At 41.9% G+C, this 72,089-nt stretch overlaps 1 protein-coding gene across 1 annotated transcript; it reads right to left on the bottom strand.

The window, feature by feature from the left end:
• Positions 1 to 13,162: 13,162 nt before the first annotated feature.
• Positions 13,163 to 48,274, bottom strand: LOC126093480 (facilitated trehalose transporter Tret1-2 homolog). Its single transcript, XM_049908726.1, has 3 exons — positions 47,276 to 48,274; positions 28,738 to 29,068; positions 13,163 to 13,293 (listed from the first exon to the last, which is right to left on the bottom strand). Exons 1-3 carry the CDS (start codon positions 48,272 to 48,274, stop codon positions 13,163 to 13,165), a joined length of 1,461 nt encoding a protein of 486 aa, XP_049764683.1.
• Positions 48,275 to 72,089: the final 23,815 nt, after the last annotated feature.

Raw genomic sequence — 72,089 nt, 5'->3', positions numbered from 1 at the left:
AGTGCGCATTAGGAGTGATTTAAAATGGAATGATCATATAATGTTGATCGTCGGTAAAGCAGATGCCAGACTGAGATTCATTGGAAGAATCCTAAGGAAATGCAATCCGAAAACAAAGGAAGTAGGTTACAGTGCGCTTGTTCGCCCACAGCTTGAATACTGCTCAGCAGTGTGGGATCCGTACCAGATAGGGTTGATAGAAGATATAGAGAAGATCCAACGGAGAGCAGCGCGCTTCGTTACACGATCATTTAGTAATCGCGGAAGCGTTACGGAGATGATAAACTCCAGTGGAAGACTCTGCAGGAGAGACGCTCAATAGCTCGGTACGGGCTTTTGTTAAAGTTTCGAGAACTGACCTTCACCGAGGATCAAGCAGTATATTGCTCCCCCCTACGTATATCTCGCGAAGAGACCATGAGGATAAAATCAGAGAGATTAGAGCCCACACAGAGGCATACCGACAGTCCTTCTTTCCACGAACAATACGAGACTGGAATAGAAGGCAGAACCGATAGAGGTACTCAAGGTACCCTCCGCCACACACCGTCAGATGGCTTGCGGAGTATGGATGTAGATGTAGATGTAGATGTAACAGAATAGCATAAGAAGCTAACTGAACATTTCTCTTCCTCTAGGGTGCAGAGATCAGATCCTCGGTCGATCTGCGGAGTATACGTACAGACTGTTGTTTTGAGTGCATGTCATACATTTTTACTTGTTAGCATGGGCGGCAGAGTATTCTCTGCAAAGCTGATACAAGTATGGTTCCAGGGTTTTCGAGTCCAGCATTTTTCACGTGGAGAAACCTACATGTGGGTGTCCACAGGAACTGATTACAAGTGAAAATCAAATACTTCCAAAGGGTAGGCACACATTGTAGCTTCTCAGTGACACCCGGTATTTATCATCTGCACATGCTATGACCAGGAATGCTATGGTAACACACAATGGTTAGAACTACTCGTGCAATGTCTAATAATCAGTGGCCCCTGTTATGACGTATCTGGTCACTCTTTTTGGCTACCTGCCAACGTTACCAGAACCAAATCATTAAACACTACCTTTTCACTATCTGACCATTCTTTCGTAATTCCTTTTAGAGTAAAGCTGCGCTTAACTGCTACCCTGGACTCAACACTTATTTCCGACCAGTCGTTAACAACCCAGTATTATTTTAGATCTTGTAGTACAAAACGGCCCCGCCCTGTCGACTATGCTCATGATGCCATCAATGGGCAGATAGTTACTAAGGTTTATAGTTGAGACATAAAGTCACTCAGGAAGAATGCGACGATATTGCAAATCAAAACGGGTACTCCACAACAGTTTTATGAGTCATAAACAAGAAGTCACCTGATGGGTTAGTTATTGACCAGTACAACAATGGTGCACTACTCCTGCTGAGTTACTAAAGTTAATAAAACCATGAAAAAGGTTGCAAAAAATTTAAGCTGGAAATAATACGAAGTCAGTTATTAGCATCCTACTTAGATAAAAAATTTAGTTCTGATATGATGGACTGGGAGAAATTATGGAAAAAGTTAAAACTGTTTGTATATCGCCTTCTGGATAATTATTTGCAGAGTAAGAGGGTTAAGGACGGAAAAGACTCACCGTGGTTTAACAACAAAATTAAGAAAATCCTAAGAAAATAGGGGTTGTCGCATTCTAGGTTCAAAACAGAACGTGAAAATGTTGACAAATAAAATTTAAAATAAATGCGTGTTTCTATAAGACGATAGATGCGCAACCCTCGCAACAATTTCCACTGTTACATCTCAGCGAATGATCTCGGCGGGAACACGAGAAAATTCCGGTCATACGGAAAATCAATAAGTTGGTCGAAAGCTTCTGGTCGAGAAGACAGACGAAGGAAATCTGAAGCTGAAATTTCGCGTTTAAAAAATCATTTACCCTGGAGGATCGTACAGAGAGAACTTCGTTTGGTCGTCGCCGAGACTCCCGGGTAAAGGACAACCTTGGCGTTGAGAATTAACTAAAGGATTTTAAAACAATTAACTAACAAGGTCCGGATGAAATACCAGTTTGGGTTTTCATGGAGATTCCTTCGAAACCGGCCCCATACTAAGCTTGCGCATATCATGATCTCTCAGCCAGCGAAAAGTTGCAAGCGACTAGAAAAAGTGCAAGTTTCAAACGTAGGTCGCACATGCGTCCTAGAGGTGGTCTCCTTTACAGACGAACCGCACTTTCCCAAAATTCTCGAAATAAATCGCAGTCCAACCATTCGTCTTCCTCACATGCTTGTTCCACTACACCTACGTACATACTCCCCAAGCCACCGTACGGTGAGTGGCGAACGGTACCGTATTATACCACTACAAGTTATTTCCTTTCCTGTTCCACTCGCAAATAGAGAGGGCAAAACGGCTGTTTATAAGTCTACGTAAGTGCCCTAATTTCTCATCGCCTAATTTCCCGCCGTCTCAGACTTAGTACGCGTAAGCAATTTATTAGATATGTTCAGCAGCACTATCAGATTGTTCGCTGACGATGCTCTCGTATACTAGAAAGTGTCGTCTTTAGATGACGATAAGGAAATGCAGACCACTTGCAAAAGATTTACAGCTGGTAGGACTGATGGCAGCTCTGATTAAGTATCTATAAACGCAAGAGTACGACTATAACAAAGGTTTGTGGTAAGCATCCTGAGCTTATCACACGTATAAGCATGTGAGAAAAATACTAACAAGCTGCAAACTAAAAACAGTGTTAGGAAATCCGAAGAGAAGTCTTAGATATGATGGAGTACGTTTGCTGTAACAACCGCATACGAGACGCCATTGTGTTCATTTGTAGCGAATTATTCCATTTGCCGGAGTCCGGCGTTCCCAGACACTTCGAGTGATCGAAACAGGTCGGCATAGTCCATACGAAAGTGTAACGGAAATACTTGTGGAACTCAAATAGGAATCGTTGCAAGGAAAGAATCAGCTCACCTTAGTTCTTGCGGTACACTAAAGTTTACAGAACTTATATTCCAAGAAGACTTGGGGGCCATTACGCTGCCACAGTCGTATATCACTCTTGCAGATCGTAAGAGTAAGACTGGAGAGATCACGGGTGTAAGGAGACATACAGACAGCCATCCCTAATACTGGAACGATTTGCCCACCACCGTCACACTGCACAGTGTCTAGCGGAGTATATACACACTCCGGACTGTAGTTGAGAATCTTCATTACAGCCAAGCCACAAGACACGAAGAGAAAAAGTTAATTAAGGCTTCGTTAAGGAAATAACATCTCTGCATCTTCATCTATGCTCAACAGTACACACTGTGCCTGACAGAGGGTTTATCGCCTTCAAGCTTTTACTCTACCCTTTCGCTCTCGAAAGCGTGTAGGTAAAACGAACACAAAAATCTTCTCGTGAAGGATCCAATTCCTCTTATTTTATTATGACGATCATTTTTCCCTGTGTATGTGGACTCCAAAAAAATTATTTCGCACTACGAGGGGAAAGTTGGTGATTGAAATTTCATGGGATGATCCTGCTGCAACGAAAAACGCCTTTGTTTTAATGATTGCCACTCCGATTTGCGTATAATATCGGTGGCACTCTTTCCCCTATTTCGTGATAATACAAAACGAGCTGCTCTTCTTTGGACTCTTCCGGTGTCCTTCGTCAGTCCTCTGATGCGGACCCCGCATTGCACAGTAATACTCCAGAGGACGGCGGACAAGCGTAGTGTAACCACTCACTTTAGTAGACCTATTGCATTTTCTAAGTCTTCTGCGAATAAATCGCAGTCCTTGGTTTACATTTCCTACAACATTATCTATGTGATCGTTCCAATTTAAGTGATTCGTAATTGTAATCCCTAAGTATTTAATTTCATTGACAGCCTTCATATTTGTGTGATTTATTGTGGCCGGCCGCTGTGACGGAGCGGTTCTAGGCGCTACAGTCTGGAACCGTGCGACCGCTACGGTAGCAGGTTCGAATCCTGCCTCGGGCATGGATGTGTGTGATGCCCTTAGGTCAGTTAGTTTTAAGTAGTTCTGGCGGTCTGATGACCTTAGAAGTTAAGTCCCCTAGTGCTCAGAGCCATTTGAACCATTTGATTTATTGTGTAACGTAAATTTAGCTGATAGCTTTTACTAATCATATGAAATACTTTACACTTTTCATTATTTAGCGTCAAATGTCACTATTCGCACCCTACAGATATCTTGTGTAAATAATTTCGCAGTTGGTTTTGATCATCTAATGACTTGAAAAGGCGATAAATGACAGCATCATCTGCAAAAACAATGCAAGTGAGCTGCTCAGATTATCAGTTAAATCGTTTATGTAGGGCAGGAACAGCAGAGGGTATATAAAACTTCCTTGCTTAACTCGATGAAAAGAAATGATCGTATTGCATTGTTGGCCGGGATGTCCCAGTCGGATTCGGCCGCCAAGTGAAAGTCTTATTTCAGTCGGCGCGACTTGCGGCCGGTGATGAACACAACACAAAACCCAGTCCCCGAGCGGAGAAAATTTCCAACCCGGCCGGGAATCGAACCCGGACCGAGTGCATAGGAAGCAAGCACGTTACCACTCAGTTTATTTCTTACCTTGCAACAGTTTAGTAGCATAGCCACTACACCACTTTTTTATTTGTATATATATTTTTAGACGCTCTATCCATTAAAATCCATATCCATAGTAAATCACGTATCTAGTAGCATATCTGAGACGATACTCCATAGGCACGGCGCTTGATTAGAAGTTGCTTCTGAGGAACAGTGTCAAAACCAAATATAAAAATATGGCATCAATATGACAACACCTGTCGATAGCACTCATTAATTTGTGAGAATAAAGATCTAGTTGTGTTTCACAACAACGATGTTTTCTGAATCTCTATTGCTGTTGATCAATACACAGTTTTCTTCTAGGTAGTGCATAATATTAGAGCGCTTTATATGTTCCAAACTCACACTGCAAATACACGTTAGCGATATCGGTCTATAATCAAACGAATTACACATATTTTCGTTCTTGGGTATTGGTGTGACCTGTACAACTTGCGAATATTTAGGTACGGAGCTATCGACGAGAAAGCTGTTGTATATGATAGTTAAGAATAGCCCTATTGCTTGGTCAAATTCTGAAAGGAATTTGACTGGGATACAATCTGAACCAGAGGCCTTGCGATTATTAAGTGATTTAAGTTCCTTCGTTACACCGAAGATATCTGTTCTTCAGTTACTCATGGTCGCTGTAGTTCTTCGTACGAATTCTGGCATATTTACTTCTTCTTTGGTGAAGGAATTTCGGAAAACAGAGTTTAGTAACTATTCTATAATGACACTGTCAAAAGTAACATCACTTTTGTTACCGCGCAGTGAAGGTATCGATGGCGTCTTTCCGCTGGTGTACTTCACATACGACCAGAATCTCTATTTGTTTTGTGTCAGATTTCAAGACAGAGTTTCGCTGTCGAAACTATTAAAAGCATCTCGCATAAGTTGACGCTAAATTTTTAACTTCGTAAGACTTCGCCAGTCTTCGGGGTTTCACGTTCTTTTAACCCTTCATTTAGTGATGGGAGTTAGGAGTTAACCAGTCAGGCCTATTTCATACAGTTTGTGCTTACTACGCTGCATGTCAGTACAGCCATTCCGAAGCCAATTCTGTACTGCAAATGGCTGCTTGGGGTCTAGAACAACGCTGCAAGATTACGTAAGTAAACGCAAGGTTTATTTTTGAACTAAGGTAATTGATAATTTACATGTGTTTCCTTTGTGGATAAAAAAAGTTAATTTGGATCAAATAGCAATACAGTACCATTGTAATATTCAGTTATAACGTAAAATATGATTGTGATTTATCAGTCCCGTCAGGTACAGTATAGGGACTTACTTCACAAGTCCCGGCGGAGGTTCGAGTCCTCCCTCGGGCGTGGGTGTGTGTGTTTGTCCTTACGATAATTTAGGTTAAGTAGTGTGTAAGCTTAGGGACTGATGACCTTAGCAGTTAAGTCCCATAAGATTTCACACACATTTTGAACAACTTCACAAGTTTGCTTTGATGTTTATAGCTTTTTCTGCTTTCACATTTTGTAAGTAAAGACACATAATTGCTGACAACAATACGACGTTCCATTTTATAAAAAAGCAATAGAAATATGCTTGACTTGTATAACATTAATGAACTTAGTACGATTTTGTTTCAGGGTATGACTACTTATTGCAGAAGAGGCCAAACAGACAAAGAAACTCGTACTCAACTAGAAAATTATCCAGATGACATTAATACACCCTCTGAATGCAGTGATGACAGTGAAGGTGAAATGATGCGTAGTACTTCGCGGAATAATAACGCAAAGACTCTTCAGGCGTGTGCAAGTACCTCACGTTCAAACGGTATCTCTTCAGGTATGTGCTAATTCTTCGCAGAGTATGGACTGACAATCATGCAGTTCACTTTCTTTCAAATTATCATGAAAATAAAGCATGCAGTCTGCCCAGAAACCAGAACGATGGATCAAAGATTGAAGTGGAGGCACTAACAGCTGTACAAGATTGTAATGAACACTTGGCTCGCGCAGATACTGCTGACGTGATGAGATATCCATATGAGGTAGACAGGAAGTCAAAACAGTATTGGTACAGAATGTTTTATTCAGTGGTGGAAATGACCCTCATGTATTCCTATATTTCCCAATATGCCGCAAAAGGGACACTTCCATTGATTGATTTCAAACGTAGAACTATACTTGGTCTACTCACACTTGGAAAGCGAACTTCCAAAACAATCGAAAGGAACCAAAAAGGATCAAAAATATCGTCTTTCTATTCCAAGGAGAAGAAAGACAGCATTTTTGTTTCCAAATGACGTACGTTTTCAGAATAAATGCCATCATTTGTCAATTGAAGAGGCAGACAGGAAGCTCATCTAGAAAGATTGAATCTCGATCCCATTCGAAGTATTCGGAGTCTAATACTTTTTATGTCTAAATGAAAAAAGAACTGAATTTATAACGATCACTATAAGTAATAATCATAGCTGTATGACTGTTTTGGGACTTCTCAGTCCCTTGATGTACACTGAGATAACAAAAGTCGTGGTAGCGATATGCGAATATATAGATAGCGGTAGTACCGCACACACAAGGTATAAAAGGGCAGTACACAGGCGGAGGTGTCATTTGTAGTCAGGTCATTCATGTGAAAAGATTTGCCATATGATTATGGCTGCAGCACTGGAATTAACAGACTCTGAACTCGGAATGGTAGTTGGAGCTAGACGCAGACATTCAATCTCGGAAATCCTTAAGGAATAGAATATTCCGAAATCCACAGCGTTAAGCGTGTACTAAGAATACCAAGTTTCAGGTATTACCTCTCTCCAGGACTACGCATTGGCCGTAACGACCGAGTACAACAGCGTTTGTTTGAAGTTGTCGGTACTAAAAGACAAGTAACACTGGGAGAAATAACCGCAGAGATCAGGTTTGGACGTGCGACCATCGTATCCCTTAGGACATCGCGAAGAAAACAGGCGTTAATAGGCTATGGCAGCAGACGGCCAGCGAGGGTGCTTCTGCTAACAGCACGACTTCACCTACAGCGAACGCTGAGCGCTAGACGACTGGAAACTGTGGTCTGGTTGGTGAGTAGACCCCACGAGGCAATGGACCCAAGTTGTCAACAAGGCACTGTGCAAGCTGGTGGTGACTCCATAATGGTGTGGGCTGTGTTTACATGGAATGGGTTCGATCCTCTGTTCCAACTAAACCGAATATCCCAAATAACGATGAAATCTTTATTAATGATAATACACCATGTCACCGGGCCGCAATTGTTTGCGATTGGTTTGAAGAACATTATGAACAATTCGACTGAATGATTTGGCCACCCGGATCGCCGACAGGAGTCCCACGGAACTTTTGTGTGACATAATTGAGAGGTCAGTTCGTGCACGAAATGCTGCACTGGCAGCACTTCGCAATTATCGACAGCTATAAAGGCAGCATAGCTCAGTACTTGTGCAAGGGACTTTCAACGAACTGTTGAGTCCATGCCACATCGGAGTGCTGTACTATGCCGGGCCAAAGAAGGTCCGACACGATATCAGGAGCTACCCCACTATTATTGTCACTTCGGTGTACTTCGCCTGTATAACAGAGTTCGGACTTACAAGTCCTCTGAACTTTTCATGCATTTTAATGAATCTCTACCATTTTTCAAAAAAAAAAATAGTTATGAATTAAATAACAGTTCATCGACAATCAAAGTAAAGATTGTGGACTTCGATTTTATATGTTTTAGAAATACAGTAAATAAAGGGTTAAATATGGCATGCTTTTTTTCGTTGCATCAGCAACAGTGCTCTGATCTATTTTATGTACCATGGGGTATCAGTGCTATCTCTTACTAGTTTATTAGGTATATATCTGCATCTGCACAACTTAAACAGACGCAAACAATATACATGTTCTTGCAAACCTCTCTTACTTCGCAGCAGTCCTACAGATGCGAAAAAATTATGCTAGATAAATCCTGGAATTAGTGGCGTGGTTCGTATAGAGATTAAATATATTTAAATTATGTTTTATCAAAACTGTGGCCGCTTGCCATGGTGGTGGCCTTGGCTTTGCCTGACACGTATAAACATTGTGTGGCCATGTATTTAAAGACATTTATAGATTTGTTAGTAAGATCGAGGGCACTATAACAGGAAGATAACAACACCCCTCGAAATATATCAACAATTGCCATGCTACCAATAAATCTAGATGCGGGGCGATCAGTACCTTGCTGTATTAATTATTATTTGGAACATAACTACACCGATGCAAATATCCTACAACAGATGGCTATATGTCTATATCACTTTCTCTTGAGGCATGTTCCAAGACGTTACTTGATAGGGAAACATCCATCAGCAAATTGGAGCCTAATTTGGAACAACGATCATATGTCATTCCTGCACATTAACATGAAAGCGTTATGGTCAGATTTAGTTAGATCTTTGGAAAAGAGGCAATGGATGTATCTCACAAAAACTACGATTTGCGACGATAAGTACTATTGTAGGAAATTATCATCCGCAGAGACAAAATCAACATTTTGCAACCCGACGGCAAACCACTCCCCGCTGCCAAATGTAAAGCTGATGTTTGGCGGAAAAAGTGACACATCATATATTTACGTCCAGGAGAACGACTGTAAAAGAATACTTAAATGTTTGCAGTTACAGTTTTGAAACCTCAGGAATAAAACCGAATGCAACTGCAGGGAACTTTTCATTGTTATTTAAGCACAGTTCTTGGCGAGCAAACCGTGATAAAAGGAAGAAATGGGACTTCCGAACCATTGAAGGCCACTGGAAAATTACTCAAACTTTGGATGACGTAAGCTGCTGAGCTGACACCAGTCAAGAAGGACTCTCATCAAGACTAATCGAAATTTGCTGGTAGTCACAGGAATATCACGTAAGTAGCGATCATAGTCGAAGAGTAATTAGACTATACACATTCAATATACAGGGGAAGTGCACACTCTTGCTACGGACAAATGGATGCAACTCTCCTTTGAAAAAGCTTTTCCAGATAGCGCCGCTCAAGGGCACTGTGAGTGAATTAACAAAAACAAGCAAGAAGTCAATTTCTTTACTTTGACAATACATAAACCAAAAGAGTGGTACTGTCAGAGTCTTATATATGTTACTCGTTATGTTATTTACGCCACCTGTAAAATATTTCATATCTACATTTTGTTCGTCATCGTAGTAGATGGCACTGTGGTTTGTTCACATTGCTTAAGAAGACATCATTTTCTATGAGGTATTTTTGTTCTGCTATTAATATTTAGCAGTCAAGAAAATGCATAGCAGAAGGGGACTACATCAGTTTTAACCATCAGTGGAATAACTCTTAGTGAATAGTATTCCAGCTGTTTTCCACTAACACCCAGTTGTATTTCCCGCGAAAGGCAATAATCCAAGTCGAATCTAGCTGCCTGGCTTGGCTAATACAGAAATCGAGTACGTTGTCCAAAGCCGGAGAGCTGTCAGCATCTGGCTCCGTCAGTATCTGCACACAACGCAACCACATGTCTATCATGTTACATCGTCCATTCTCATAGACGGAGGAAGACGTTTCGTTTTCCTTAGTCCTGCACAACGACAGAAATGAACTGCATTTCACACTAAGGACGCATGCGATATGCATATTATACACAGAATGTCATTTTAAGTGGGCACGTCGTAGGTACCGCAATTATGAGACAAATTCAATTCAGTGATATTGGACTGTAGTCAATTTTTTGTGAACTATAACTAGCTTACTTATAGATACTCTCCTGAGGGCGTGGGAAACATCTCAGCGCCTGTTTACCTGCTAGTGTAGCCAGGTACTGCAACCGCCGGCTGCGTTTCTGCATCGTGCTCCAGAGTACCGTGGCTGTTGCGAACAGATACAGGCGCAGCCAAAGCTCCTCGCACGAATGTTGGAATACCCCGCAATTTGCGCTGTTAATAGCTCGATAAGTAGCTGCAGATAATTCGTAGATGGTAATCGAGTTGGAGGATGCCTTTATTTTCAGTTCTTATTATCTTCAAGTTATTATTTAGTGAATAACAATTTATCTCTATCCTCGAAAACTAAGTAGTTAAGCTTTCATGTCATCAGCTTCCAAATGATTATTCTCCTAATAATTACTTGAAGATAACTTATCAGCCAAGACGATTGACTTTCAGTATTTCAGCTGAGTGTGAAGGCATGTTGTGATCTATGAGTGGCCTTATAGAGGTTACCGTCTTCCTCCCTTACATAAACTCAATCGGACCGAACAGGTGTCGAAAGGCCCAACGGTACTGACTGGCCGCCTTGTCGTACTCAGCCGACAGGTGTCACTGGATGCGGATATGGAGGAACATGTGGCCAGTACACCGCTCTCCCGACCGTTGTCAGTTTTAGTGACCGAAGCCGCTACTTCTCAGTCAAATAGCTACTCACTTCGCCTGACAACGGCTGAGTGCAGCTGGCTTGCCAACAGCGCTCGGCAGAGCCTGATGGTCACCCATCGAAGTGCTAGCCAAGCCCGACATCGCTAAACTTCGGTGATCTTACGCGTACCTGAGTTACGCTGCAGCCAAGCCGTTGGCCCTCCTTTGTATAAAGGAGGATAATAAAAATCGCAATGCAGAAATCATTTGTTCAGTATTTCAAGTAAATAACAATAGGGAAGAATACAATAATGAACAAAAGAGAAATACATGCATAGAAACACCAAACTTGGTATCACAAATATGTAGAAATGCTTATAGTACAACACAGGACGTTTGTTTTAACTCGAGACAACTAAATATCTCGATAACGACGCAACGCACGAAAAAAAAATGTTCTAAGTGAAAAGTTAAAATTAGTAAATGGGACATCTGTCTGTGCTTAACTGATCATCTTCTAACCCCCCCCCCCCCCTGGTTGGGCGGGGTCAACTTTGTATTTTAAAATGGGAACCCCCGTTTTTACTGCACATCTAGAGCCTGCCCCAAAAAAATAGGTATGGTTTACTCAAAGTATTGTTTTCCATTCGTGATAGACGGCGCTGTAATCGACAGCTATCAAGTGTACCTGTTTTGGCAATTCAGAACCGACGCATTTGATTCTACATTTTATTTACGATGTAAATGTAAAACTGGTGGTCTAACGGTTGCTACTTACGTTCAAATGTTACTTTAGTTTTCCACATGTCATTGTTCAGTGAAAGTAATCTAAATAAATAAACGCATGTCAAATATACTGTCTCTGATTGTCAGCCAGTGCTGTGATAATAAATGAACTGGCGTAATGAAACTTGCACTGTTGTAATGTGAAAGACAAGCTGCAGTGTAAAAGAAATCAATTGTCGTAATGAAAAGGGAAGTCTTTCATACTGCAGAAGCTAGCAGTCTGACTGCGAGAATTTTGCACAGTATAAACTGCCTAAATAATTAACTTGGACATGAAACCTAGAGTAATTGGCTTTGCAAAATTTGATCACAAAAACTGCCTCTGAATAACATAAGTTGGCCTGATTGAATAAATTAATAAAAAAATCCAAATATTTAGTCCTTACCTCTTCGCAAATCTGAATAACGCGTTGCAGTACTGCTGTGTCTTGCGCGGCTATGCTAAAGCTGCAAATCACTATATCTGCACAGGTGCATTCATGAGGTGCAATGAATTCTCTGTTAGTTGCCAATCTAAGTATTTTTAGAACACACTTGGTTCCTTTTCCATATAAAAAAAACACGATCAATTAAATATTGTAAGAGAAAGGTAGGTAAAAAATGAAATACGGGCATAAATGACAACACAAATGCTTTTTTTGTATACTGTGAAAAAGTGCTCATGGCTGATTTCAAATTTAATGAACGTCTTAACATCCAAATAATACACTTTCCTATCTCTCAGATCTCGAAACTCTCAGCACAATAACCAAGTTAGTCCGATGGAGCATCAATAGTGAAACAAAGGAACATCATTATAATATTTACCCCTGATATTCCACTTCTGGTATACACTTAATTCTATTAAACTTCCTCCTTCACAAATCATTTTCCGTTACAATTTTCATACAATCATTTTCATTGAACAAAATGATAAATTGAGACATTAATTTTGAATCACAATATTGCCAGAGCTTCTTCACTTGCGTAACTCTAACATAGCAGAACTTCGACAGCTCTCACTACCAAAACTAAACATTCTCTGCCCCACTGCACCCTCGTGCAGCTCAAAGGTACTACTTTACTTCCGCGACACAGCTTACAACTTCGCTGCTCACTCACGATCAATTCAGATACCAAAAATTCATATACCAAACTTATACATGACACCTGTCAACAGTAAAAATAATGAGGCTCGAAATTGACATTCCTGGCAAATAATCTTCTTGTATGTAGTTCTCTGTTCGCTACAGGCTTCATTGTGGTGAGTCCCGAAACCGTCGGTATGCTTAATTCCGGTTGCCGCGCTCGTCCCCGTCATCAGGGTGTTGATTTCAGTGTGTTTCTACCCAACCGCGGAAACTTCTGCGCTGGCCGCTACGCGGCTACTGGCGGAATATAAAACCACAGCCATCACAATAAAGTAAAATGTCCATTAAGTGATATGATTAACGCACCTGCCATGGATGCACAAGTATCGTGTAAACACTCACAAGCCCGTCCCATCGCTCTGCGGCCCACTACGTGGCAGCTCCACTGCCGCGAACGTCTCGGCACCACCCCTCTCTGGAGCCTGATTTGCTATCTTTTTGGGCACAGCTGACGTAATGGACGTTGAATCTGTTGCAGAGAACACCGAAACAATTTTAATTAACGGCCAGGCGGCAAGAAAGTTGGACGCCGCTATTGCTCTTTATGCAGAACGTTTTGCTGATAGGCCGTGATCCTGTGCAACTGTTCATCGTTTTGTGCAACCGTTAACTACCGAGAAAAGTCTGACGCCTAAAAACCGAACTCGCAGAGCAACTGTAGAGGGAAACATCAATAATGAAATTGCAGTTCTGGCTGTGGTGCCTCAAATCCACATGCAAGTACCCGAGAAATATAAGCAGTCTTGAATTGCTCACGCAAGTGTTTTGGCGATCTTACGCCATCACAAATGCGATCGTTACCTAATCTCCATACGTCAAGAACCCTTTCGAAAAGATTTTCAGAACCAAATGCAATTAGGCATTCAAACAAATAGAGAGATAACTGCATTTCTTTGTCGTGTAATGTTCTCTGAGGCAGCAACCAACGAACCACGTTGAAGTTAATTGGCGTAACATGCGTTATTGGAGGGGGGGGGGGGGGGTTACATTCACTACACGTTAACAGACCGAGGAGGCTGAGGAGCAACACTTACTGTCAAAAGTACGATCGTATGGGGTATCAACTGAAATTTGTGACTGGATTGAGAACTTTTAATAGGCAGCACACAGCAAGTTATCTTGGATGGAGAGGCATCGTCAGATATAGAAGTAACTTCGGGTGTGCCCTAGGGAAGTACGTTACAAACCTCCCGTGTTCGTGTTGTATATTAATGACCAGACAAAATTAGTGGTAAAATCGCGATTTTTGGAAATGATGCAGTTATCTATAAAGATAGTGCTATCTAAAGGAAGCTGCATAAGTATTCAGTCAGATATTGATAAGATTTCAAAGTGCTGCAGAGACTGTGAGAGAGGGCAAGTTCCTCTCTCACCTATTTTTCGTGTAACGAAAATTATTAAAGATTTCATTGTAACCTGACACACCTTGAACAAAACTCTAGAAAGTTAACGGCCTGAGCAGACAATGATACAGCCTCGTAGGGCTCTAAAATCATGAGGTATTTCTATGGTTCTTACCTCGTAGAAACGGCATGTTGGGAGCTGTAAGCGATTGGCAGCGAGCTCATCCCTCAGTAAATCGTGTCAGACAGGCTCACAGCCATACAGGACAGTCACAGAGCCCCTCGTTGAAAGAGGTCTCCAGCAGAACAATGCCACGATACCTGCATTGGCGCCAGCTGAAGGCTGGTCTGGGGGCAATGGACTGAAGGGACGCATCTACACAGTGGAGACATAAACTGGGCATTGTGTGCAGAGCCATGTGTAATAAAAATTCACAAGTTTTCTTGTTCGCCAATACTGCAAATAGGCCTGTGACCCACATTCATCAGCTGCCTCAGTTGTATAAGAAACTCCAGCGTCTGAGAAACGCTTAGAGATAGAATCTTTACTACACCTCATAGCTAGGACTAACAAGCTTCAAGGCACAGGTGTTGTAGATAAAGATGTTCAAAACTGTATCTGCTTGTTGCCGTGGGAAGCGACACAACTTTGGAGAAAAACATCTTCCCCCTCCATGAAAATTTAGAAAAGGCAGTAACTGGCAGTTTCTTTTTTTCCAGAGCTGCAGGTTTGTTAACTCTTGCCCTGGATCGACATGAGTTTGTGCTGTCCTGTGGGAGGGGAGATTTAGCGCCTCTAGAACCCTATGAGTGGCTTATGACGGCGTGAAGGCGGTGCACTTTTTGGGAAAACGTAATTTTTTTTCTTGAGAGGTGCAAAGCATTTGGGTGCTGGACTTTGGTTTGGTAAGAGGACTTCTGATCGATGCTCTGGCATCCGTGGTAGTTACTTGGGACCTGTCCTGAGACTGACTTCACTTGCGAGTAGTTTACACTGGGGAGCCTGTGGTGAAGTTCTTACTGTACCGACAGTGTGACTTCAAACGTCTCAGACTACTCGTTTGCTCAGGGCACACTAATTCGTTCTTGGTTTACCAGTCTTGGCGTTTGGTATCCTTGTGCGCTCTGCCATATAAGTGAGTCAAATTGGTCCTTGGTACAACCAGTGAATTGGTGTGTCACACACTGAAATTAATTTGCTCTCAGCTGCACCTATGTAGAGAAACTTCAGCAGGTTTGATCAATCAAAGTCTGCTCAGCGTTAAATAAATTCAGACTGCGTTATCCGCATTTTAAGGCCAGGGTACTTGACTCACTCCATTAGTTAAACTGTCTCTGCCACGCAGGATCCCTGTCCAGTGTAGTCTTAAATCACCTGTTTAGTTGTTTACAGTAGTCAATCAATACCTTATTTAGCATAATTTATGTCTGTTTTTAGAAAAAAATAAATGTTGTTAGAACACTAAAATTATACCAACATTCTCAATCATTTATATAGTTCCCACCGGGTTACCTTTCATTGTGGTGTCCCATGCTAGGATGTTGGATTGATGGCACCTTCTGTGACCGTCAGATCCTGTTGCCTAGCGTAGTGATTCAGTTTGACGTCCCTTGCGCAGAATTTTGAATTCATGGCACCTTCTGTGACCGACAGATGGTAGAAAGTGTTTCCCATGTTTAATGTGGTACGCTGGGGAGTGTAGATTCGCGTTGCTGACGCCTAGACATAGTACTAATTTTTAATTATTGTATGTGCGTATTTTCATGTGGTGGTTGTGACTTCTGTGTCGCTGAACGGTGTGGCCGAGCGGTTATAGGCGCTTGAGTCTGGAACCGCGCGACCGCTACGGTCGCAGGTTCGAATCCTGCCTGGGGCATGGATGTGTGTGATGTCCTTAGGTTAGTTAGGTTTAGGTAGTTCTAAGTTCTAGGGGACTGATGACCTCAGATGTTAAGTCCCATAGTGCTAAGACCAATTTGAACCATTTCTGTGTCACTTCATTGTTTAATGCTACTTGATTGCAAATTTTTTTTTATTATTCATATGACTGGTTTCGGTTCATGAAACCGGTCATATGAATAATAAAAAAAAATTGCAATCAAAACGGATTTTAAGTAACATTATAAAATCACTGATTGCTGTTATCCCATAAGACATTATGTCTGTTTTTGCAAACTTCATTGTTTGTTTCTGGTGGCAAACGGTGTTGTGCTGATAATTTTGTGGCCGGCCGGTGTGGCCGTGCGGTTAAAGGCGCTTCAGTTTGGAACCGCGTGACCGCTACGGTCGCAGGTTCGAATCCTGCCTCGGGCATGGATGTGTGTGATGTCCTTAGGTTAGTTAGGTTTAATTAGTTCTAAGTTCTAGGCGACTGATGACCTCAGACGTTGAGTCGCATTGTGCTCAGAGCCATTTGAACCATTTTTTTTTTATGAGTTTGGATGGATTGAGATTTTTGTTTGTTAGCATAGACAAGTGTGCTGTTATTTGAATTCGTTGTCAGGAACTAGGAATCAGTAGCTCACGGGAGCGTAATTTAGAGTAGAATTGGTGTGACATAGGAATGTGTAGTGTTTAAATTCGTTTGGATCAGAATTAGAGTGCATGCTTACAAGAAGCAAGGCACGTTTGGTACGGAGTAGCGGAAGTAATTGTGTTTTGTTAACCATTTATCCGCGTCAGATTAACAGCGGTGACCAGCCAGATATTACACAGGACTCTCAGATAAATGCGGTTGCAGACCGGGCAGAAATGTCGAACATAGAACCTGGAGGGTATGACGACATGTCTCAGTCAGGTGACGAAAGTGAACGGGAGACCGAAGCAGAACGAAGCGTAGGCGCTACTGGTACGAGAAGCACCATCAGTATTACTGGCAGACCAGAATCACGAACGAAACGTCACAAAATGATGGTATCTCGTACATCTAGTCCTGGAGGTGTTAGCAGTGGATCTCAGTATGAGGCTCTCATGCAATTCATGCAAGAGGCAGAGAAAAAGAGACTGGAGGAAGAGGAGGAAAGACATAATTTAGTCATAAGAACGGTCACAGACGGTATAGATGGAATCAAGGAAGAGATCGCAGGAATCCAAAAAGAGCTGAAGAATGTCAAGAAAACAACAGCAGAAATGCGTGAGGTCGCGGTCCAGGCGAAGCGCGATGCCCAAACAGCGCGTTTGGTAGAGCAAGTAGCACGAAAGGACCCATCTGTGGCCGAAGAAGAAGTTAAACTGGCAAGAACTGAGGTGTGTAAGGAAAAAAAAGCCACTTGCAACTCTCCAAAAGCAAGGCAAAAAAACAGTTTAAGAAAAGGCTAAGGACGTTCAGCAGGCACATGAGCGGGTCGCGCAATTACAAACAATCTCGTCCGGTAGAGTGTCATCGAGAGCATCACAGAAGTGAAGAAAATGTTTTGCGACTCTCCGAACCGCTATATGAGGACACACCCCCTGCACATGGGCGAATAAAGCAAGAATATGATCCTGCCACGGCGAAATGCGTAATGGAACACGCTCCGTCAGTAAGACGCAACATGTCAGAGACCGAGCCGGAAAACAATTAACAAGTCTGAAAACGTCAGAAACGTTATTATGTGCATCTGAGAACACGAGGGAATACCATAACAGTGCACCAGGATCGTTTTGGCATGGATACATGGAGTCACGCGCTGCAGACGAGACGAAAAATTCGTACGGCGGACACGTCGAAACTTTCGCCCATAACTTTTCTTAACCATCCAGAATTTTTAAATCTACAAGGAGGCAAACAACGCATTACATCCAAAAACCTGGTTGGCACAGTACGATCGCGTGCTACCAGAACCTTGGCCATTGGAGTAGAAGCTCCAGTCTATCTGAGGTTTCTTAGAAGGTCGATTACAGAACATATGCGCGGAGTTACGGAGAGTTGTCGCTCCTACCAAGGATTTAAGGACGCATTCCTTAGCACATAGTGGTCTCAAGACACACAGGAAAGGATAAAACAGGAGATCATGTCAGGAAAGCAGTTAGAAGCGTCAGGATTCTGCAGTCCTGTCAAATTTTTCGAATCCCTTGTCAAGAAGAACCGATTCTTGGATCAACCGTACAGTCCCAACGAAATTATAAGGCAGCGCTACATTAACTTACCTTTACGTTACCAGCAACTGCTCATCGGTAGATGCAGCGGCTCAATCGAAGCGCTGTGTGAACTTGAGTACGTGAATGAAATTCACGGCTCGCGGGAAAGAAGCAGAAATAATGAGCTTAACTGGCCAGATTCGCCAGAGAGGAATGACGATCGAAGAAATGAGGGAAAAAAAATCGGTCGAATCGAAACCAAAATTAAAACTCCAGTGGGAATAACCAGCCATCATGGGAAAACAGAAGATAAGGAAATTATAACAACTACAGACGAAACGGAAACTGGAGAGACCAACAGAAATCGAACAAGGGCCAACAGGATTCTAGGGGCCAACAGCAACGCAGTAGCAGGACATAAAACGGTCAAGGCCAATGGAATGACCAACCTAGCGAATAGGTGGAATTGAGGTCACCTAACCCATCGCAGGGGTCACGCAGAGAAAATTCAAACAGGAATTTATACACAGCTGCTGCGGGCTCAGCCCAAATCAATGCCATAAAAACTATTGGAACGAGCAGTATTAACCTGTTAAAAGTAGGAAGATACAAGAGAACTGACACGGGAGGAGAAGGTGCAGTATGTAAATAGCCTCCATGGATGAAATGTTTAAAGTAAGTTAAAGTTGATATTGTGTTGCTTAGCGTAATTTTCCATTTGTTCTATTTCCGTGTTATTTTGTTTGTTTGTCATTTTCATTAGTTTTCAGAATGAGTCCTTGTTGAATGTGGTCAAATAAGTTGCGTATTTGTGACATCACAACATTCACTGGCAGGTGGCAGACTGAATTAAAATTCCGTTGCAAGTTATATGTCATCAACAATTGGCATTTTTGTGGCATACCAAACCAGGCACGTTGCAGTACTGAGTACTCCAAACAACTGAGTAGCTACTGCTACTATTTCTTTGGACCTCACAATTGTCCGATTTCCGCTCGCAGGAGAGCAAGGAGATCTGTCTTTAACTGACCACAATTGAGCATCGCACTCTGTCGTATCATTCTCCTAGAAGAGCCTTCACAAGTATCACCATGGCCAATGAAATTGTTTCTGTACACTGCCAAAGAGCCGTATGTGCGGCACTTTTTGTTTTTCGTGGTGTCAAGACGGTAAATCGTGCCATAGAGCATGTGCGTCTCGATCTTCGGATGTGTTTCGTATGGTGGTATCGGTCCACGCTTTCGGCGTGTGTCGACGCTAAGACAGTGTGTTATGAGCCATCGCCTGTCGTGTAGTGTTGCCTGTCTCGTGGTGGAATTTTGCCAGCGCCATGTGAGCGCCGTCGGCGAAATATTGTATATGTGGAATTAGCACACAGTAGAGTGGGGAACGTTAGACCCGGAAATAGGAAGCAGAATCGAAATAATGGACCATGGATGAGACTTATATTATAAAAAAGAATGCAGTATGCTTTTGTTTCATTTCAGCAACAGCCATCCTGCCATAGGAGACAGGAGGCATCCATGTACTATGTAAAATTATGTGTACATAATCATAAACGCCACTACAAATATTTCAGGCAAATCACCACTTGAGTAGACGCACTTCCTGACCACTTCAGCGTCAGCATACAACACCGCCAGACATCGAAAAATAAAAGAAGAGTGTACAAGGAATAGAATGCACGAAATTTCGGTTTGGTAGTATTAGCAAAGGCATGGAGTAGTAGAATAAGTATTTTGTAATGGAGGAAGTCTTCACGTTTTGTGGGCGCATAGAGGTAGCACCACCCTTAATTAGTGTGCATGACAAAAGTAAAACTAACCGAAAACTAACAAAAACACGTGCACACACAAACAAAGACACCTCACACCACATAATATATGTCCACGCAACATTAACAATACCCTGCAGTCATTTAGTATATTTTTGGATTTGCGTCCTTAGTAATAAAATAAATAAATACGAGGGCGGTTCAGAAAATAACCTCCGATCGGTCACAGTGCGGGTTGTGGGGGGAATAGCGACGCCATCTGTGCGTTCACGCACTCAACAGGTCAGTCGGCATCAAGCCGTGGTCGAGTGAACGTCGTACCTGCGCTAGTTTAGTTTTTGTGGCAGTTTGAAATGTGTGCTGCAATAGAAAACCCCGCCAAATGTGAAGTGCGTGCTGTCATAAGGTTTTTTACAGCCAAAGGATATTCTGCAGCAGCTATTCATCGTGAGCTTTGTGCCGTGTACGGACCAAGAGTTATGAGTGAAGAAGTTGTCCGTGAATGGGTACGTTTATTTAAAAGTGGACGAGAAAACGTTCATGATGAAGAGAGGAGTGGTAGACCATCATTGGTGACTGACGAACTCGTTCAGACAGTTGATGCAAAAGTTCGTGAAAATCGACGTTTCTCAATGTCGGAGTTGTCTACTGGTTTTCCACAGATTTCTAAGACTCTCTTGTACGAGATAGTGACAGCAAGATTGGGTTACCGTAAGTTCTGGGTGCCCAAAATTCTTACCGACCACCACAAAACTCAAAGAATGGCCTCTGCATTAGACTTTCTGTCACGTTATGAGGACGAAGGAGAACCATTGTTAAACAGAATCGTGACCGGTGACGAAACCTGGATTAAGTACGCGAACCCTGAGACAAAAGAACAATCAAAGATGTGGGCACATTCAAATTCGCCTACCAAACCAAGAAAAGCCTCGCAAGATTTTTCTGCCAGAAAACTGATGGCAACGGTGTTTTGGGATGCCAAAGGGGTGTTGTTGGTTGAATTCATGGAACGTGGTACGACCATTAATCAAGACGTGTACTGTGAAACAATAAAAAAGTTACGACGGGCTATACAGAACAACCGCCGTGGTATGCTGACTTCCGGTATCGTTTTTTTGCACGATAACGCCCGTCCTCACTCTGCTCGCAGAACAACGGCCCTTCTTGAGTCCTTCAAGTGGGACGTTATCAATCATTCACCTTACAGCCCAGACCTGGCGCCAAGTGATTATCACCTCTTCATGCATTTGAAGAAATGGCTCGGGTCACAGCGGTTTGATGACGACGAAGAGCTCAAAGATGCGGTCACAGGCTGGCTCCAGGCACAAGCGGGTGATTTTCATGCAGAAGGAATTTCAAAGCTTGTGAAGAGATACGATAAGTGCCTCAATCGCTATGGAGACTATGTAGAAAAATAGTGCAAAGATGTAGTTGTAAGATGTATATATTAAAATATTTTTATTTAACTTGGTGTATTTTTTTTTAAATCAACCGGAGGTTACTTTCTGAACAGCCCTCGTAAATATATGAAGGAAAAAATTTTTTTGCTCATCATTATTTTTTTCTGTAAATTGATTATATCGATGAGACTATGACACTTAACCACACTTTAGGATTGTGGTGGCTCCAGAACCAACATGGCAGACTGGACATGATGGCCCACACCAGCCAGAAAAGGGCGAGTGCAGCAGGGAGCCGTAATGAGTCAGCTGTGGCAGGTCAGGTGAGGGGGGCCAGACCACCTGCTGCAACAGAACCAACCCGCCAGCTAATGCGCCTACATCATGCAACCCTAGTGGAGGTGGCACGTCTCAAGCCAGAACAGACAGTGGGACACCATCATACGCTGACAACAACAACCTAGCAGCCAACGACACAACAGGCCATTAATCGAGGGACAGGCAAGTTGCGTGGCACCACAGTCGACGTGCGTGCTGAGCCTAACTGACTCAGCAGGGTGCCGAGAGCGACGTGTCCCGTCGACAAAAGGCGAGCTAATCCAATATCCAACATCGGCAGGTGCGTGTTCCAATGCAGAGGGGAACAGGAGGAGTAGAGCTGTACCACATCCCTCTAATGCTGAATGTATTTCTATGCCAGGGGGCGGGTTGCACATCAAATGGAACGCTGTCATGCCAGTACCTGATGGCTGATTGCGGCCTGACCAGGATGACGCAAAGGGTCCAGCTGCAGTCCAGATACCAGATGCTACCAGAGAGGAGAGGGAGCGCCAGAGACGTCTGCCGCCACTTCTGCCACGTTATACGCTGAGTGAGAGGCCATTCCACTCTGGTGCAGATTTCTGTTCTTCAGTACTACCAGTTACAGTTTGTGTGTGTTCACAAGTACTATGTTCTCAATTCATGTGACATCAGTAATTGTACAATTTGTCTCCCCAGGGACTCTTGTGGAGGGAGTGATAGGATACCTTTCCGTAATATCATTATGTAATATCTTCTTGCGTTTCTGTATGTATCAATTGAACTGTTTTGATTGTGAGGTATTTGTTTTTCTGCACACTTATTAATGCTCTCGACACTGATTATGTGCCTGTGTATGTTTTCATGTTATAGAAAATAATGCACAAATTTACACAACTTAGGTACTAAGATAAAACAGATTACATATGTGATTTCCTTGTTCATTGAGAATTTAAGAATGTATGCGTTTTATCATTGAGACCAAATGAGTGATAGAGGAGAGGCAAATCAGCGAGCAGAGAACAGTTCATACTCCGGAACATCATAAATAATTTGGGACATTAGACATCTCTGACCTCAGGATACGGTGTGATTGGGTACATTTCTTTGTTGCAAGGCCTTTTCACTGCCTATCAAATGTTTCAACAGAACTCAGTGATGTTGCAATTGCCCCTGGGTCTAACGTAATTCATACTACTGACAGCAATGTTTTCATGTACTCTTGTTGGCTTGCAAATTCATGTGAGTTAATGACCCCTGGAATGAATGAGGTCAAGGTAGGATGTGTTTTAACCATGGTCAATCCTGATTGGCAGATTTACGTTTTTCACATATGTATCGGTTACCAGGATGAGATTATCCTACAATTTTCAAAGATTTCCTCTGGTGCAGGTGACACACTAAACAATATTGAAGTGAGACTCTATCCATGTAGAAAGGAATGACAGGTAGAGGGCAGTGAGGGAGGAAAAATTACTCTTTCGCCTATTTTCCGCATACAGAAAATTAATAAAAATTTTGTTACAGCCTGACACACCTTGAGCGAGACTCTAGAAAGTTAATGGCCTGAGCAGACATTGATGGAGCCTGCTAGGGCGCTAAAAGCATGAGGTAGTTTTATGATTCTTAGCTCGTAGAAACGGCATGTTGGGAGCTGAAATCAATTGGCAGCGAGTCCATCCCTAAGTAAATCTTGTAAGATAGGTGCACAGCCATACAGGGCAGACAGGGCAGTTCCTCATCGAGACAGGTCTCCAGCAGAACAATGCCATGCTACCTGCTGTGGCACTAGCAGAAGACCTGGGCTGGGGCGACAGTCTAAGGGAATGCATCTACACAGTGGAGTCATAAACCAGGCATTGTGTGCACAGCCATGCGGAATAAAAATTCTCCTGTTTTTGTGTTTTCTGATAGTGCAAATAGGCCCGTAACCACTTCCATTGGCTGCCTCAGTTGTATAAGAACACTCTGGCGTTTGAGAAACAATGAGATATAGAATCTTTATTACACTGCATAGCTAGAACTAACAAGCTCAAAGGCACAGACGATTTACATAAAGATCTTTGAGATTGCATCTGTTAGCTTGTTGCCGTGGGAAGCGACATGACTTTGGAGAAAATCAGCTCTCCCCTCTGCTAGAAAAAAGCCAGTATTTGGCAGTTTCTTTTTTTTTCAGAAATGTAGGTTTCTTAACACTTGTCTGGTTTGACATGCGTTTGTACTGTCATCTGAGAGGGGATCTTTAGTGCGTCTACAGCTCTGTGATTGGCTCAAGATGGTGTGAAGGCGATATTGTTTGTGCACTTTGGGGAAAAACGGATTTTTTTCCTGGAATGCTGCGAAGCACTCAAGTGCAGGACTTGGATCTGGTAGGCACTTCTGGTCGAGTCTCTGGCATATGTGGTTGGTAATTGGGACCTATCCTGAGACTGACTCCAATAGCGAGTAGTTTAGACTGGGGAGCCTGTGGTGAAGTTCTTAGTGTACCAACAGTGTGACTTCAAACGTCTCAGATTGCTCGTTTGCCGAGGGCACACTTATTCATTTTTGGTATCCTTGTGCGCTCTGCCATATAAGTGAGATAGATTGGTCCTGGGTACGACCAGCGAATGGGTGTGTCACACACTGAAATCTACCGTGATTTCAGGGCGCTCGTGGAGAGTAAATTGCGGTCCGTCTGCCTCATCGCTAGATCGTGAGATTTCTGCATTTCTTTCGTGGCTGCGATCGAATCACAGGTGCCACTCCGTGTCTCACTCCTACGCACACATCACGCCAGCTGCAAGCTACATCGCAAGACGAAGCAAACGTACTGCTGCTCCGTCATTGTCAGGGCGTACAGATCTCAATCGCCACTTGCTCTCAGCTGCACCTATATAGAGAAACTTCAGTAGATTTGATCAGACAAAGTCTGCTCAGCGTCAGATCAATTCAGACTGCGTTATCCACATTTTTAGGGCCATAGTACCTGACTCTCTCCACTAGTTAAACTGTCTCTACCACGCAGGATACTTGTCCAGTGTAGTCTTAAATAACCCGTTAGTTGTTTACAGTATTCAATCAATAACTTGTTTAGCATAATTTATGTCTGTTTTTAGAAAAAATGAATGTTGTTAGAACCCTAAAATTATGCCAACATTCTCAATCATTTATTTAGTCCCACTAGAGTTACTTTTCTAGATCATAGGTGATGATGATGATGATATTTTCTTTGTGGGGCACTCATCTACGCGGTTGTCAGCGCGCATAAAAATTCCCAACCTTTGCTAAGTCCAATCTCACCACTTTCATGAATGATGATGAAACGATGAGGACAACACAAACACCCAGTCATCTCGATGCAGGTGAATGTCCCAGACCCACCTAAGATTATAGATAGGAATGGTGTTAGTTTGGTTTGCACTGCCATTCTGTAGTAATAAATGTAAAGATTTATGTGAGAATACTGATGTTGTTAAAGGTAATATGAAGGCAGAGATCTGAATGAATGTGTTTGTCGTCAATCACAGATATTTTCAATCATTCTGGACGCAGTGAGAAACATTTGTCAACTGTTGCAATAGAACAGCTTTACGTATACTCAGACTAATTGATTTATTGTAGCTATAGTAATGGAGAAACTAGTATTATATGCTTTTTCCATAACGTGAGTGACTTAGATCATGTAGAGGACATAGTCATGATGTGGTTCAGATGGTGCCTTGTAGTAACGCTAATAAATGCACTGTCATGATGTTACTGTAAGATGAGAGTTTATTGCTTTTGAGAAAGCTTTGAAGCACTGTAACTTGTGAGATATTTAGAATGTATTAGGGCTTTATGATGATATTTTATGTGAGCAAAAATAAATGTGGTGATAAATGGAGTTTAGGAAGCTGTAGTTAAGGACTTTGCGCCATGTACGGTAGTAAATCATGTTTATCAAATAATGTAGTGTCAAATAATCGGAAATTATTCATAATGAAAGAAAAGGAACAATGAAAATGGTTGATGAGAGGTACAGTAAATCTAATTTAGTAAACCTGAATGTTCAGAGACATGTAGAGTAATATTAATTTCATCTGAGTATCATACAAAAACATGCATTACAGTGACATAGGCAGAGTATGTCACTGAAGCAAAGAAAAAAACAACTTTAGTAGGCAAAATTGTAATGCACTATAAGTTAATATTAGAAATGTGGCGTCACTATTATTTAACATGTGAAATATATTGCTTAAAAATGGAAGACGGTTTCTACTATGGAGCTAGAATTTCGAAGTTTCGTGATTCATTTTTTATTTTATTTGAAGTCATTTCATTACAGCTGTTAAATTTAATCTTTGCAAATAATACGAAAAATTTTATTTATAAGTAACTTATTTGTCAAGCAAAATAATTTATTTGATAAATCTATTATATCTGTATTTCATGGCTAAAAGTTGGAAGTTGTAGATGTGAGAAAGTGAGATGTGAAATTTGGCTTTGTTTCATGCAGTTGTTTCGTTGTGTCTGTAATTGTTTATTTGAAGCATAATCGTTTGGAAAATGTGGAACAGACGAATCAGCAGCGAGCGCAAGCGTCAGTGACTTTCATTATTAGTATTAAAACTCAACAGTAGACGGGTGTACCGTGAATATCAGAAATCCGACAAAACATCAAATCTACGACATCGCTGCGGCCGGAAAAAGATCCTGAAAAAATGGGGCCGATGACGATGAAAATCGTTCATCGTGACAGAAGTACTACCATTCCGAAGGTTGCTGCAGATTTCAGTGCTGGGCCATCAATACGTGTCTGCGTGCGAACCACTCAACGAAACGTCACCCACATGGGCTTTCGGAGCCGAAGGTCCACTCATGTACCCTTGATGAATGCACGCCACAAAACTTTATGCTCGTCGGGCCCGTCAACGCCGACATTGGACTGTTGATAACTGGAAACATGTTGCCTGATCGGAGGAGTCTCATTTCAAATTATATTGAGCGGATGGACGTGTACGGGTATGTATACAACCATGGACCCTACATGTTAGCAGGGGACTGTTGAAGTTGGTGGAGGCTCTGTAATGGTGTGGAGCGTGTGCAGTTGGGACCCCTGACACGTTTAGACACGACTAGGACAGGTGACACCTACGTAAGCATCCTGTCAGATGACCTGCACCCATTCATATCCATTGTCCATTCCGACGGACTTGGGTAATTCCAGCTGGGCAATGCGACACCTCACACGTCCGGGATTGCTACAGAGTGGCTCCAGGAACACTCTTCTGAGTTTAAACACTTCCGCTGGCCGCCAAACTCCCGAGACATGAAAATTATTGAGCATATCTGGGATGCCATGCAATGTGCTGCTCAGAATAGATCTCCACCTCTTCGTACTCCTACGGATTTATGGACAGCCCTGCAGGCTTCATGGTGTCAGTTCCCTCTAGCACTACTTCAGACATCAGTAGAGTCCATGCCGCGTCGTGGTACCGCACTTCTTCGTGCTCGCGGGGGCTCCACACGATGTTAGTCAGATGTACCAGTCTCTTTGGTTCTTCAGTGCAGCGGAGTTTGTACGTTGAGCAGGACGCTTACACTTGTCTATGTACAGGAAGACATGGTGAGTGTTTAGAAACGCAAGCAATGAAAGCTTTAAATGAAGAGTTGTCACTCAATTACTTTACTACCCACTTGTAACACGGACAATTTTTACAGCTACTGTTATTGCATCGAAAACTGAGTGTATTCGCTAGTAGTATTTTTTAGAGAAGCTTCATTTTCAGTAGCTAAAAAATATATTTCGTTGACTCTTATACACGAATTTTGTTTGAAATATGTTTTTGTTAAAGTAATGTTACAGTCCGAGCACCAAACGAGAACAGTTCTTCAGCATACAAAGAATGATGTTTTCTGAAAATGTTATGTTTGTTTGGTAGTATTGTAAAAACGTTCTATAAAATAATGCGAGAAGAAAATTGCTTTGTTGATAAATAAAATGAGTTGACCACTTCTTTACACATACTTCACATTTGTTAAGGAAAGCAAAACAAAGCCACATCATTTTCATTCCAAGTAAGTTTCGTCTGAAGTCGCACACCTCTGCAGATCCTACTAAAACTTACGGAAGGAGTTACGATAAGTACCAAACTTTTTACTTCACGTCACAATTAACTGATGAAAGCCGACAGTTTCACAACGTCTAGCGTATTAGAAAGCTAAATAGACTTAGATCACAGTAATGATAAAATAGTGAATTCACAGCTAACTTTATGATTAAATAATTTAATGAAAATCAGATTCTCGCAAGCATAAATTCAGTTTTCTTCTAGCACAGTAATAACGCTTACAATTTCATTATAATGGTAAATCTAAGAAACTACAAGAAGGTTAATTTAAACCGCATATAAATCTCAGCAATAATTGGTAAAATCTCATAGAAATGAACACAATATGACGACTGAACAATTTTTTTCCAAAGCAAGATTCGTCTTTCACTCTCTTAGGGTAAATAACAAACAATCTGCTGTCATTAAAAACACGTGCCGTCGACAATTAGATAATCACTTCCGATTTATTGAAAGTTTCTCTTGCGGTGTTTTACTTTTTAAGTCATTTTTAAATGTGGTGACATCATTGAGATGTAGCTGTTCAGAAACAGATCGTCCAGAAAACATATTTGTTAAAGTGGGGAAAACGTCATCCATACATCATATTGGTTACGATAAGCAAAAGATCGCCTATGATAAATTATATTACGTGTACAAAAGCTATAGTTGTCAAACTTACAGTACGAAGATTGGTGAAGGATGCACTGTCTATTATGAGAATAACATCATCCAATAACTTTTTGTGAAACGTCACGCACTTTGAGTTTCTACGAAACATGCACCAGATTTGTCTGTGTGACATTTCTAGGTGTTTCCTTAATGGAAACGGATTCAGTTGCTCCTTCCCTTCAGAGTTATTGCCCGTGATGTAACAGGTATGAAGTGGAACGCACTACATTACTTCATTGCTGCGTCATTAACTTAGGTACAAGATCAAGCTCTCTTTAACTTTCAGCCTGAACCTGTCTTCGTTGAATCTTTATTGTCACAGTCAGCATGTCCGACAGTGATGTTTTCCATGTCGTCGTTGATCTCTGCAAAGGTCTTTCCTCTTGTTTCGGGCAGCAGCTTGTACATGTACACTGCACAGACAAAGCACATGAAAGAGAACGCCCAGAAAGAGTAGTAAGCGCCCAGGCCGTCCGACACCACTTGGAACAGCTTCTTCAGGACAAAGCCATAGAGAGCTATTGTTGTGCTGTATAACGTCAGGCAAATGGCCTTAACGGACACGTGGAACACCTCTCCTGTGAGCAGGGATCCAATTGGCGCTGACGCACCACTGCTGCATAGCTGAAACATATTAAGTTCTTTTTAGTATAATGTTACAGTTCAGATGTAAAGAACTTTTATATCCCTTGACAACTAAATATTCCGCAAAATATAAATTACAGGAACTATTGGCGATTCATAGGTGAATATGATGAGTAACTAAATACGAGCATAGATTTTACCAAATGAATTTTGCATTAAACGTTTCTTTTAGTTCTTGGGTCCATGACTGCTACTAACTTTTTTTTAAGAAAATCATTTTTCTATATTTCTTATTCCACTTTAAATAAACACTTTATTTCATTGACACCCTTGGACATACTGAGAGTCGGCAATACTCTCTTAGGATTTAAAGGTTGGCTACAGCGCGCATACACAAGCTCTGGAATCTAAGATATTGTTGACGCGCTTCCCAGCGCACGGATTAATTAGTGGCAGTCTGGAAGCCAGTGTAGGAGCCCGCCTGCTGCGGTGCGCACGTGTGTTGGGCGAGGGGTCGTCGCCGAGCTGCGTACTGCCGTGTCAGCCAACAGCGACACAGCATTTGGTATTGAGTTGATATTTTTTATAATTTGCAGCGCGCTTATTAATGTAAAGAAAAGGGTTTGTGTATGTGCGTAGCAGCAGACGGTAATTTTGATAATGATAGGAGTTGAACTCGTAAGGGAAACCATTGTTAGGCGAAAAGATTAATTATTGATTGTTCTTGATTTCTTTTGTAATTGTCAGGCAATTGTTTCACTGTGTATTTAATTGAGAAGTATTTCAGTCTGTCTCAAGAGTCTGATTAATTTGTAATATTGCTTTAATGCCACTGGAGGCAGATTTACATACGAAGCGATTGTTCAAAGAGCTTCTAGCGTTTTGTTGACTGAATGAGAAAGAATCGCTTTCAGAATATAGTTTTTGAAAAAAGGAATTACTTGTTTGGGTTATCATTTATCGAGTTTAGATTTGACCAAACCCTTTCTCTTGAATTGTATCTAGTTGTAGTTAGCAGTAGCAACCGCAGAAACAGCAGGAGCCGCCATACAGAACATGCATTGCACTCAGCATGGATAATAGGTTTTTATGTTTTTGTTAAATAATGGAATGCAGCAGATCAAGAAGTGGCAGCAGAAAGACCAAGTAAGTTATTTGTTGCACACGGGACCAGTTAAGAAAATAATAAATTTTAGGCGATCTCTGCAATAGTGAAGTTAACAAGAGTACAAGCACGAGATTTTCAGTAGAAAACACGAGATAAGAAGATACAGCTCGCGACTTTCAATACCACCTCAGTGATGTTAAGATTTTACTCCATTTCTGAGAATACAATGCAACATTTGTATATTACTGGTAGCAGTCTGATGGGATTATACATCCGTTGCATGGTCTGACACAATCATAAGCCAAGAATTATCGTAACCTGTTTCGCCATATGTCTGCGTGAGCACTTGCCTGAAATAACTTACACTAACAAAACTACTGAAAGTTTTGTATGGTGGACATCCACAGCTGTTGTATCGTGATGGAAAAGACCGTTTAAGGTGTATGATAAACATATATTTACGGGCCAAACAGTTTCATGGCGTTACAGCCACATCTTCAGACATACACATGTATACAAACAATAGCAAAACGTATAAAAATCCAGTTTGGAACTGTGCACGAAACTATATAGTAAAATTATATACTAAAATCTATTTAATAAGTGAGAACATAGACGACCCAACATTCTCTGTCCATTTGTGATAAAAACGTTCGACCGTTAAGAGCTCGGTAGTCAAGTTAAAATATGGCAGACTATAGGAACATCAATCCGATAAACAGAACAATGAATAAAGGTAAAGTCGTGAAACAGATCGACACAAAAGTATAAATCTAATTATATGTGTACATGATGAAAACCTAAATCTCAAAAATAGAATCTGCATAATTGCAAGATAAATATTGAAGTTAAGTCTCAGTAAAATGCTGCTTACAAAATCGAGTTAAAAGAAGAGCTGAGGAAAGGGAAAAATTAAATGTATTGTATAGAAGTATGAAAGGTGTAATATCGTGGTGACAACATGAGGAACGCAGAGGCAGCCAAGACTACAACTGAGCTTAACCGTGGGCAGTACTGATAAGGAAAACTGGTGGATATGCGTAAGAAGGTATACACCAGGAGGCGACAAGCGACAGAATCATAAAATGTTACAATAGTATTTTATTACCTAACCAATTTGGGGGCAACCATGCTTAGTGGAATACAATTATAAAATAACAAATATGTACAAGTTTATTAAAAACAACTTTAGGAGCAGGAATTACATAAATGGTGATGTATAAACCACTTAACAATAATGACAATACTAGAGGTCAATCAAGGGAACGACAGAGTGGAGTACAGTGATTTCAGAGATGATTGCCACATGACTCCATATAAAAACGGTTCGAAATAGGGAGTAGAATATATGTACTAGGTTATTCTACTCAAGCAATCATAGTCAGTTAAAACACTGCAATGACGCAACTCTAATTACCCGTTGAGTGTATGCATTGGGAGCGCTTTTTGTGTCTTCTGGTAACTATTATACCTTACGTTCTTCTACCTTTCATTTGTAAAATTACTTGTATAGATGCTACCCGAATTTCTGTGCCATATTTTATGATATTGTTCCCATGTCGCCTCCTTGTGTACACGTTCTTATGAGCATGCGCCCGTTTTCTTTATCACTACCATCTCTGGTTCAGCTCAGTTGCAGTCTTGGTAACTACAGGGACTGATTCTTGATTGGAAATGGAGGAAACAAAGTCCTATGAACATGTGTCCGGACACGTACAGTGTGCGTGCGATAACAAATAATCCCGGAAACAGGACAGAGCTGCATCACATCCACGACACAACAGATGTTCAAAGCGACCTCCATGGGATGCAGTGCACGTGTTCACACGTCACATCGTGGATTGCCGCACTCTCTCGAGCGTTCCGACTGCTCTCCGGATAGAGTCACAGGCGACGTGATAGACACTGCTTTACGGCCTGCACATCAGGGACTGGTTCAGCATATACAAAGCGTTTCGGATGCCCCGACAGGTAGGAATCCCGGGTGCATAAGTCCGGTGGCGTAGTAGGCCATGGTACAGGGTCTCCATGACATACGCAACGTCCAGGGAAGATGTTGCTGAGGTGTCAACGAACTGTAATGTGGAAGTAGGGTGGTGCTCCGTCATGCAGACACCACATAACTTGTCGTACTACCAAAGGCACATTCTCAAGCAGCCCAGGCTTCCGCAGGAACTACACATAAGTTCCTCCGCTGAGGAGTAATAACAGGTCATAGTATGCGGTCGTCAAGAATCCTTGCCCACACATTGATGCTGAATCGATGCTGATGAGGAGCCTCGACCATCCCCCAAAGATTCCCTGTAGCTGTCAGATGACGATTATGCAGATTGATACTCCGCCGGTAAAGCGGACTGACGGCATAAATCCCATATTTGTGATGATCTGGTGCAAAAACTGTCCATAAAATCCTTCCTGTAGAGGGAAATCCGCTGCTGATAGTCCTTACGTTTGTATGTGATAGGTATAGTGGCGGTTGTCATGCAGGATACATGTAATCGTACTTTGGCTTGCACCACGTTGGCGGGCCATTAGCCTGGAACTTGTACTAGGGTTCGTCTCAATATCCTATAGAATCCTGCCTGCCAAATATGGTATACGTACAGTACGTCTTTTTGAAAGGACCCATTATCACACAAACGCCCAAAAATTACTTGAAATGTTGTGTGATGCGGTTGTGTGAGGGAACTTGTTTTGGTATAGCAGAACTGCCTCTCGACCGTTTCGATCTGCACAAACACTATCTCGGCTTGTTCCCGACATGCATAATGAACCATTCTGCTGCTTACAGTACGCTGCGTCCATCACACAGCCTGCAACAGCAAGGAACACATGGCACGTGTCAGAGGAAATTTCATTCGGTAGTGGCACCTATCGTGGCAACGATGCATTTCCTGACACATGTTCTTAGGACCCCCTTTCCTCCATTTCCAGTCAGCAGTTCGTCCCTGCAGTTTGTCGGTTTTGCTAATGTTCACCCTGCATAATACTTTTAATTTTCCATTTCCCGGGTCATTCTTTTATCTCGATGACGGTCAATTCTGTAAACAGCATTTTACCTATAATGTTAATTAAAATCCGTCTTGATTGCAAAAAACTTTTTTTATTATTCATATTACCGGTTTCGGTTCATTCAGAACCATCTTCAGATCTGATATTTCAGTTACAGGAGTAATTTTATGTGACGTAGCATGTGAAAGTTGCTGGATTTGGACGGGTTACTCCTGTAACTGAAATATCAGATCTGAAGACGGTTCTGAATGAACCGAAACCGGTCATAAGAATAATAAAAAAAATTTTTGCAATCAAGACGGATTTTAAGTAACATTATAAAATCACTGATTGCTGTTATCCCATAAGACATTATGTCTGTTTTTGCAAAGCATTTTACCTAGATTTGGCCTTCGTTATCTATTTTAAACCTATGAAGACTCTTTTTTTGAGATTTACTTTAGCTTACCAGTTCAACGTAGGTTTTCATTATTCCACATATAATTTGTTTTATTCTTTTACATCCTTCTGGTTTATCGCTTTGTCCTTATTCTAAGTTTTCTTTATCGGAATGATGTCCCTACAAGTCTGCCGTATTTTTACTCCACTATCGACCTCTTTACGGTCGAACAATTTTAGTACAATTGGACAAAGAATGTTTGGTCGTGTATTAGCTATCGCTGAAATAAATGAATAAATACTTTTCCTTTGTGTACTGTTCAACTTCATTTTTGCCAAAACAGGATTTTTATACGTTTTTCTCTTGTTTATATACATAACGTATCCCCGAAGATGTGCCTCTAATGCCGTGAAACTAGTTGGCTCATAAATAAATATTTATCATTGAACTACGGCACCCTTTTTCATCACGATACTATTAAAACTACTGTCACTTACCGTTCACTTATATCCTACAACAAGTCTATGGTCATAACAATTTATTTTGCACTGAGAGAAGGTGTTTATTGTGGTTATTTGTTATGCTGACTCCCAAGTCATTTTATCTTTTATCTTTTGTGAGTCCATACATGTTATAAGAATGGGTGGATGTATGTGTGTAAGTAAGAGGGGCATCAATAGTTTACGTTTGAGGGTGCTGATGAAGCATGTATGCAACGTAGCAAGATTTCGACGAGTGTATATAAGCTCCGATATGTAGGCAAGGGATTCGCGTCTTTCCAACGTGTGTGCGACAAATGCGGAGTCGTGGACTACGGCAACGTTATTACCAAGTGCGTCCAAGGAGGAACAACGTGCTATTTTATATTGGTTACCACAGTATAAACACCGGCAGACATCCTCCAGAGAATGAAGAATGTGTAAGGGACAGCATGTCTGTCGAAAACCACCACTGAGAAATACTGCCCGAAGTTTCTTACTGGCCACGATTCAACACGAGACGCCGGTCGACCTAGTAGGCCCATTGCTTATTGATTTCAAGAAACCTGATGTTTCCATAGGTGGGGAAAGGTACTGCGCAACGGTGGAGAAACTACGGCTCGCAGTTAAGGCGAAATTTCAGGGAAAAAAGAGCCAAGGGGTATTGATGCTTCATGAGAACGCACGTCGCCACATACCAAAAAACGTAACGCTGAAATTAAGTCAACACATGATTTTGCCTGACTGGGATACTTATTCTGGACTGTACGGTCTTAGAACGGGAACTTTTTAATGCCCGTTGTAGACGGTCCACCCACGTTAGTGTGACCACCGCCGAAGAAGTTCGACGTCAACATGCAAAACCGCTCACATATGGCAGGTGACCGCACTGGCAGTATGGGGTTTAAATATAGTGAGAAAGCGGTAATCAGTACACTCGCTGTCGTTATGCGGAAACGGAGCAATTTATCTGATGTCCAAAAGAGCATGAATAGTGGCTTCCGAGTCACGTGCAGCCATGGTTGAAGCACAAGACGCATGCCAAATGGTGCTATCCATAAACGGCGCCGAGGTAGCTGTGCTGCATCAGGGGGCGTAGATGACGGGGTGAACGACGGCCGTGGAAATATTTAATGGGCAGACATACGAGGGGGGACCCAAAAGAAACCGGACTCCGAGGGTGCTGCCACTCGTAGACGTAGTGCAGGGTTCTCACGCTAGATGGTGTTAGTAGAGACCTTCATGAAACAGATGTGGAGACGGCGTCAGTGTAGAGCTGAACGTGCAAGTGTGGTATTGTGTTTCTCTGACTATTGGTGGGTTACCTCTGCGAAGTCGTTATGGCAACTTTAAAACGACAAAGAATGTGTGTGTGAAATTTTGTTTCCTGCTTTAAAAAACTGCAACGTAGACACACCAAATGCTTCAGGAAGCTCTCCAGGAGGACGCTATGAGCCGCACACAGGTTTTAGAGTGGTTTGGGCGCTTTAAACGTGGTGAGATATGTGTTGAAGACCAAGCTCGTTCTGGACGCCCTTCAACATCGCGAAATGAGGAGAACATTGACAAGATCCGCCAAAATATCAACGAGGATCGTCGCCAAACGATCGAACGAATTTCAGCAGAGACAGGAATCAGTTGTAGCTCGTGCCAGCGGATTTTGAGTGTCGATTTGCACATGAGACGTGTTGCTACTAAATTTGTTCCGCGCCTTCTCACACAGGAGCAAAAAGCCATCCGCATGAATGTGTGTCAGGACTTGAAAACAGAGATTGCACGTGATCCAGACTTCTTGAACAAAGTCATTACAGGGGATGAGAGTTGGTGTTACGGGTATGACCCTGAAACCAAGCAAGCGTCAAGCCAGTGGAGGACTCCCAACTCTCCCAGACCAATAAGAGCAAGGCAAGTGAGGTCAAATGTGAAGACGATGATCATTGTCTTTTTTTATGTTTGGAATTGTGCATCGGGAATTCATACCCCCTGGCCAGACTGTTAACCAAAACTTTTATTTTGATGTTTTAAGGCGTATGCGAGAGGATGTGAGGAGGAAACACCCGGAACTTTGGCGATCAGGTGACTGGTTTCTGCATCACGACAACGCTCCAGCACACACGGCCTTCCACGTGACCACTATTTGGTATCTCAGAGGTGGTCTGTCGTTCCCCACGTTCCGTATTCGCCGGACCTAGCCCCGTGCGACTTTTTCCTATTTGCACGAATTAAAAAAACGCTAAAAGGGAAGTGTTATGACGATGTGGAGGCGGTAAAAACAGCTTCGCAAAGGGCACTGGACAATATCAAACTTGAAGAGTTCCAAACATGCTCCCAACAGTGGGAAAAGAGACTTGACAAGTGCATCGCATGTAATGGAAAGTATTTTGAAGGTGACTGAAGTAATTTTCTAAAAAGCTTCATCAATAAATTTTTTATGACAACAATCCGGTTTCTTTTGGGTCCGCCCTCGTACGTCCAACAGTTGAGAAACTGAGCGACTAGACGAACCAAGGGGCTACCAAAAGTATGTCCTCAACTACCGTTCAAAGAACGTTACGGCCTCCATCCACAACAGTCACATGGTTCGTGCACCTAAGCTGGCAGCTGTTCATCGGCGATGAAGGCTGGAATTTTCAAGCCTGTACCGCAGCTGGACGTCCACTGAGTGGTGACAGGGGGCTTTTTCAGATGATTCAGGAAACTCATGACATTGGGGTGCATTAGAACATTTTATTTTTTTACTATCAGCTTCGACAAATAACCATCATATGGTAGGGAAAATTTACTAACACAAGTCACATGTTGAGCAATAAAATCGCTTTACCTGTCGAGCTCAAGAATAATATCAAGGAAGAACTTTCTGTTCCCATATCAGCAACCTTCGTCATGCCTGGACAACAGGAAACCTTTACAGATGAATCACCTTTTATGCTCCATCGGACAGATGGCCATTGGCGTGTACGGCGCTGCAACAATCGTCGGAAGTGACCATGCCAGAGGAGGGAGCGTTATGATCTGGAAAATATTTTCCAGGCATTCACTGGACAATCTCGTCATTCTGGGAGGCACAATGGATAAAAACAGATAATCCTTGGGGACTATGTCCACCACTACATGCAGTTTGTTTTTCCTCGACACGACGGTACCTACCAGATGGACAGTGCAACTTGTCACACAGTTCCTAGTGTACGTTCACGGTTCGAAGAGCGCCAGATTGAACTTACGGTACTCCCCTGGCCACCAAATTCTCCGCATTTAAAGCCAATTGAGAATTTATGAAATCACCTTAATCGGGCTCTTTGCAGCATGGCCTCGTCACTGGAGTCGACATGCCTCCACATCCTTGTTGATATCTTCCAGAACCTCACTGACTCTCTTCCGGCACGCTGGGATAGGTGGTTATTCATGCTTCTGACAGGTGATCGCATTAATGTAACTAGACCGTCCACATATGAACCTTTGTATGTATATACAGTATGTTCCTCATTTTCTCCTAAGCCGGGGGACCGATATCAGACCAGCTTGGTAAAAATATCACTAACTGTCTGGAGAGAATAGCTAGGGGCTAAAAACCAGCTACTTGTCAAAGGATGGAAATGGGGGATGAAAAAGAAGTCTAAACCTCGACTCGCGAGTACCCAGAATTTGTTCGACATGTATTGGAGAATGAGTACTAATAACTCCACACTTTTACTCGCTGACAAACCAAACTAAATTATGAAAGGAAAAAAAAGGTTATCGCTTATCCCATTTTCACTTTTCGTGCAGTAAAACTACTGCATCCGGTATGACATTTTATTACTTGTTTACTAGTAACTATATACGGGTCGCTTTCTCAAATAAAATCTCTCAAATGTATCTGCAAAACTGTATCATCGTACGACACGAAGCTCAGGAGATAAGGCATCATAAAAACTTAAATGCGTGAAAAACTACAGCATTATACATGCCGTTTAAACTTATTACTTCTATCCCACTAACTCTACTTGCAACACATTTCACAGACAGAGTCCACATAAGCTGCTAAATGTACCTGCAAAATTATATCATTGTACGAGTTATTCTTCAGGAGATATGACATCATACACATCGAGCTTCGTGTAAACGAAATTACAGGTCGAAATTCATTAGAGATACAAATGAAATATGTGTACAGTTATATGAGAAATATATTAAATATATGTCAAATACAAGTGGCATGAACATATGTGAGCAAATCCGTGGGTAAAATACTCCTTCTAAACCGATCTATCGATTTCAACCAGACTTGTTGCTCATATTATTTACAGTCTGGAAAGGGGGTAAGAACCAGCAACGTCCTAACGTGGAGAAAGAAGGGGGGGGGGGGGAGAGATGGACAGACAGACAGACAGGAGAAAGGAAAACAAGGACACATATACAAGGGAGACGGGCAAGCGAGGGGAAGGTGGCGGGGGAGGCGATACAGAGGTTGAGGAGGATATGGAGGGAGCAGTAGGGAATATGCTCAGTGGGGTAAGTAGCAGATTGACAAAGGGGGGAAGGAGCAAATGCTCAGAGAGAGGAGGAGGAGGAGCAGTCTCAGAGAGGGGGTAGGAGGAATTGGACATAGAGAGGTTAGGAGGAGATAGATAGTGATGAGGGAGGTGGAGATGGTAGAGAGTGGGATGAGATGGACAGAAAGAGGCAAAAGACGAGGTAGACTAACAGAAAATTGGAATAAATACTCCTACATACCGGAGCAGTTCCAGGGACTCAGCTAGTTAATAATAATAAATAACATTACTGAAGAGTTCTATGAATATAGACTACTTAACTTCTGCTTAGAACTTACACTCTTTGAATATTGTTTTTTCTTGTCACCTCATTTTACTGCACGCAGCATTGTAATTTTGAAATTAAAGCTACAATATATCCGCCACTTGAAATTGGTGTCTATGAAACTTGCAAACTACATATTACCTTGCCCCATAGTTGTCTACCTGTGACAGCGACTACAAAAATGTGATGTTGACACATTATTTGGATCTCAATGACTATGCATTAATATGTAACGTTAAGTTAAAGTGACCTAAGTATGTTATGAACTGAATCAAATATTTTTTAACTTTTACAGATGTGTATAATTTATTCTTTTATATAAGCTCACAAATTTAGCACCATTCTAAACTGAACCGCCGAAGAACGAATTGTTACTGTCGCAGTTCCGAATGTCTCTCACTCATTATGTACCGTGTCCCTTGTTTTCTTGTGGTTTTGGAATGTATGTATATATCTTGAGCTCCATGTTTAGAAGTGTTGTCTTAAGATTCTGTTTTATCTGTGTACGTGTTGTGTTTGTTCTAAATTATGAAAAAATATTCGTTGAATACAATCCAAATCGTAATTATTTGTAATTACTTATCAGTTTCATCACAAGACCGTACTCAGAAGTTCAACTCAGGAAAGTGAACTCTGTTTCTATGAGTGTTACTGGGAGTACCTGGCGGCACCTGTAGTGAACTTGCAGTTCCTGAAAGTCTCTCAGGTCATCACTGATAGGTATTTAGGTAGTCACATGTTCCGTATTTCATTTTAACGGTTCTTTTATCGAAATTGTGTGGAAAGAGTCAGTTTATAGGATACCTGGACGCGATTAGTGTCACCATTAGTGAACACAGTTTTTAGTCCTAATCATACCTCTGAATACAGGCAATCAGTTTTTAAAAATTCATCCATGGAATAAGAGAGATGTTCGGGAGAAATGAATTTAAGTTAGATTTAAAACGACCATTAGCGAATATATGTACTGCGATGGTGCAATTAAAATGCCTAGCCTCTAAAGATGTGTCTATACGGTGACCCTGGGAAACACTACATATTATTCTTACTGCCCGCATATGAGCTTTGAACACTTTCTAAGTGGTAAGTTATCCACGAAAATTAATCCACAAGATCATATTGACTGCAAAAGTGCGAACTATGTCATAAGATTGAATCGCTTGTTTCTAAGTTTAACAATTATATGAAAGACAGAGGCACATGAACGTAATGTGTGAGTAGTCCAGTAATACACTTCTTTCAGTTCAAGATTTCATCAGTACTCACATCTAAAACTTTGAAGCATTCTACCCCATTTGCTTCCTCCTGTACTTGAGCTACATTACTTGTTGCTATGACTGTTTATTTTTCAGAGCTGAACATAGGGTGTTTTCTCAAAATTGAAAGAGAGTTCATTTTCCGATAATGATATAATAATTCGTTGAAAAATATCATTAATGATCTCTTCCTTGTCTTTCTCTTTAATGGGATTTGTGGTAAAGCTAGTATTGTCCGCAAAAAGTACCAATTATCACTGTTAAGTGTAAGCTCATTCACATAGATATGGAATAGGAGTGGACCCAAAATTGAACCTTTGACATTCCCTTTGCGATTTGACCACATGCACTAAAATTCTCTCCCCTTTCAACATTGTTTGATTTATTCACTTCAACATTTTACATTCTGTTTTTTAAATATGGTGCCAACCAGCTGTGTGTAATGCCATCAGTTCCATAAAATGTAACTTTTTGTAAGAGAGTAACATGTTTTCCTCAATGAAATGCCTTGGTAAGATCACAAAAAATCCCAACTATCCACATTTTATGATTTAAGGCTTGTAATGTTTGTCAAGTGAATGTACAAATAACATTCTTTGTCAAGCAACCCTTCTGGAATCCAAACTGTTATTTGCTAAGTTGTTTCAAATGTAAGACCAGTGTACAATTTTCGAACATTCTGAAAAAAAATGTGTGTATCGAAATTGGATCATAAATCTTTAAGTCTTCTATGTCACTTTTTTTTAAAAATCTATTCTAGAAAAATTCCTTCTGCCAATGATACAATTTTTCATAATTCCTTCTCAAATTCTGTCAACACTCTTTGAGCTTTCATGTTTTAGAATCTTTAAAATTCTATTAATTTTTAGTGCAGAATGTTGTTTCTACATCTATTAGCCTAAAGTTTTATGGAATGTCTTTTCTAATACATTCTCCTGCTCCTTAAACTCAACCATTTTATCCCATTTCTAACGCTACACGTAGAAAGTAATTCTTAAAGGTACTTGCAACTTGTGGATTACCAGTCACAACATTGTCATTTTCTTTAATTGTTGTGATACCTTGTGCACTGAATGGTTGCCATGTTTCCCATTCCACTGCACCTGTTAGAGTTTTAATCTTATTATCTGTATTATAAATTTCTGTTACGAAGAGCATATTTCTGGACATATTAATGACGTTCCTTAAAATATTACATAATTTTTTGTAGAATTCAAGTTATGTCAGATCTTGACTTACTCTGGCCTCAGCATAAACACGCGTTTTCTGTTAATCATTGCTCATATGTTTTATGTACCCTCTGGATAACTTTTTAGGAAAGCTACTTTCAGATATTGACACAAATTTACCATGGAATACTTTTAATTTCGCGTTAGCATTTCTTTCTTTATGTACCTCATCACACACTATCTCTTTTAACTTCTTCCTAAAACATTTTATACTTTTCTCATTAGTACAAGTAAGCGTCACATCTCAGACGCGTAAGATGATTATTTGTTTGTTCTCATTAATTGTGCCTCACGATCATCTAGTCCATTAACAATTTGGAATACGTTAATTGTTTCAGGCTGAGCACCACCCTTAAAATTTTTATGAATCAGATCTTGCTATCAGGCTGCATGCAAGCTGAAAAATTTGTCACTGAAATGAGGCTCACACAACAAAATAATGAATACATTTTGTTTTTCCTATCACAATATTTTAATAAACCTTCATTGAAACCTCCACAAACTATCATCAGTTCCTTCATGTCTGACAGGTAACTCAATAAAGTATATAGATTACTTATAACCAGTTGAAAGTTTCCTAGAGGGTATTTATAAACTGCAGAAATATTCTACAGTAACAGCTCACAAGTACGTGTTTCTCTACACAAAAACAGCTTGTATCAATATTATAAACTTTGTGTTAACTTGTTCACTCCACATAAATATGATGCTAGCCTATAATCCTTTACATTCAACTTCTCCATCCCTGTAGTTACATGGTTTTCAGACATAGACAGAACATCTACTATAGAAATTTCCACATCTCGTACACATACAAGAAGCTCATCTATCTTGTGAATCAGCCCCCTATTCTTTCTAATTTCTAATCTTACTGCACGCCTATGACCTGGTCTAACCTAAAAAATGCGCCCCTCTGACTCCATAAAGCACAGAGATTTAGCTTTGTGTGTTTGTAGACCCCCCCCCCCCCCCACACACACACACACAGACAATCTTCTAGGTGCTCAGCAAATCTGTCCTTCCCCCTCCTAGGCGCTACAGTCTGGAACCGAGCGACCGCTACGGTCGCAGGTTCGAATCCTGCCTCGGGCATGGATGTGTGTGATGTCCTTAGGTTAGTTATGTTTAAGTAGTTCTAAGTTCTAAGGGACTGATGACCACAGCAGTTTAGTCCCATAGTGATCAGAGCCATTTTGAACCATGCTTCGTGTATTCCCTCCGTTTCAGTGAAAAGCAGTTCACTCGCCCCTTTGTGCATAGGTTTGACTGCTGCATTGATGACAGGCACCTTCAGTATCACTTTTAGAGGAAAAGGCTTCTCTGTTAGACCATCCGACCACAGTCTGTTGGTGGTTTTAACTGAAAGTGGTTAATAATTACGATTTTAACTGTATTTAATAAATATTTCATCGAAAGGATATCGCTGATTTTAGTTCCTAGAGCTTGTTCCCCTTTGGCTTGTACAGTCTGTGCCAAAGTCAAATGACACTCCCTACACCCGTGCCGATGGGTTCGCCAATATCTGCATTTCGTATGCGCACGGTTTGTACCAGACAGCTGCATGATCGACCTATTCTTAAAGTAAGTGACTTGATTAATAGCAGTTTTCTGACGAGCGATTCCCACATTAATTGCATTGTTGTATTCCTTAGTGAGCCGCGTGGCTCGATCAGCGATAGTCCCGCCGCCGGTATGGGTCACCTTTCCGGCGGCGTGCGCAGAGCGCGCGCTGGCGCCACCTATCGGGTGGATAGGGAGCGACGGGAAAAGCTGAGGGAGAGGGAGTGATTTGGCTTTGGAAGGCTGTGCAGTAACGGCGTTAAGACAACTGTGCCAGACAGCTAGGGTCCGGTGTCAGCCAGCAAGGAGGGCAAGTCAAGAAGGGGTCGTTTACCCGGGTGACGGCGCCGTGCCAAATATCGCCAGCGTGGAAAGAGACGTTACTGGGAAGCCGTTGGTGTTGTTTTTCCGCTTGCTTCATGTCTCGTGGCATCGGAATCTGCGGCGGCTGCTTCGTTGAACAAGCAAGAGGGCAAGGAAGGGCCCTGTAAGTCCTGTAAGTTGTAGTCAGCGTCAATTACTGGGATCTGTGCGGTTGACTGTATTTTCTTGGGCGGCCGTCGCTACTCTTACTGAGTCTTGCCTACATTGTGTTGATTTTAATTGGTTTAATACGCAACGTTTTATGGTGTATCTAGTGTGATCATTAACGTTTACGAGGGCCTGGAATGCTGAGTCATTCCGTTGTAGATCCCTACTGTCAAGGTTTAACCACCATTGAAACAGTTTGCTGGTCCTTGTTTAAGTACAGCCTGGTTATTGTATTTATATCACACCACGGAGTTAAGGTGACCAGTCGCTTAAATATATTTCCCTGGATATATTTATCTCTGAATTGTAATAACATTACTGTTACGTTTCTGTTTGAACTAATAGCGAGTCTGAGAGCCACGTGAATACTTTTGAAATAAGTAGTTTCCTAAATTATTACCAGTTATTGAGAGGCCAGTTGTTATTGTGTGTTTAATGGCCTGAAACGGATTCTGTTGATGGTGGTACTAAAATTTCTTCAATTACAGTAGATCGATATTGTAATTAATTCCATGTATTAATTTTACTGATGTGTTGTAATGAGTTTTGTGTTTCTAGTTATTTAAGGCAGATGTCAGCCTGTTGTAGATACCCACTAGTTCTGTGATTTTCTCGTGCCCATTCTTGACCGTTGCTGCTCCCATCTGGGGGTCCATGTCGAGCCTGTATTGGAAACAGCTGAACGGGCGATCGTCCGTTTTCTGAGCGTAGTTGTTGAATCGCACGAGCTTGTTTACTCACATGAAATTTTATATGTTAAATGCTAAATTAATTGAATTATTTTGGTAATAACAATCACTATCATAATGAAAGAGTACATTAGTTATAAAATTTAACTCATTTCAGTAAACTTGTAATAGGCCATAAGTGCCATGTTTTTATGAATTTTTAAAATTGAACTAATTTATTTTCAGCTGAATGGTAAATTTCGATGATGTGTGGTAGTTTTAAACATGTGGTGGTTTTATTTGTCAAGTTCTCTTGTTCAAAGGTACCAAATAAAATGTTAGGTGCAACTGCCGATGGTGATTGCCTGATGTGTTACTTTGGTCCAGTCCTACCATCCTACAGCCTTTTGTGCTGGGTTTGTGTCGTTGCGCAGAAGGTGTAATTACATGCTGTCTCGACACTTCACTTAGCACTCTTCGCTGTTTTCCGGCAAAGAATGGCCTACCGAGTGTCCAAAGACTCCTCTGAATCATCGTGAGGCTGCGAACAATGAGAGTAGTGGAGACACACTGAGTCTGTAACGTGCGACAAGTAGAGAATTTCGGTTGGACACGACGTGAGCTCACACAGCCGACACGGTTCAGGCAGCCTCTCGCTTAAACCGGGAATTCCGTGTTCGAGTCCCTAGCCGGTACAAATTTTGACTTGTCGCCTCTGTATTTATCTGTATTTATTTGAGGCCCCATTGCTGCGAAGGTCAGAATTTCAATTTCATCATCCACATTACTCTTTTGGTTTTACACCGTAGTATCTCTCGAGCTTTGGTCAAAGAGGGGACTTTCTTCCTTGTGTAGTAACTAACTTTTGTGATGCAGTGTATTGGGCACTGCGTACCTTCTGTAAGGCTGAGAAAAATATTTTAATAAATACAAATGTACGGTTTGTTTCTAAATTACGAGTTCATTTGCAGTCCATAACTATGGACGTTATCATGTCTGACTATAGGTTGTTGCTGCAAATTGTCTGTCGAAACAGAAAAAGCATGAAATCATCATCATACTGTTGTGGTCATGAAACATTCGTATCTGTACACACTGATGAGCCAAAACATTATGACCACCTGCTTAATAGTTTGAGTGTCGTCTTTGCAATGAAATACATCACTGATCCCACACATCAGGGAACCGACAGTTCATTGGTAGGTTTGTGGAGGTATGTGGTGTTAGATGTCTACGCACAAGTCATGTAATTCGCGTAAATAACGGGACACAGTTTTGCGCCCGCGGTGGTAGCACCCGATAGCTACGCAAATGCGTTCCATAGGATTCACGGCAGGCAAATTTGGTCACCGAGAGAGACTATGGAGCTCCTCAAAGCACAGTAGTACGGTTCTGGCTCCGAGACACAGACAACTGTACCCCTGAAAGTTGACATTGCGGTCAGGGAAGTCATCAAGCATGAAGGGATGCAGGTGGTCGAAGCTGTCAGCGTGTCTTCGTTTACTGCCACAGTTGCCATGCAAGCGCTTGAGAAACTCTCCAATAGCTTGATGACGCTCCCACCAGCCTGCGTCCTCAGCGCGCTGCTCGTTTCGAGGCGCCGTTCACCTCCATGACGGCGTTTGTGGAGAAGACCATCGACTTATCGTAGCAAAAATGTGATTCTCCCGAAAAGTCGACGCGTATCCATTGATCGAGAGCCGAATCCCAATGGTCCCGTGCCCACTGCAATCGTCACTGAAGATGTCGTTGGGTCAACATGTCAACGCATAGGGGTGCTCTGCTGCGGAGCTCCATGTTCAACAACGAACAATGAACGGTAAGCTCCGAAACACTTGTGCGTGCACTAGCGTTGTGCTCTTTCACCAAAGATGCCACAGAGCACCATCTATCCTACTTTACCGAACAGACAAGCCTCAGAACCGCACATAATGTGAAGAGTGGTGGACGTCCAACCATTTAACGTCTATTGGTAGTTTTACTGTCTTCCTACGTCTTTTGCTCACGACAGTAGTACATGAAGATTGATTAGCTTCGCCGTTTCCGAGATACTTGTTCACAGGCTCTGCGTAATAATAATCCGCACTTTGTATAGTCGCTTCTCTCAAGGGATTTCCACACTTAAAGCCCATATCTTCGCTAGAGCGAGTGTCTGCTCCCCTTACATACTTTTGTTCCCTCATCACGTTCTCGCTTCGTAGTGGTCATAATGCTCTGCTTGATCAAAAACTGTTTCAAATGGCTCTAAGCACTATAGGACTTAACATCTGAGGTCATCAGTCCAGTAGACTTAGAACTACTTAAACCTAACTAACCTAAGGACATCACACACATCCATGCCCGAGGCAGGATTCGAACCTACGACCGTAGCAGCAGCGCGGTTCCGGACTGAAGGGCCTAATACCGCTCGGCCATAACAGCCGGCTTTGGTTTATCAATGTAACTTGTGACCATATGTGCGGCAAGCGTGAGGAGTAAACAACAAAGTAAATTATGTGGAAGAAAAACATAATGTTACGTTCTGTAGAGGAAAAAATACTGAAGGAAGTTCAACAATAAATAAATACTTGGGTGTGCTGGAAAGTAATGCCTCCGAATTTTTTTATGTGAAAAATCTTAAGACTTCTTAAATCGAACAAATTCTGAAAACATTCTACATCTTTAGTCTTCAGGTCCTCATATCTATTTCTCAACTCAGTCACCATTGGGGCGAACAAATGACTCCCAGTTTATTGATACAATTACTGTAGAATGTTTGACTTTGTTGACGGAGCCACAACCTCATCTCAGCTTGCGTCGATTCATTACTGAAGTCCTCGAAGGTGTTCTAAAAGTTTTGGAACCATACGAAAATCGGACTGTATGGAGGACGATCGGTGACAGTCAACCGAAGGGGTCAGATTGTTGCAGATGTCGCAGCCACCGTGTGTGGTACGACATTCTCGTGAGAGGGTGCGCCATATGTGTACGAAGTTTTCTGCCGTTACAAAGTCGATTACAGAAGCTGTTTTTCACACAACGACATAGTTACGTTAAATCACGCCGTTACAAGCTAGAATTCGGACCTTCTAGCGGCAGAGGGTTTCAACTTGCGTCATCGAAGCAGAAAGTCGACTGAGTATCACGCATGACGTTTTACACCTCAACCGGTTTTCAGAACAGAATAAAAAAAGTAGAAGGCATTAGTTTTCAGAACGCCCTCGTAATAAAAATAAATATTTGCTTACATTGTAACAGATGAAGCAAGTGAGTGGTACCCAGTCGAAGACGGAATTCACGTCGCCCTGGACGGCGTCAGCATAAAAGTATCCACCCATTATGGCAAGGCAGACGCCCATTACTAGTGCTGTGCCTACAGCTAGAGGTCGCCGGCCGACCCTCTCGATGACAAATGACGACGCTAGACTTGCAACTAAAGAAACAGCAGTCACTATGATCGATGACACATTTGCATCTATTTCACTTCCACTCTTCTGAAATATGTAGGTCGTGTAGTTAGCAAACGCTATAGATCCCATTGATGTATGGATCAGTCCGTATCCAAGCATTAAAAGCAACGTTCTCCGGTAAACTGGCACGAGAAATACGTCTTTCCACTTCCCTTTGGTTTCTTGCTTCTGGCGGATAGCTTTGTACATCGTTTCTAGCTCGAACTGGAGTTCCTCTGGTGTCAGCTCGCCTTTGTACCTGACAAGAGACTTCACAGCTTCCGATTCTCTGCCCCGTAGGAGATAAAAATACGGAGTCTTCGGCATCCATATGAACGTGAGCAAAAATATAATGGGAACAGATATGCAGCTGAAGGCAACAGTGGATATGGGCAGATAGGGCACGATACAGTACATGAGCAGACTTCCACAGTGCATGCAGATATTGTGAAACGCCATGAGCGTCCCCCTTATCTTGATATCAGCTATCTCACACACAAACATGGTGGTAGAGCCACCGATGAAACCGCCAGTTAAACTCCCAATGGCCCTGGCGGTGATCAACATTTCATAGGAGTTGGCAAAGGCGACCATCAGCCACCAAATGAGTGCTGGCACGGCACCCGCCAGTATCAGCGTCTTCCGCCCGAAGACATCAGCCACATAGGCAGTGGTAAGGACAGCCACCAAGCTAGTGAGCGAGTTGATGGACACAATCCACGACCCCTGGTCCGGCGTCAGCGGCACCGGCGAGTCCTCCTCCTGCAGGATGGGAACAGTCGTCGGCGACCAAGCCATGAACGTGCCGAATGCGAAGTGTATCACCGACGCTGTGAACATACAATTAAAATTGTTATCTAATTAAAGCTGGTTGTGAAAAAACTCATATTGGTAATTTACAGAGGCTAACAATTATGGTATAAATAAAATAAACACAGAAAAATTGTGATAGTCCAAAGAAAGCTATTAACATTCTAACATTCTGCATGGTGTCTGTTTGTTCTGAGTCGTCTCTCCCTACCACTTTCGCGCAACGACGCTCTGAGCGTGTTTTTTAGGGAATTGACTAGTTTGAACCTGTGACCTGTTGCTGGTAAGGAGACGCCAGACCACACATGACATGTAGAGTTCAGAAGAGTTCAGTGAGACTAGCGATGATATAATCAAATACTTAATGATTTCAGCGTCAGCTCCACTTCACTGCCTGTAAAAGAATCTTAATACTAACTAAATTTAGTGGAAGGGGTTCAAGGCTTTCCTATTTTTAGTTAGCTTGTAAAATAACGTCGAAAAAGCAGTTACGTCTACCATTGGAATTTTTATTTTACTCACAAAACATTGTTTATAAATTGCACTATTGATAAAAGGAAATATTTTAATACAGGATGATAAAAACCAACTTCGTTCAACAAAAATGTGAACGAATATTCTCTGAATGGGTTTCCAAGTTCTATAATGGATCGAAGGATGACCTATGCCATATCACATCTATAATCTAGGTTTAAATTAAGCTTCATAAAAGATAAAACTATCAAAAATTGTCTACAGTGACCCTCAATTATCTTTAATTATTTATTTAACTTGTCGTAAATTACAGTGGTTGATGTGGCTTCTCAATAATTATATAACAGAAAAATCATCGCGTTTCAGATTTTAACTTCAAGAAGCAAATGTGAATACCACGAAGTTTAATTGACGATCGACACTAGTATTACGTAAAAAGGGGATGTAACAGATGAGACTTCCGCAGTTCTGAGAGAAGCCTTATGCGCTGTTATGCGGCATCGCGTGCGTTCATTACATTGCTGGTGGTTAGGCAGCGTCAGGGGGCGGCGGGCGGTGCAGCTCCACACACGTTGCCATCTCGGAAGCAACTCTCTGGAACTTCCCTTTACTACAATTTACTGAAGTGGCTTTAAGAAAAAGGTATCTGGCTGTGTTTTCGGGTCTCAATGTTAACCTTAAGCTCCGCCTACAAAAATTCTGTCTATCCAATGAGAAACGTTATACTTTCCGTGGTGGGGTAATGTTTCTAATGTTTGCTACGTAACAGAGATGCGTATAGTCTCACGCTAAAACTTGCAGCTAGTATGGCCCTCTTAGTGTTATCGTAAGATCTATACTGTTCTTCTGGAGGGCTCTATCTTTTAACATGGGCTGCGGGGTGGTTTTGGCGGTCAGCTGGCGACGTGGGTGTCCGTCCCTTATCGTAGGGCCTCCTAGCCCACACGATTCTGCTCTCGGCTTCTGTTCTCGTTTCTCCCCTCGGAACTGCGTCTGTTTCACAGTGGGAAGGTATGACATACATTTAGGCGTTCTTGTGTTAGTCTGTGGTATTCCATTTGCTCACTCGTTGATCGTATTACTTTTGTTAATTTAATGTCAGGATTTATTTGGTGCTATGTGACATACTGCCGGATTTGCTATCATGTAACGTTTTCATGGAAGGTGTTGGATTTTCTTAACACCTTACAACATAAACTGAAAGAATGTCATTAAAAAGTAGGTTATGGTGGGGCTTTCCTAATCATTGGGATATGTGGGTAGAAATAAGAAAATATTCTACTGGCCAGCCAATGTGCGCAACTCAGACGCTTTTACGTTACAGGACTGTTGCTAGAGAAGTAGTGCACAGGCGAGAAGGTGCTTTTTCCAAATATATTTAATTCAGACAGTAAACATCCAGAAGGAGATAGAAGGGATAGGACGGTGTTGCTCATAACAAATCGCCATTCACTATTAAGTCTTTTTAAAATAAGGTCTATTGTTGAAATACATGGATTTGATTAAAAATCTTTCTGCTGCCAATTGTACAGTATTTGAAGTCAGTACAAAGGCATGGTTACTACGAAAATAATAGTGCAATATCTGTAGCATACTGTATGAATTTATTATGAAAGTAACAGATACACATGAGACATAAACAATCAAGACGGAATTACATAGTTTATCTCGTAACATGAGTGCCAAGTAAAGCGTTTGCATTTCCTGGATGGAAATTGATAGAAAATCCCTCGCTGTCCTGCTGTGTTATTACATTGTCATTACTTTGCCCAACCTGCCTTCTAAATCACCTCAAAAATTTTCTCCGGATTTGATTTCGTTAGGGTTTGTAGTTCTTGCAGTGAAATTGTCGCCCACTCTTCTCGTATCGTTCTTTTCAGCTCACATACGGCCTCAAACTGTCTTTAATTGCGATTAGCATGCCTTGCAAATATTCCCCAAAGGTTTTCTAGGGATAATGACTGGGCTACGTGGAGAACAGGGCAAGGCAGCGATATCTTTATCTTCGAATCACTTTTTGGTTGTAGCAGAGACACGAACAGGTGCACTACCTTGTTATAAAACGTTAGACATTCTTCCCCTCAATCCTCATACATTCTAATCAGTTGTCTCTAGAATCTCAGTGTGCATGTTAGAGTTCATTTCAGTGTTCAGCCAAGCAATGCAAAATTTGCCTTTGCTGCAGAAAGCTGTCCAAATCATAACATTTCCCACCCCACCCAAAATTTTTGCTCGTTCCTACCTCCTTCTCTGTTCTCAGATCATGACATTAGAGACTGAAATTTATCAGGCCCATCTAAATTACACTCATCACTGAAGATCACTTTACCCATTATGAAGACCATGACTTAGGTTTCTTAGCGAACATCAAACTAGCCTGTTTAGGTTTGAATGTTAGAAAACTTTACTGCAGTCGTTTCTTGGTTGCAGGATGTCTGTTGTACACGTTTGGCAGTTACTGGCAACTATAAATCAGCATCAGATTGAGAAGAATAACGGTTCGTGATGCCTCGCTTTTCGCAAAAAGATCCGTTTCGATGCCTCAAATAATTTTCTGCTTAGCCCATAATTTCCATTCTGTCCCTATCGTGCACTCACACCAAGAAATAATCAATCACTGTACATGAACGATTCAACCTCTTTGCGATCGGACGATTAGAGATTTTCATTTCCTCCGCACTGCCACTACTGGCGTATGTTTCCTATCTGCAGTGTAGGCACATAGACTCACACTAGCACTACGCAGAGCCCACTGCCTTCATACAGAGTTCCATTCTCTTTCACCTAAATTGTTGACGTCTTGTTATGTAGCCTACTAGTGACATCAAGTGTGGTACCACCTGAGTTCATTGGTCAATGTACTCGATCTCATACTAATGCATATGCACAATGCATAACTATTCCACCAGACAATTAATTTTCCTTCGAAGATCCATCCCTTTATACTGATTTACAGTACCGTGTACCATCTACCAGGTCAGTCTACAGAACAACTAGCGACATCTGTTATAAATCTGGGCGACTGCTTACATTCACAAAATAAGGTATTGGAGCTATGCGAATCAGTCTTCGTGGGACTTTCTGAATGTAATATGCATTTTATATCTTTAAAGTATTTATGTAGCCTAATTATACACAATAATTACTCAGCCTCCATTAAAAACATTGTTTTTGGTAAAATTTTCGATGTCACCTGGAGACGTGGAGCTAACGTAGGAAATTATGTGAAGAGATCAGACTGCACGGCAATTATTCCCATTCAATCCCATCAAAATACCATCACACAAGTTTCTTCCTTCGTCAACATTCCTATACGATTAGTACCACACTGTGAACACAGAATCAGAAGTAAATCCAGGCCGTGCAGTTACTAATCCTCCAAGAAATTCGAAAAGGCATCATTTTCTTCTGTTTTTCCATCCGCAACGAAACCCACAGGTACCAGCTGGGCAACGAGAGAGGAAAATTCAGCTTGTTATCTGACTTCACCAGTTCATCTCAGACTTACAAGAGAGAAGATGAAATTCCTTTTTGAAAACTGCCAACGATAGAAGATCAAGGGTTGCAGAAAAGCGCTGGATGTCCAAGAGAAACCTTCAAATCGAGCAAAGGATTCGTATCCATCATCACCTGAAGCTGACGCGGAGGAATAAAACATATATTGTGGTTTCTCAAGCATCAAGTATTATTTGTGAAAAAAGGTGAAATCAGGTGTGGTAAGTGCAACGTGTGGTCTCACGAAATTTGTATGGGGACAGCTGGTCGTAACCAATTCCGCATGGGAAATGCGTGTACAAATAACTGGAACAGTTGAAGAGTGTAATCTTCCACACGGTGTATATTTGTATGGTATTTTAGGATGATTCACGTAGCCCCATTTGCGATACAAATACCCGACAAATTTTTAATTCTTCCGTTGTTTCTACATTTTAAACGTAGTTGTTTACAGCGAAAAAGAATACACCTCAAAGTATTGTACCTGTACCTGTATCAAACAAAACTTGTATGTATGATATATTCACAGTCAGAATTTGACATGCGCAGTAAGATATTTACTGCCCATTTCGGTCCCAAAGAGTTGAAATGATCCATTTAACTCCCGCCTTGCCCTACCGTTAATATGAGTAAATGAAATGTAACCATTGATAAACATTCCAAAACAAACTTCATGATATTGCAACAGATTTTCCAGCCGCCTAATATTTTGATTCATATCCCATTCTATCACCCAATACATAATTACTATTGCCATTGTATTGTGTCAAAGTATGAAGCACTGATACAGTGGTCTCCCCCTTAATTTTGCTTGGTTGCATGAAATCAGAGCAATTTATTGATAACATGAAATGTATTCGCAGTTGCGGATAAGAGGCGGCCGGTGTGGCCGAGCGATTCTAGGCGCTTCAGTCCGGAACCGCGCGAACGCTACGGTCGCAGGTTCGAATCCTCCCTCGGGCATGGATGTGTATGATGTCCTTAGGTTAGGTAGTTTTAAGTAGTTCTAAGTTCTAGGGGATTGATGACCTCAGAAGTTAAGTCCCATAGTGCTCAGAGCCATTTGAACCATTTGCGAATACAACCATCAGCTGTGTAAAGAAATGGCGACAGTGGAAATTTGTACCGAACCAAGGTTTCTCCTTTTACGCGAGCGGTCGCCTTAACTGCTTTGGCTATCCACGTACGCTCCATGGCACGACCCAAACTCCCGTATGTCGTCGTTCCTGCGTGATAACCTGTACACACATCATGTAATTCTCACACAGGGGAGGACAATATTTTTAAAATCGCTGCCTGGTGTCGACGGATAAATTAAAATGTCCTTCCCTGTACGGAAACTACATAATGTATGTACGAGTATAGGTTGCGATACAGGAACGACTATACAGGGTGAGTCACCTAACATTACCGCTGGATATATTTCGTAAACCACATCAAATACTGACGAATCGATTCCACAGACCGAACTTGAGGAGAGGGGCTAGTGTAATTGTTTAATACAAACTATAAAAAAAATGCACGGGAGTATGTTTTTTAACATAAACCTACGTTTTTTAAAATGGAAACCCGTTAGTTTTGTTGGCACATCTCAACATATAAACAAATACGTAATCAGTGCCGTTTGTTGCATTGTAAAATGTTAATTACATCCGGAGATATTGTAACCTAAAGTTGACGCTTGAGTGCCACTCCTCCGCTGTTCGATCGTGTGTAGCGGAAAGCGCCGAATTACGTAGGGATCCAAAGGAAACGGTGATGGACCTTAAGTACAGAAGAGACTGGAACAGCACATTACGTCCACATGCTAACACCTTTTTATTGGTCTTTTTCAATGACGCACATGTACATTACCATGAGGGGTGAGGTACACGTACACACGTGGTTTCCGTTTTCAATTACGGAGTGGAATAGAGTGTGTCCCGACATGTCAGGCCAATAGATGTTCAATGTGGTGGCCATCGTTTGCTGCACACAATTGCAATCTCTGGCGTAATGAATGTCGTACACGCCGCAGTACATCTGGTGTAATGTCGCCGCAGGCTGCCACAATACGTTGTTTCATATCCTCTGGGGTTGTAGGCACATCACGGTACACATTGTCCTTTAACGTACCCCACAGAAAGAAGTCCAGAGGTGTAAGATTAGGAGAACGGGCTGGCCAATTTATGCGTCTTCCACGTCCTATGAAACGCCCGTCGAACATCCTGTCAAGGGTCAGCCTAGTGTTAATTGCGGAATGTGCAGGTGCACCATCATGCTGATACCACATACGTCGACACGTTTCCAGTGGGACATTTTCGAGCAACGTTGGCAGATCATTCTGTAGAAACGCGATGTATGTTTCAGCTGTTTGGGCCCCTGCAATGAAGTGAGGACCAATGAAGTGGTCGCCAATGATTACGCAACATACATTTACAGTCCACGGTCGCTGTCGCTCTACCTGTCTGAGCCAGCGAGGATTGTCCACGGACCAGTAATGCATGTTCCGTAGATTCACTGCCCCGTGGTTTGTGAAACCCGCTTCATCGGTAAACAGGTAGAACTGCAACGCATTCTCCGTTAATGCCCATTGACAGAATTGCACTCGATGATTAAAGTCATCACCATGTAATTGCTGACGTAGCGACACATGAAACGGGTGAAAGCGGTGACGATGCAGTGTGCGCATGACACTACTTTGACTCAGTCCACCGGCTCTCGCAATGTCCCGTGTACTCATGTGTGGGTTCATGGCAACAGCAGCTAACACACCAACTGCACCCGCTTCTCCTGTGACGGGCCTGTTACGGACCCGTTTGCGTGCTACGACCATACCTGTTGCATACAGTTGGCGGTAGATGTTTTGCAATGTGCGGCACGTTGGATGCTCTCTGTCCGGGTACCGTTCTGCATACACCCTGCAGGTTTCAGCTGCATTTCGTCGACACTCGCCATAGATGAGTGTCATCTCCGCCTTTTCAGAGTTAGAATACACCATGGTCACAGTTACTACAACACTATCACAGACGTCTGGTAACACGGTGTACTACAGTTGGTCTGCGTGCGGAGACGAATGCAGAATAACAATAGCAGCAAGCGCTGCATGCGGACACTGCAACAGCTAGACCAAACCACAACAGTGCACTACAGCCACACTCGTAAACACGGTCGTCATCTTAAACATGTCCCTGCAGATGCTGCTCGCCGACCGTGGCCCGTGTTTGTTACAACACGCAACTGAAGTTCGGAGGTTTCAAGCGTCAACTTTAGGTTACAATATCTCCGGATGTAATTAACATTTTACAATGCAACAAACGGCACTGATTAAGTATTTGTTTATATGTTCAGATGTGCTAAGAAAACTAACGTGGTTCCATTTTAAAAAACGTAGGTTTGTGTTAAAATACATACTTCCGTGCATTTTTGTATGGTTTTTATTAAACAATTACACTAGCCCCTCTCCTCAAGTTCGGTCTGTGGAATCGGTTCGTCAGTATTTGATGTGGTTTACGAAATATATCCAGCGGTAGCGTTAGGTAACTCTCCTTGTATATGCAAGTTTGGATGTGGCTGTGAGTCTTGCACGAATAGCCAAAGCGATTAAGGCGACCGCTCGCGTAAAACCGGAAATCCAGGTTCGAGTTCGATCCGGCACAAGAATTTTCATTCTCATCATTCCGTTATACAGCTGATAGATGTCGCTCCGAATACATTACAGGCACTCGTATTTCGTAATGGTCGTAGTCACCGCGAGCCTATCCCAAGCAACATTCCATCGTTCGTCTTAACAACACAGGCACTGCAGTGTCGTATTGATTGACGACATTAACATAGTTACTTCACCAGATTAATTTTTTCTTCCATGCTGAATTCAAAATTCACTTTTTTGGGTATATTTAAGCAAATGACTTACAGCTAAAGATTTTAATTAAAGTTATACCATGGTTTATTGATTATTGTAGTGGTTGCCATAAGCGCACTTGGATAAAAGATTTATACAGCCAGGATCTGATTCAATTCAACTAAGTAATGGTAGTGTAATTATACATATATAACAAAATAGTTTAGTTTCTGTAAAAATATGGAAAGTATGAGCATGTGAAATATTTGCTGCAATGGACATCCACATTACTGTAGTTACTGCATTACGTGTATCAGTAAGCGACAGATTGAAAGTAGATGGAAATATGATCTAGTGCTTAGATTAAAACAGGATTTTGTGGATACAGGGTAACGATGTGTTCACACACAGCTGGAAAAAGCAAATATAACGGAAGAGGTAAATATACAGGGTGAGTACAAAGTCTTGCCCTAATTACAAAAATTTGTAACAGAATAACCGTTTGACATAATAAGTTAACTTGATGCCGTTACATAGGTTATTTTATTTTTTTTAAGACCACTTACATTAGTAAGTAGCTCACGGAATGTAGAGGCGGTATTTCAGTTCGCGCAGGTGTTTCATAACATGTGTTCTGTCACAGAACCCACAGCAGCTTGTTTCCTAGCCTTCAGTTCGTCGACGTCAGCAGCTGGTGTGACGAAGACTCTGTCCTTGATATAGCCCCAGAAAAAAAGTCAAGGGGCGTAATATCTGGAGAGAGGGGTGGCCAGGCTGTTGGACCGTTCCTTCCAATCCACAGATCCGGACATTACTCCCCTCTCCAGACATTACGCCCCTTGACTTTTTTTTCTGGGACTGTATCAAGGACAGAGTCTTCGTCACACCAGCTGCTGACGTCGACGAACTGAAGGCTAGGATACAAGCTGCTGTGGGTACTGTGACAGAACACATGTTACGAAACACCTGCGGGAACTGGAATACCGCCTCGACATTCTCCGAGCTTCCAATGGAGCACAAACGTAAGTAGTCTTTAAAAAAAACTAGTAACACTAACCTAGGTAACGGCATCAAATGTAATTATTATGTCAAACAGCTATTCTGTAATAAATTTTTATGATCAGGGCAAGACTTTGTGCTCATCCTGTATAATCCACTTTAGCTACAAGAAGAAGTTAAGTTTCATAGCTTAAAAGACTAGCAATAAATACTACTACAGAACAATCTAGACAGGAAATTGACGCATTAGGTGTAAATCTATGAAAAACTATTTACATTGCAGATAGTTGGATAATTTTGTATCGATATACAGTTGGTTTGTTTCCTGTCCTATGATACTTATCAGATAAATAAAACAGATGGATGAAAGAGGGGAAGAACGGATGAAGGTTACTGACGAGTAGAAAACAGGGCAGGGAGAGAGTCAAACTTATTTATGGAATAATGTGGGAATCATTAGGATCTGAATGATGTTACTCGTCCCTTCCATTATGAATAAGACTGCCAGCAACCTGTAAAAACGATAAAACTACAAGATTGTGTATACTACCCACTCCACTACTGAATGATGGTCAAGATCCCTAGAACAGGAATGTATGAATGTTTTGACAGTAAGAGAGTTTGCCCTTGAACGACGCCAGACTGGAGGAACTTCCACTCCAAAATTTCAAACATTTCAGCAACAATATTCAGTGCATGGCTTGTTAGAAAACAGTCTAAATACGCTAGAGTCTTTGCAAATAATGGCGCTTTATAACTGTTATTTTTTTTTATTCAAGGCTAAGTAGCAAAAGATAACAAATGAATTAGATTTCTATAACGAGTATCGGCGGAGATAGTGGAGGTATCACGAAAAAGCTTCCTGCGCGGGCAGACGGGAAACGTTTAGTAGTAGTCATCTATCAGCCTCTTTGATGTCGCCATGTATCACTCAGTCGGGACATTATCATGTGAAATCGTAACTCGTGATCAAATGTACTGGGTGTATTTCTGTAATTAAAAGTAATGAAAACTATAATATTGGATCCTGAAACGTGAATTTGATAATGAAGTTACGCCTAATATTTGTGCTGCTCAAGATAGTATCCATAGACATCGCTCTTATTTAATTGATTTCTGGATTTTGACTGCCTCTTCGGTAGCATTGTTTTTGTCATATCGCCAGATAGAAGTGTTCACTTATTTCATTTAGACTAATAAGTAAGGTAGCACCCCCCTTTTCCTAAAATACTTGAATATTAATGTAGTGAGAACAGTATAAATCCCAAAAGCCACATCAAATTCCACCTTAAAAAATACGAATGCTGAATGCCGCGACCTACGGAGAAGATTTCAAGTGGGCAACGAGACTACTTCAGAAGGTACGAGGCGAAACAATCAGCGACCCGCCGAGTGTGGACTGATAGACTTCCCATTTATCCAACGTAGGTCTCCGTGTGCAACTTCAGCTAACGGGCAAATTAAATTACTGTTTTATCATATTTAGATGCAGTAATGTATCAGGGCAAGTGGAGTACCTACCTCCATCTTTTTCAATAGGCTCCTTGTTTCCATCTTTTTCAACAGGACGGACTGGTTGATAACCGCTACACCATGACGTTACACAAATGTTACAAAATCAACTTCAAAAGAAAATTAGTTGAAGGGAACTGTCAGAGCAGTATTTTTTCACGGATGTAATCCTGTGGTTGGGGACGTAATACTCTTTTCCAGTTTGTTTTACATGAGAGAAATCAACGATACTACGTTTAAAGCATCCCTGAAGTTCTGAAATTTCCAGTTCTATACGCATAGTGCTCATCTAAAATCAAGAAATTACAGTACACAGCCAAAAAATTACCATTCAGGTAGGAAATCTAGTCATAATAGCTTATTAACATTTTCAGAGAAACTTGAAAGCAGGTGTATAATGATGTCTATAGTTCACACAGTCCTGAAATGTATGATCTGATGCATAAAGTTATTGAACGAACCAGGGAGCGCATCGTTGACAGATACATCCTGATTTTATGCAACTACAGGGAAGTGTAGCTACTAGAGAATAAAAGTTGCTACTCCAAGACAGAAAACGTTAAGTTGCTGTCACACTTCGACTAACACCCATTCAGTTGTTTAATGATGTAAAAACGTAAATAATTCATAAGATCACAAAAGAAGTACCCATACGTAAAAAAGGGACCATTTTGAAACTTTTTTGTGACTGATGTTTCAAGCTTAATTTATTCCTGTGATGTCTGGCGTTAATTGTTCACATACTGCAAATGTATGTATTGAAAGTATTTCTTTCAATATATGCACAAGTAACACCAGACATCATATGAATACATTAAATTCAACTCACCAATTACAAAAAATTTTCAAAACATAGCTTTTCTTAAATATGTCATATCAATAAATTAAGCTTAACATTTTGATCACAAAAATATCAAAACATACGTGTTCTTCTATACAGTTACGTCTTCTGAGGTCTTATGGTCTTATGAATTACTAGCTGGGGTACCCGGCTTCACTCAGAGAGCTGATACGAGATTATGTGACAGTTGGAAAAAAAAACTTTTAAATATAAGAAGTAAAAGAAATTATTGGAAATATATTGTAACTATTTACAATACTAACTAAAGTATAAAAGGTAAAAACATTTTATTAAAAACATTTCTAACAATTTACAATATTTGTTTATAAACAACATTTTTCATTTTGTTATCCGAGGTATACATGTATAAATTTTTCGAATTTCCTACTCAAGAGTTGACCGTGAGAGAAACAGGAATCATTGAGATTAATACCGCAATATTTCGAAGTTTGTCCTTGCGCTTTGTTAAGTGCAAAACTGTAGGCTAATTTGATTGAAAATTACAGTCTTTTAAATTGAAATGGCAGTTCAGCAGAGATCAGTGGTATTCTGGAGATATAAATAGTGTGTATCCTTCGTACTTTCCAGTCACAATTTCAGCTTCGATGATGTTATTTTATAGCTGTTTGATGATCATCCTTGTTCCATTAGATAGTTTTGGTGAGTTGAGATTTCTGAGTAGTATGATCGGAGATCCAATTTCAAGTTGAAGACAGTGTAATGGTATTCCTGGTACTTGCGAAGAGTTTTGAAATTCTGTAGAAAAGTTCACACTTTCTTCAACGTTTGCCATCCTGCCAATTGATTTGTATATTCTCTCTTCACCGGAAATTTTCTATGTATTAAAGTTAATATCGTCCACAGTATTATTTTTAATTGCCAAAGTTGTCCTTTTAAACAGCCAGTCCGGATTGGTATAGTTCTGAAAAATGGTTGGATAAATTTGGTTGATGAGTTCGTTTTCAGCAGTGGCTATGGTGCAGAAATCACTGTTGAGTTTAATGAGGCCGGTCGTCTGGTCAGTAGGATATGTGCCTTCGACTATCTGTGAAACTTGTTGAGCAAAATGTGCTGCTGTTTCGCCTTTCCATAGTTCAGCTCCCATATTTTTTTGTTAGTCGCAATATTTATGTGTGTGCGGTTTTTTAAGAAAACGTGATCTCGTTTGCTGGTGTTGTCTTGGGGGGTAACTAGAAATGTTTATCGAAAATGTCCTGAGAGTATGAGTAGAGATCCTCCCATCACTTGAGAGTTTCCTCCCAGGTTTAGTAACGTTCTGATCATGGCTTCGATTGATTTTTTTTTGTGCCGTTGTGCAATCGTCCTACAAGATAGCTTTAGCTTCCTTTAGAGGTTCACCCTGTCCAGATACTCTTGAGATTTTACATAGTGGGCATTGTCCTTAGGCTGTATTCAACGGTAGCTGTAGGGCGAAATGGGCAGCTCGTCCTCCTTCCGGAAGTGTGGCTGCCTGCAATTGCAGATGATGCCACTGCCAGTGCGGTATGTTGTCTAGTACGTATTTCCGCCAGCAATAGATTTATGAGAAACGTTTTCCTGGTGCCGCCTGGTGCGTCAAAGTAAGTAATTCCGCCAGTGTTGTTGCCGGCCCGGTGCATGATGAACTTGTAAATTTCCTTTTGATTGTCTTTGAGGAGTGGTTTGTTGTGAGCAATGTACTTAAGTACTTCGTTGATGTTGTAGCTTTCTTCCTTCGTAATTTCGAAGTTTAACGCACTGACAGCATCTTTTCGTGGTGCTAGCATCCCAGGTTGTAGCACAAGGTCTGTTTGTAAGTGAATGAGTGTTTCGTTACAGATACCGTCGTTGAATTCGATGGTCAGTTCTGGATAAACTTGTCTGATTTGGTAAAGTATTTAATCACACTTACTCTCTTTGAAGGTGTTCCATAGCTGTTTTGAAGTCGATGTGCTGCATGCTGTTAGAATTATGGCGAAAAAGTCTCTCATTTGTTCAGCTGAGACTGTGAGTGATACTTCTTGTAGTGTTAATTACCAGTGGTTGTCGTTTTACAGTACTCCTAAGCGTTGGCATGCTTCTGTGTACGTCTGGCATAAGTATCCGTCAACAGTCTTGAGATTTGTAAAATTTGTGGTTCCCCGCATTTCGTGTAGTAACATCCGGAGATAGAAACACTCGCCGTTGTTCGGGTGTACGGTGTATACTCGTCTTAGGGCGCCAGCTTTCATGATCCCTGTATGATCGTCTGCTGGAATTCCTTATTTTCGTCGCTGAAAGATTTTTCTTGTTGTGTTCCACATATAATGGGTAAAATCGTCGACATATAGTAATGTTTTCGGGATTGGATCAGTTTGGCACAGTTGGTAAAAAGGTGCTAATGCTGTCTTCCGAGGTGGTTCGCTTGCAATTCTTCTGGCTGTGTCTTTAGTGAAGTAAACTCTCTGTCCTTTCTCCAAATGTAGTGATAAATTTTGCACGTGTGGTTCGCGTTCGCGTATGGGAAAAGCGAAAATACGCCACGCTGCTATTTGAAATACTGTCATGTCGCTGCCTTTATTCACATACTTGATGTCTTTCACTGAATAGCAGTATTCTAAGTTTATGTGCGCTCTAAACATTTTGGAATGTAGTGTGTTAAATGGTACTACCCACTGATTATCCATTTCAAGTTCGTTGCTGATAAGTGACCGTTTTACGGTGATCGCCTTCCATGTTTACGATGGTCTTCACCTCCGGTTTGTGTGTCGTTCAAGTACGGTTGCGGGTACTTTTTTGTGTCTTTTTCATCACTCATACATGGTGAATTGAGGTTTAACCCTTTCTGCGTCTGCGATTCCAAATGGAATCATTAAGTATTCCTGGCTTTTTGAACTTCCCAATGCTTCAATGATACCGTTTGTCATCGCTTCACGTAGTTCCAAGTTTAGCCAACAGATCACAGTGGCGTTTGCTTTCATGACTCGCCCTTTGTTTGAAATGCAGAACAGAGAAGTGTTGTGAGTTGTGCTACTGCATTTGTGAGTAAACAATAACTGTTGTGTTTGGTTTTATTCTGTATATACTCAAATTCTTGGTTATCGAACCAACTTTACGTAGTTCCTCAAGGGCAAGGGAAAGAAGTACGGTAAGTTTACAATATGCATTTTTTTGAGTACCGGTAATTATTATGTAATTTCTAATGATGCTATTTGGAATCATTATTTTATTTATTAACCAATAGCTTCAAAAGAACTTTTGCAATGGATATTGTATATGTGCAACATATACAGTAAATATTCATCACAAAAAAACAATTTCCAATTTTTTCCTAAATGTGACGCACAAAGGGTTAATGGCCGTATGGTCCGTGAATCATGTTTTTTACTACTACGTCGTACAGTTCTGGATCTTCTTCTCGATTGGGAAATTGAGCTTGGATGATTTTGTCGATATCCGCGGGATGAATTCTGCCATGTAGCCATATGACATAGTGTGAAAGAGGCAGTCCTTGTCTTTGCCATTCAGTTGTGTACATCCAGCATCTAACGGTTCTAAAGGTGTAATTTGTCGATGAGTTCAATAAATCTCATTTGTTTTTGTCGGAAACCTTGGCTCTGACGTCGTGTCGCTGCATGGGGGCTTGTCTGTGTCTTAGCGGTTCTCTGATTTCGGGCCACAAGCTGCACGTGAATGTTATGAAGAGGCCACGTCGTCCATATTTTCTTATTTAGGTCTTGGTATCTTGAGTGTATTCGTCTAAGTTTTCCGGACTTCTTCTGTATGGTGAGGGTAAGATTACCATTGTTCCAACGTCGTCAATATTTCCGTCATTTTTGACTGCGTCTCGAAGTGCATAGTTTCTTCTGATTGAGACTTATGTAAAGCATCCGATCCGCTTCTATTTCATTGAATTTCATACTTCATTGCACAGATTACCAGAGACCAATAAATTGTTCCAAATATATGGAATGGATATTCTTGTACCCCTTGCACAGAATTAGGAGCCAATCGACACGTTTGACTAAACTGATCACTTTCACGTTATTTGTCCATCATTGCTGTGCAAAATTAGCAGACGAAGACAGTAGCAAAGGCAATGGCTAACTACTGGATTTTTAACTTTGTATCTAGTCACTGTGATAACCGACCAGGGAAGACTAACATATGCTGTACGTGATACCAAGGGCCTTGTCAGGTGGTCTCAATGTCGTTTGTAACAATGTAAAGTTACATCTCATGACATGTAGCAATATCATGCATGAGGGGGCGAGTTCGCCTATTTAAGGTAGACCCACAACCCCATCTCAGTTGCTTGTGGCTTCCTTGGTGTGGGGGGTGGTAAGTGGTAGAGAAGGAATGCAAGACCTGGCTGAATGAATGACTTACTTCTATAGCTACTTCAGCTTATGTGTACTACCTTAGGTCATAGGATAGCATTACAGGCTAACTGAAAATTCCTCTTCCTATAGGGTGCGGAGATTTGATCCTGGTTCAGCTTTGGAGTACAGGCAGAGACTGTACCTTTGAGTGCATGCCATACACTTGTGAATGGTAGCATGGGCGGCTGAGTATTCCCTGCAAAGCTGATACATGTATGGTGCCAGGATTACCCAGTTCAACCTTTTCACTTGAAGAAACCTACGTGTGGTGGTCCACAGGAACTGTTGACAAGTAAACACTAACTACTTCCAAAGGGTAGGCTCGCACTGTTGCTACTCAGTGACACCCGACAATTACCATCTGCACATGCTATGAACAGGAACGCTTAAGTAACACACAATAGTTAGATCTACTCGTATAAGGTCTAATAATCAATGGCCCCTGTTGTGATGTATCTGGTCATTCTTTTTGGCTACCTGCCAACATTACCAGAATAACATCCTTAAAAACCACCTTTTCACTACCTGACCATCTTTTCTAAATTCCTGCACTTACGCTACCCTGGGCTCAACAGTTCTTGTTTCGGACTAGTTACTAACCACCCAGTTGTATTTTAGACCTTATAGTTGAAACATGCCCGGCCTTATCGAGTGTGACCGTGATGACATCTCCTGATTTAGGTTTTCCATGATTTCCACAAATCGCTTCAGGCAAATTCTGGGATGGTTCACTTGAAAAGGGCACAGCCGATTTCCTTTCTCATCCTTCTCTAATCCGATGGGATCGACTACCTCACTGTTTGGTACCCTCCCCCTAGTCAACCAAGCAACCATAATGTGACTAAGGTAAATAATTGTAACATCAAGTCGCTCAGGAAGAACGCGACTACAATGCAAATCAACATGGATACTCTGCAACTGCTGTATGGGTCATTAAACAAGAAATCTGGTTGCTTGGTTAGCGACCAATACAACCATGGTGCAGTACTATTGGCATACTAACATTAATAAATCCATCAAAAAGGCTGCGAGAGATTTTATGCTGGAAAGAGCACATAGTCAATTATTAGCATCGTACATAGACAAAAAAATATGTTCTAATATGATGGACTCAGAGGAATTATGGACAAAGTTCAAACTGTTTGTACACTACATTCTGGATAAATATGTGCCGAGTAAGTGGGTTAAGGACAGAAAAGACTTACGGTGGTTTAATAACAAAATTCAAAAATTCCTAAGGAAATAGAGACGGTCTTATTCTATGTTCAAAACAGAAAGTGAAAATGTTGACTGGTAAAAGTTAGTAAAAATGTGTGCTTCTATAAAAAAATCGGTGCGTAACCCATGCAACAATATCCACAGCAACACCTCAGCGGAAGATCTCACCGGGGACCCGTGAAAATTCCAGTGCTGTGGATAATTACTAAGCTGGTCGAAGGCTTCTGTCCAGCTTCTCGTCGACAAGTTTGCTGCGGCACAAAAGAATGAAAAAGGGCACCTGAAGTTTAAACTTCGCGTTTACAAAATCATTCACCCAGGAGGACCGTACAGAAATAACTTCGTTTGATCGTTGCACAGTCTTCCTTATGAAGGACATCCCTGGCGTTGAGAAATAACTAAAAGGTTTGAAAACAATTAAGTCGCCAAGTCCGAATGAAATCCCAGTTCGGTTTTACATAGAGATTTCTTCGGAACTGGCCCCTTACTAAGCTTGCACTTATCGCGATCTCTCAGCCAGCGAAAAGTTGTAAGCGACTAGAAAAAAGCGCAGGTAATTGCACTATAAATAAGGAGGCAAAAGAAAGGACAAGCAAAATTACAAACCAAATCGGTATCATCGGTTTGTTGCAGAATTCTTGAGCACATTCTAAGTTGAAATAAAACAATTTGCTTGAGACAGAAAAACTTCTGACAATAGATCATCACGGAGTTTGAAAGTATCTCTCTTGCCAAACTCAGCTTGCTTTTTATCACACGATATCCTGCGAATGAGAGATGAAGGGCAACTGGCAGATTGCATATTACTAGGCAGATTGCATATTACTAGGCTGCGCGGATTGAGGAGCCATGTCACGCATTGCACCCCCCCCCCCTCCCGACGGACGATCAAGTCCTCCCTCCGGCATGGGTGTGTGTGTTGTTCTTAGTATAAGTTAGTTTAAGGAGTGTGTAAGTCTAGGGACCAATGATCTCAGCAGTTTGGTCCCTTAGCCACACAGATACACATGCTCACACACAGAAGTTCCGAATAAAGGGAATAGGTTATCAGATATGTCAGTGGTTGAAGACTTCTTAAGTAATAGAACCCGTCTTGGACAGTGAGCATTCAACAGAGACAGAGGTTTCGTCAGGGATGCCGCAAGGAAATGTGATAAGACCGCTCTTGTTCTCTGTATAACTGAATTATCTAACGGATAGGGTGAGTAGCAGGCAGCGAGTTTACTGATGGCGCTGTAGTGCAAGAGACAGTGACGTCGTTGAGCGACTATACGAGGACAAAGTTTGAATTTACAAAATTTCTATTTGGTATGATGAGTGGCAGCTAACTCTAAACTTAGACGAATGTAACTTAATGCAGATGAGCAGGAAAAACATATCTGTAATGTTCAAATACACTATTAGTGGTGTGTTGCTTGACAAAAGACGTCGATTTAATGTCTAGGCGAAACGTTGCAAAGCGATATGAGATGGAACTCGCTCTAAGGGTGGTAGCGGGGTAGGCGAATGGTATATTTCGCTTTATTAGGAGAATTCTCGGAAAGTGTTGCTCACCTATAAAGGACATCGCTTGTAGAAACCTAGTACGACCCATCTTGAGTACTGCTCTCGATTGTTTGCAATCCCCAACATGTTGGATCAAAGTAAGACGTCGAAGCAATTCTGAGGCGTGCTGCTAGATTTGTTACTGGCAGATTCCATCAGCACGCGAGTAATACAGAGCTGGTTTGTGAACTAAAATGTGAATCCCTGTAGGGACGACTTAGAGAATCGGCATTTGCATCGGGCTGCAGAACGATATTCTATTGCCACCAGCGTATATTTTTCGTAACCTCTGCGAAATCACGATAATAATAAATTAGTGTTGAAAGAGAGCATACAGGCAGTCGTTTTCTCGTCGATCCATTTGCGAGTGGAACATGAAAGGCAACTGATGGGAGTGGTAGAAGGTACCCCTCGCCATGCACCATATGGTGTAGATGTAGATGTGGAAAGAAAGAAGTTGATAGCAACTCATGCATCTGTTAGAAGGGTGATACGTGAAGCCTGCGATAATTTCCACACTCAGACGTTATCATAGAATCGTAGGAAAGGTTCTCATCCTAATCGAAGTAACTGAACGGGACCGTATCATCCAGTCTATTGTGAACCCGTCTCGTGTTGAAACTGAAGACAGAAGCAGGAAACTGAAAGACTTCTGCGTTGAAATATGTATTCACGCAAGAAGACTCCAATGTATCCATGTCTGATTGCTACCCTTACTCACAATTGGGAGATTTCGATACTTGCACCGTAAATATCGAGAAACAGTTAAGACTATTTAAAGCGAACAATGCACCAGGCCCTGACGGAATTACATTAGATTTTACATTGAGTACATCGAGGAGACAACTACTTTTCCTCCTCACATTTATCAAGAGCCTCTTGCGCAGCGAATAGATCCCTGTGATAGGAAAAAAGCGCAGGCCCCAGCTGTTCACATAAAGGGTAAGAGTCTAATGCATAGAACTGCAATCAATATCGCTAACATCCGTCTGTTGCATGGACCTAGATCATACCTTACGTTTCAACACTGTGACCTTCCTGGAGCTAAGCAAGGTTCTCTCAGACGTAACCGTCTGTCGTGGTATGACCACTACTGGAGAGGTCGGTTGCCGTTCCTCCGGTCGTGAGGCTGGCGTAGTTGCTCTTCCACGCGGGCGTTACGGGATCGGTCTTCAGCAAGACGCTAACAGCAGGGGAGTACTCTTCATTTAACACAGGATATGAGATGCATTTGCCGGAAACATGTAAGCGTCCATGTTCCTCGGACGTGACCGGGCGTCGACATCTTCCTAACGCGAAGCGAGATTGCCCTGGGGCGTCAAGCCCAGAAAGTGTCCATACTCGAGCACACGGCTGACGCAGAATCACTTCCGGCACAGGTGCTGATGACTCTGCGGGGACGGCGGAGATGGCTGGTAACAAAGGGCTCGCGGCAAATAGCCGCTTGTGTGTAGCAAAGAAGGGGCCGCAATAAAGCGTAAAAAGAAGCTATCTGCAGGGAAGGTTTCCAAATAGGAGCAACGAAACGTCTTCAAGAGATTTGAGGCAAACAGTCCTCATCTCAGACAATCAGTGGAGCGCCAACTGCATTCTGACAGACGTGCAGTTTATCCCTTCAATATGCAACTTCTTCTAACGACCAACTTACTATGTTACCATATTCAGAGGTAGTAACTTATCAAGGCAAATAGAGCCCATATTTCCATCTTTTTCAACAGAACGGACTGGGAGACATCCGCTACACCTTGACACTATATAAATGTTAGAAACGCAACTTGAAACAGAAAAAATTAATTTAAGTGGATTTCCGGAACAATGTCTTTTCAGGAGCATACACCTGCGACTGGAGACTTTCTTTTTCAGTTTGTTTTACACGAAAGAAATCAACGATACCAAGATTAAAACTTAGGTCGCACTAGCGTCCTAGAGGCGGTCTCCTCTACAGACGAATCTCACTTTCCCAAAATTCTGAAAGTAAATCGAAGTCATCCATTCGCCTTCCCTAGAAGCTTGTTCCACTACATCTACTTACACACTCCGCAAGCCACGGTGAGTGTACCACTACCAGTCATCTCTCTTCCTGTTCCACCCGCAAATAAAGAGGGAAAAAACGGCTGTTTATAAGTCTACGTATGGGCCCTAATTTCTCATCGCCTAATTTCCAGCCGCCTCAGACTTAGTACGCGTAAACAATTTATCAGATATGTTCAGCAGCACTATCAGATTGTCCGTTGACGATGCTGTCGTATAGAGGAAAGTGTCGTCTTTAGTTGACGATAAGGAAATGCAGACGACCTGCAAAAGATTTACAGTTGGTAGGAAGGATAGAAGCTCTGTTTCAGTATCGCTAGACGCAAGAGTATGACTATAACAAAGATGACGTACCCTATAATAACCGATTACAAGGTTTGTGGTGAGCATCCTGAGCGTATCACACCATATAAGTACGTAACAAAACTATTAACATGTTACACGATTGGGACGTTACAGGAAAAGATGTGTTAGGAAAGGCGAAGAGAAGTGTTAGATTTAATGGAGTGCATCTGTTATAACAACAGAATACGAGACGCCATTGTGTTCATTTGTAGCGTATTATCCCATTTGCCGGAGTCCTTATTGAGGCCAGAAACGTCGAGCGATCGTAACAGGTCGGCACAGTCCATACGAAAGTGTAACGGAAATACTCGTGGAACTCAAATAAGAATCGTTGCTAGGAAAGAAAGAATCAACCCTAGTTTTGGTGGAACCCTCATGGGTTAGGTCAGAGAGCTTATATTCTAAGACGACTGTGTGACCATTACGCTGCCACAATCGCATAACAAGCGTGCGGAACGTAAGAGTAACACAAGAAAGATAAGGGGTGGAAGGAGGCATACAGACAGCCATCCATAATACCGGTACGATGTGCCCTCCACCGTGCACACTGCATAGTGACTAGCGGAGTATATACGTAGATATATACAGGGTGAGTCACCTAACATTACCGCTGGATATATTTCGTAAACCACATCAAATACTGTCGAATCCATTCCACAGACCGAACGTGAGGAGTAGCTAGTGTAATTGGTTAATACAAACCATAAAAAAATGCACGGAAGTACGTTTTTTAACACAAACCTACGTTTTTTTAAATGGAACCCCGTTAGTTTTGTTAGCACATCTGAACATATAAACAAATACGTAATCAGTGCCGTTTGTTGCATTGTAAAATGATAATTACATCCGGAGATATCGTAACCTAAAGTTGAAGCTTGAGTACCACTCCTCCGCTGTTCGATCGTGTGTATCGGAGAGCACCGAATTACGTAGGGATCGAAAGGGAACGGTGATGGACCTTAGGTACAGAAGAGACTGGAACAACACATTACGTCCACATACTAACACTTTTTTATTGGTCTTTTTCACTGACGCACATGTACATTACCATGAGGGGTGAGGTACACGTACACACGTGGTTTCCGTTTTCAATTACGGAGTGGAATAGAGTGTGTCCCGACATGTCAGACCAATAGATGTTCAATGTGGTGGCCATCATTTGCTGCAAAAAAAATGGTTCAAATGGCTCTGAGCACTATGGGACTCAACTGCTGAGGTCATTAGTCCCTTAGAACTTAGAACTAGTTAAACCTAACTAACCTAAGGACATCACAAATATCCATGCCCGAGGCAGGATTCGAACCTGCGACCGTAGCGGTCTTGCGGTTCCAGACTGCAGCGCCTTTAACCGCACGGCCATTTCGGCCGGACCATTTGCTGCACACAATTGCAATCTCTGGCGTAATGAATGTCGTACACGCCGCAGTACATCTGGTGTAATGTCGCCGCAGGCTACCACAATACGTTGTTTCATATCCTCTGGGGTTGTAGGCACATCACGGTACACATTCTCCTTTAACGTACCCCACAGAAAGAAGTCCAGAGGTGTAAGAATAGGAGAACGGGCTGGCCATTTTATGCGTCCTCCACGTCCTATGAAACGCCCGTCGAACATCCTGTCAAGGGTCAGCCTAGTGTTAATTGCGGTATGTGCAGGTGCACCATCATGCTGATAGCACATACGTCAACGCGTTTCCAGTGGGACATTTTCGAGCAACGTTGGCATATCATTCTATAGAAACGCGATGTATGTTGCAGCTGTTTGGGCCCCTGCAATGAAGTGAGGACCAATGAGGTGGTCGCCAATGATTCCGCACCATACACTTACAGTCCACGGTCGCTGTCGCTCTACCTGTCTGAGCCAGCGAGGATTGTCCACGGACCAGTAATGCATGTTCCGTAGATTCACTGCCCCGTGGTTTGTGAAACCCGCTTCATCGGTAAACAGGTAGAACTGCAACGCATTCTCCGTTAATGCCCATTGACAGAATTGCACTCGATGATTAAAGTCATCACCATGTAATTGCTGATGTAGCGACACATGAAACGGGTGAAAGCGGTGACGATGCAGTATGCCCATGACACTACTTTGACTCAGTCCATCGGCTCTCGCAATGTCCCGTGTACTCATGTGTGGGTTCATGGCAACAGCAGCTAACACACCAACTGCACTCGCTTCTCCTGTGGCGGGCCTCTTACGGAACCGTTTGTGTGCTACGACCATACCTGTTGCATACAGTTGGCGGTAGATGTTTTGCAATGTGCGGCACGTTGGATGCTCTCTGTCCGGGTACCGTTCTGCATACACCCTGCAGCCTTCAACCGCATTTTGTCGACACTCGCCATAGAGAGTATCATCTCCGCCTTTTCAGAGTTAGAATACACCATGGTCACAGTTCCTACAACACTACACTATCACAGACGTCTGGTAACACGGTGTACTACAGTTGGTCTGCGTGCGGAGACGAATGCAGAATAACAATAGCAGCAAGCGCTACATGCGGACAATGCAACAGCTAGACCAAACCACAACAGTGCACTACAGCCACACTCGTAAACACGGTCGTTATCGTAAATATGTCCCTGCAGATGCTGCTCGCCGACCGTGGCCCGTGTTTGTTACAACAAGCAACTGAACGTCGGAGGTTTCAAGCGTCAACTTTAGGTTACAATATCTCCGGATGTAATTAACATTTTACAATGCAACAAACGGCACTGATTACGTATTTGTTTATATGTTCAGATGTGCTAACAAAACTAACGTGGTTCCATTTAAAAAAAACGTAGGTATGTGTTAAAAAACATACTTCCGTGCATTTTTGTATGGTGTGTATTAAACAATTACACTAGACCCTCTCCTCACGTTCGGTCTGTGGAATCGGTTCGTCAGTATTTGATGTGGTTTACGAAATAATCAGCGGTAACGTTAGGTGACTCAACCTGTATACACTCCAGACTCCAGTTGAGAAACTTCATTAGAGCCAAGCCACAAGACAAGAAAGGAAAAAAGTTGTGAAGGCAAGTACAGCTTATTAAGGCTTCATTAATGGAATAGCATCTACATGTACATCTATGTGACTTCTCAGAAGTTATCAATTTTAGTGCCTGGCAGAGGGTTCATTGAATCACCTTCAAGCTATTAGTCTATCGTTCCTCTGTCGAAAAGCGCGTAGCAAAACA

This window comes from Schistocerca cancellata, chromosome 1 (assembly GCF_023864275.1).
Source record: "Schistocerca cancellata isolate TAMUIC-IGC-003103 chromosome 1, iqSchCanc2.1, whole genome shotgun sequence".
Taxonomy (NCBI): domain Eukaryota; kingdom Metazoa; phylum Arthropoda; class Insecta; order Orthoptera; family Acrididae; genus Schistocerca; species Schistocerca cancellata.
The sequence above is the reverse complement of the archived record's forward strand: the minus strand, read 5'-3'. Positions and strand labels throughout refer to the sequence as shown.

Coding starts and splice junctions, on each gene's coding strand:
- LOC126093480 (XM_049908726.1), bottom strand. CDS start 48,274: ATGGCTTGGTCGCCGACGACTGTTCCCATCCTGCAGGAGGAGGACTCG. Junction 29,069..47,275: donor CTTGCTTCATCTGTTACAAT/GTAAGCAAATAT, acceptor AATATGTTTCAG/CTATGCAGCAGTGGTGCGTC. Junction 13,294..28,737: donor TAAAGATTCAACGAAGACAG/GTTCAGGCTGAA, acceptor TCTCTGCAACAG/ATTCAACGTCCATTACGTCA.